Source organism: Toxotes jaculatrix, chromosome 11 (genome assembly GCF_017976425.1).
Source record: "Toxotes jaculatrix isolate fToxJac2 chromosome 11, fToxJac2.pri, whole genome shotgun sequence".
NCBI lineage: Eukaryota > Metazoa > Chordata > Actinopteri > Toxotidae > Toxotes > Toxotes jaculatrix.
In genome coordinates, this window is record NC_054404.1 from 13,042,877 (window position 1) to 13,103,530 (window position 60,654).

At 42.6% G+C, this 60,654-nt stretch overlaps 4 protein-coding genes and 1 non-coding gene across 10 annotated transcripts; 4 read left to right on the top strand and 1 right to left on the bottom strand.

The window, feature by feature from the left end:
* The first annotated feature begins 12,080 nt into the window (after nt 1-12,080).
* pprc1 (PPARG related coactivator 1) lies at nt 12,081-22,218 on the top strand. Its single transcript, XM_041049686.1, has 14 exons — nt 12,081-12,185; nt 14,256-14,351; nt 14,489-14,638; nt 14,873-14,953; nt 15,046-17,164; nt 17,687-17,740; nt 18,699-18,759; nt 19,103-19,170; nt 19,324-20,044; nt 20,155-20,358; nt 20,494-20,572; nt 20,662-20,783; nt 21,125-21,276; nt 21,749-22,218. Exons 1-14 carry the CDS (start codon nt 12,105-12,107, stop codon nt 21,847-21,849), a joined length of 4,089 nt encoding a protein of 1,362 aa, XP_040905620.1. The 5' UTR covers nt 12,081-12,104; the 3' UTR covers nt 21,850-22,218.
* LOC121190158 lies at nt 20,894-21,034 on the top strand. The gene has a single exon (XR_005894953.1). It is a non-coding gene; the product is annotated as a small nucleolar RNA SNORA50 (small nucleolar RNA).
* A 1,244-nt stretch (nt 22,219-23,462) lies between the features above and the next one.
* On the top strand, nt 23,463-35,939 carry oga (O-GlcNAcase). Of its 5 annotated transcripts, none has more exons than XM_041049687.1 (19): nt 23,463-23,973; nt 24,574-24,625; nt 24,737-24,834; nt 25,028-25,158; nt 25,282-25,453; nt 25,554-25,652; nt 25,759-26,043; nt 26,157-26,315; nt 26,478-26,668; nt 26,917-27,192; nt 27,294-27,497; nt 27,960-28,134; nt 29,693-29,746; nt 31,296-31,381; nt 32,484-32,588; nt 32,994-33,085; nt 33,197-33,389; nt 33,510-33,669; nt 34,228-35,939. In XM_041049687.1, the coding sequence occupies exons 1-19, from the start codon at nt 23,808-23,810 to the stop codon at nt 34,362-34,364; spliced, it is 2,835 nt and encodes a 944-aa protein (XP_040905621.1). In that variant the 5' UTR covers nt 23,463-23,807; the 3' UTR covers nt 34,365-35,939. The 5 variants fall into 5 exon arrangements, with proteins under 5 accessions (XP_040905621.1, XP_040905623.1, XP_040905624.1 ...); XM_041049689.1 differs by having other exon boundaries at nt 26,917-27,177; XM_041049690.1 differs by lacking the exon at nt 29,693-29,746.
* Nucleotides 35,940-37,529: 1,590 nt separating this feature from the next.
* On the top strand, nt 37,530-40,151 carry npm3 (nucleophosmin/nucleoplasmin, 3). Its single transcript, XM_041049695.1, has 5 exons — nt 37,530-37,741; nt 37,920-38,005; nt 38,185-38,304; nt 38,391-38,484; nt 39,373-40,151. Exons 1-5 carry the CDS (start codon nt 37,669-37,671, stop codon nt 39,489-39,491), a joined length of 492 nt encoding a protein of 163 aa, XP_040905629.1. The 5' UTR covers nt 37,530-37,668; the 3' UTR covers nt 39,492-40,151.
* A 6,921-nt stretch (nt 40,152-47,072) lies between these two features.
* On the bottom strand, nt 47,073-60,189 carry LOC121189514 (E3 ubiquitin-protein ligase TRIM8-like). 2 transcript variants are annotated; one of them, XM_041049693.1, is made up of 7 exons: nt 59,931-60,189; nt 58,799-59,396; nt 50,311-50,406; nt 49,385-49,618; nt 49,016-49,047; nt 48,604-48,719; nt 47,073-48,482 (listed from the first exon to the last, which is right to left on the bottom strand). In XM_041049693.1, exons 1-7 carry the CDS (start codon nt 59,942-59,944, stop codon nt 47,824-47,826), a joined length of 1,749 nt encoding a protein of 582 aa, XP_040905627.1. In that variant the 5' UTR covers nt 59,945-60,189; the 3' UTR covers nt 47,073-47,823. The 2 variants fall into 2 exon arrangements, with proteins under 2 accessions (XP_040905627.1, XP_040905628.1); XM_041049694.1 differs by having other exon boundaries at nt 47,075-48,482; nt 59,927-60,189.
* Nucleotides 60,190-60,654: the final 465 nt, after the last annotated feature.

Genomic DNA, 60,654 nt, shown 5'->3' on the forward strand with positions numbered 1-60,654 from the left:
CAGGCAGTGATAACACTAAAGGCAGAATCAGAATATGACAGTCATATACACAAGAACTAAGTCTTGTACAGTATTTGTAGATCTCTAGCTCCTAAGACCACTTTACATGTGCCGTTTTATGCAGAGTGCATAACATCTACACTGGACTGTCATGGAGAATAATAATGTGATCTGTAATAAAGAAAAGTAGAAAATGGATCTGGTTTTTGATTATTTGGTTCATTACTCAAATGCCAATACAGCTAGACAACTTTCACACTTGAAGAACCTAACCTTGATAAAACAAAACAAAGGTAAACTGACTTCACATGTGCCTTATACTGGCCACATGTAAAGATGCCTTGAAAACATTTTCCAAAACTTTCAGACATATTGTGTCTGTGCGCAGACTTATGACAGAGAGAGAGAGTGAAGTTATACTGAGAATATCTGAAGAGAGCAGTGGTGAACAGCATGTTCAGATTCCTGTTGCTGCTTTTCTAGACGCCACAGTAGAAGAACAAACCTGTCAGGGAAATTGTTGCGACACCTGACTGGTAGTGATAGCAACGCGGCAGCAGACAGAACTAACACAGACTGCACCCAGAGGATGCTGCTGTGGTCTGACAGGAGGAAGTTAAATAGCACGTGCTCAAGATAAACTGAGGGATAACAAAAGAAAGCTAGTATGCGAATGTATGTGCGACGGTTGATGTTGCAGACATTTGCAATGACAGAGGCCACTGATCTGAATCCAGGCACACCTAGCCACTCCCCAAGGGATGCCACAGAGGATTGTTGTTGACAGATTGGATCTGGTGCAGTTTAAATGGTAGTTTTGAGCAGTGAACCCCATTAATAAGACAGTTGTTTTTACAGCTTCTCTTGCAGTGCTAACATCCAGGGAACTAAATGAAAAAAATGTCTCACCAAAACTTCTATAATGTGTCTGTGTAAAAAAAAAAGAAGAAACACAAACACCATAAAATAAAATTGACACTTGTATTCTTATATTACCACACAACTCAGTTTTAATGCCTCCTCTTAAACTAAAGAACAGAGAGACAGACTGCGGTGATGATGTTATTTGGAGTTATTTAGAGACTAATCTTGGAGCCTCTCCACAGATAATGAATAATGAAATGACTATGACACAGCACTTGATTTTACCACAATGTGGACACTTTATCTAACTCACGACATGAGGCCCTAGATTCAAGTAATGCTTATTTTTATGTCACATTTCAAAAGCAAATTCTATTAAAACCTATGAGTCAGTCCACCAACTACACCAACTACACTTCCACCTGCTGACATTATCTATTCATCCATGTCTTATGGCAGAAATCCCTTTAATAGCCACAAAATGACAGCATTTATCTTGATTTACATACACTTTATCAAATCTAGTGGGTGCCATTCATGGTATGTTTGCACAGTTAATCTTTGAGACCAACCAGTGGCTCAAACAGATACATTTATAAAGACTAATCATGATTTGTATACTGTATTTACACAACAGACCTGTGCCTTAAATAGTCTTGAACCCACATACACAGGGGGCACGGAGACACAGCAGACAGCTTTCAAACAACTCTGCAGCTGCCCTCGCAGCTTTTGTTTTCAGCACGGCTCTATTTCAATCTGAGAGCTGTTACTGTCATGTTGTGTCTCAATATCAGACCTGCTTTCATGTCTAAAGACTCTGCAACTTGTACATCTCTCACAAATAAAGGTGCGCTTTGATAGAAAATCCTTTTTCCCTTCCCACGCATTTAGTTTTCTCCCCATCCTCCCCCTCTTCTCGGCTGTGTGGCACATGCCAGCTTTCCACTGCCATCCTGTCGGCCTGCAGCAGATGTGACATCACTACAGCTCATCTCCACTCTGCACCCCCCCCCACCCTCCCCGCCATCTCTCTGACTCCCCAGCATCTCTGTCTCCCACACATTCCTTCTTTCTCTCTGCCTCTGCACACACAGCCATTTTGATCTAGCAAACAAGATCTGAGAGACTCACTAGTAGAGGACGAAGAGAGAGAGAAGAAGTGAAGAACTGAGGAGGAAAAGAAAGAGAGGCACGGGCTTTCAGTGCAGTGAGATAAAGCTGAGGCCGTTGTGTTGTTGTGTAACGGTAATCAAAAAAGCCTTGGCTGTTTGGCTGCCATTTTGGCTCTGCTTTAAGTCACTTTTCTCCAATCAGGAGCCATGTGACTTTCTGCATGAGGTAACACCACTGTTACTGCAAAAGGCAGTGAACAACGGATGAGGGAGTGACAGAGAGGGAGAAAGAGGAAGAGGGGGAGAGAGTGAGAGGAGGAAGGCAGAAACAGGAGGGAGGGGTTAGAATGAAATGGGTGAGAGATGGAGAGAGTGGTGAGCAGAGGGGAGTGCATGGTTGAGTGGGTGCATGTGAAAATGGAGGAGGGGGGGTATCTTCAGCTCACAGGCAATCTATTTTTACCATTTAGTCTGAACAAAGGATGTGATTGGCTCCACTGTGTTAGGACGGATCTCCTTCATGCGGGTAACAAAGCCTTAAAAAGACTGATTCACAGCAAAGTCACAACAACAGCAGGATGTCACAGGGTTGTCAATGAACCAGACAGACAGGAGAAGTCTGTTCCTTATTATGGCTCACGTTCTCCCACATGCATGCAGACATGCAAATACGCTCAATTCATAGTCGTGCATTCAGTAATACTCTGAGCCGATAACACAAAAACAAAGATGACCAGGACCAGGTGAAAAGAGAAGGTGATGTTAGAATAAGAGAGGATTTGTTTTTGCAGAGCAGAAACACACACACACAAAGGGTGGGGAGGATCTTCCATCCACTATCATACAAGAATGTAAACAAACCAGCCTTCAAATATAATGATTTACAGCGCACACACACAGAGACGGAGAGAGAAACTGCAAACCAGTGTTGATCAATGTTGCTCTGTGGTTATCTGAGAGATCCACCAGTCTAAACTTGTTCTAGCAGGAGCGTCATGAAGGTGTACTTGTGTGATTGTGAGTGTACGTACACGGAGTGCATTCGCACGCGTGTCTGCATGTGTACATCTTTGTGTGCGCTTGAATGTTGCTGTGCAACATGCACCAACCCTCTCTCTCTCTCTGGAGGACCCTCTTTCTTGGTACATCCTTCACAAACATGTGGATGTCATTAAAACTTTCTGCTCCACAGTAAAGTCTGTCAACAGAGGGAGCGAAGGAGGCAGAGATACTGGAAAACTACAGAAGACGGTAAGGAATGATCTGAGAAGAGAACATCAAGCAGAGGCCTCTCTAATATTATTCCATCTGATAGCCAACTACCAATGAATCAGAGCAGCCCCATTAAAATGATACTGACACCCTAATTCAATCTGCCTTCTCTGAGATCCCCTCGAGCAGATGCTACGATTCAATTTCTATCTGTTACTCGTTCCCTTGTGCTGCACAGAGCCCGTCCCCTGGCACTGTGAGGCTTTTCGCTGTGCACAAGGCAACTGTCTCTGTAGCCTGCCTGCTCTCACTGGGGTACCATTAAAGACAAATTGCTCCAAAGTCAAAAAGGACCAAACACTCTATGGGAGAGATTAGGCAGATAAGATCTACTTGATAAAAACTGCCAAAACATTTTGCTTGCCAAAGACTGACATGTGCAGACAGACTCCGACAACACTAGATTTCCTTCATCTTGGTCTTATACAGTAGCAGAATGTGGACACCATAAGCAATGGCAGTAAACCATACTTTATATAACCTTTATTTAAAGCTCATGAGATCAAGAATCTTGATTTCAGGAAAATCCAAGCCAAGCGAAACAACTGCGTAAAAAAAACAAAACAAAAATATGCAGGAATGGAAAATGCAAAGTCACAATGACAAAAAGCTGTCGAATATCCAAACAGCAGCTTAACTCCACGCAAATTCAACTCTTTGTTAAATCTTCTTATGTACCCTCATTAATGGTTTAAACTCATCAAGAGAGACCAGCTTTAAACCATTTTGCAGGGAGTAAATTAAAGTACTTTTGCCTCATTCAGTTCTGACCCATGGCACAAATACAAAAAAAAAAAAAACAGTTCCAGTGACAGTGAGCAGTGATTTCTACAAACTCTTCAACACATGTAAGAGCACAAATAATCAAGAAGCAGGCCTAGAGTGGCCAGATAAAGCCGGGAAAAAGAGTAAAAAGGAGTGAAAAGAGTCAGCAAGTGAAGTATTTATTGATATCTCAGAAGCATCGATCTACTGCACAGCAAGCTAGCGTGACTGAGAGGGTCTGCTGAACAACTCAATCCTAAAGTGTGGTAGCCTCAGTCCATAACCTTGTTTTAGGACATGTGTTGAAAGTGCAGCATGGCTTCACCATCGCACACATGCATGCACACACAAACTCACACGCAGCTTGACGCTGGCCCTAGGCGGCTTTACAGCGCTTTTACATAAGTCATCTTTCTGACAGCACCACTGAGCACATAGATGGACGATGAAAGAGGGAGAAGAGGGACAGCGAGATAGAGAGAGAGAGAGAAGGCACTCACCGGGACAAGCGCAACCTCCAACAGACATCTTCTCACATGTTGGGCTCTGCTCTGAACGAAACAGCTGCACTCAGTCCACACGCTGCTCGCATGGGCCAACTCTGAGGAAAACAACACAGACAGGGGGGTGGAGAGATAAGAGGGAGTGGTACAAAGCAGGGCATGTACACCACAACTACACTCCTCTCTCTCTGTCAGAGGCAGGAAGTTGGCAGTGGTGCTCTAGCTGCATCATTAATAGGCATATTGCAACACAAGTGGGAGGGAAAATGAGAGAGGAGTGAAATAGGAGGAAAGAGCCTTAACGGTATGTGAGGCTGGAGTAAGTAATATGGAGCGGAGCGAAGGTGGGTGTGTGTGTGTGTGTGTGTGTGTGTGTGAAAGGAAGAATGCAGGAGGGAGGCAATTAGAGCAAAGGAGAGGAAAAAGAAAAAATGCACAAGGTGTGTGTGTGGCAGTGATGCATCGTCTATTTTTGCCCGGTACTGCTGTGGGAGATAAACATACTCAGTAGGAGCCCAGAGGCAGAGGGTCATTACTGCCAAACAAACACTCACACACACACACACACCCACACACTCACTCACACACCCTGCCTCGTGTATGACAGATTTCCATCTCTCTTTCTGTCTCCCTCTCTCCCTCCTTCCTTCTGTTTTTCTGCTGCAGAGAGAAGAGTGGTGTTAATCACTACAGACAGGATCGATTAAAAATGCAAAGCCCACCTGGAGCGCAGGGACACTGGAGACCCATGGGAGGAAGGAATAGCGCGCACGCAGAAATGCGCACACGCTCACACCGAACAGGAGCTGCATGTAAACAGTCTGACTCGACTACAGACTGTTTGCCCGGCAGCCGCTGCCTCTCTCTCTGCTCTTTCCTTGCTTTTTAATCTTACTTCACTTTGTCAATTTAATCTCCTCGCCCTGTTGATATTACCTTGACCTTTCTGCAGCTTGATGTGGCTTGATGTGATTTTGTTTCATTTCCTTTCCCTCGTCCACGTCTCTGGTTTCCCTTCCCGTTCATCCCATAACTTCTCCTGGCTCGAGCGCGCCTGTTCTCCGAGCCAATAATCTCATAATCTCACACTTCACTACACAAACACACGAGCACATAACTGACTCCCATGAGCTGGATGTCTTTGTTGCTTGTGCACCCGATCCTGTCAGATGGATAACAGACTGAACCGTATCACTCAGCTGTTTCTGACTGAATACAGGAAAAAGTAAAAAGGGAAAATACAAAAAAAAAAAAAAAAAAAAAAAAAAAGAAAATACAACAAATGTGACAAAACAGAAATTAAAATTTCATTTAAAAACACTTGCACAAATTAAATACTACATGTTGTAATTAAGAATCTACTTAGCAAAGGGTCAGAGAAGTCTAAAAAGTAATGGCAATAAAGTTGAAATAGTAATAAAGCAATGTAAAAACAGTTGAAATTGTCGTCTATAAGCTAATGAACAAATGATTAAACTAATGGCTAAACAGCTGAAATGACTAAATGTGACAGAAAATGGTGAAATAAGTAAAGGAATGAATACACAGTTCAGATATTTAAGTAAATGTGACAGACAAATTTACAAATGTGTATTCGAGTTGAAAATGACCAAAATAAACTAAACTAGATAAACTTTTGCAATGCTTAGCTAAAAGTAATGGATTAATGGTTGAAAATGAAAGAATAAATCCTTGAATTACAAAGCTAAACACTATGAATAAATGGGTGAAATTACTCCTAACTTCTGTTAATCCAGTGGCCGCATGAATGCAAACTTTTACTGTCACACAGTACACAACTGTTGTAACAACATCTTTTATATGATTATAAATAGTGTTAAATATAATCTGGTTGAAAAACAGTTCAAAATGACATTTATTTAACATGACAGATGTTCTAAATATATGATGGACTGTATGAGTGAAGGTGTACCTTGGTTCATATGAAACATCTAAATAAATAAATTAATTAATAACACTGGTCTGGTCTATCCATACACTGTATCTGCTGCACTAAAGCAGCCCCCAAGTGAGTTGAAGCCCAGTTTAACAAACCTCAGATTTCTGTTGTCTGTCACTCACAACCAGTATACTAACAAAAGACAAACAACTGTTTCCAGTGAAACGAAAGCTGACAGGCACATTCCCCACACACCAGCACACTGGCAGAGGCATCACAGTTAAATGTCATAAACGGTGTCAGACACTGTTCTCAAGACCGAGACACAATGAACAACCCTGCGGGCCTCCTCTTCTTTTCCCCTTACTTGCCCCCCAACTCCCCCACTCTTTTCATTTCCCCTTCACACACACACTTTTTTGTCTCTGTCTGTTTCAACAAGGTCTGTCTCTGTCTGAGTCTTCTCATCTCTCGCTGCTGTTCTGTCAGCATTTGGTCCTTTGTGCGCCTTGTAGGTCGCGATCTGCGGGTTTGACATTTACAGAAGACTCTGCTACTGTAAAATGGACAACTCTGAACAAAGGCAGATATGAGAGATAGAGAGAGGCATCCCCAACAAGAGAGAGAGAAAAAGAAGAGATGAAAGCGAGAGATGAGAGACAGAAGGAGGGGTGCGTGTATTGTGATTTGGGAAATGGCTTCTGTTTCCAGGAGCGATTAGGCTTTGAAGCTGAGCACTTCACCACTGACTGCACTGTCAGGCATGCTCTCTCTCTCTCTCTCTCTCTCTCTCTCTCTCTCTCTCTCTCTCTCTCTCTCTCTCTCTCTCTCTCTCTCTCTCTCTCTCCTCACTTCCTCGCACTCTCCTACTCTTGCAGATGCAGAGATTCCCACTCTGTCAACACGTCCACACATCGCTCAAAAAGCTCTCAGAGAATAATGAAGTTCCCCCTCCGTTCGCCTCCTTCTCTCCACTGTGGGAACACTTGGCAGCAGCAGTTCCATAACACTATGTGACAGACAGCAAAGTGCCTGCACGCAGATGCACTGACTCAGCCACACTATCTACTCAACACTTGCTCACATGCACTAACAACCTTGTTTTTCCTACAAAATGTTTAAAAGGCTCCTGGTGGCACACTTGTTATCTCAGGTGAGGTCATGCCATCAATGCTTACCTCTCAGTCTTTTGTCTTGCAGCTGTTTTGCGACCCCCCGCCACCTCCCTCCCTCCCTCCCTCGTTTTCTCTTTTTCTTTTCTCTACACTCTGCCTCACAGACAAACACTCTTAAACAACCTCCATCTCAACGCTTACCTTTGTCTTTCTCTTTCTTCTGCTCCCACGCTCGCTCGAAAAAGTCCGCCTGGGTCAGCCACGCAGAGGAAAGCAAGCTGGGCCAGCAGAGAGAGAGAGAGAGAGAAGGAGAGAGAGAAAGATGGGGAGAGAGAGAGAGAGAGAGCGAGAGTGTGTGATGAGCAGATGCAGATAGGAGACACAAATGGGGGGGGTCTAGCAGTGTGCAAATTGGATGATGAGAAGGAAGGAAGGAGGAAAGGAAGGAAGGAAGAAGGTGGAGGAGGAGTGAGGAGGAGGTGGAGGAGGAGGAGGGGAAAAGGGGATGGTGGGGGGGGGGGGCAGCTCTCAGCTGCACTGGTATGAATATGACGCAGAGGCAGCAGCCAGAGCCACTTCTCCTCTTCTCTCCTCTCCTCTCCTCTCTAGCCCCATCCCTCCCATGCCCACCGAGAGAGAGGAGAGAGGGGGAGAGAGAGAGAGAGAGAGAGAGAGAGAGAGAAAGAGAGAGAGAGAGGGCACTGTATCCATGGCAACGGCAGAGCAGCGGTAGGTAGCAGTTAGGGAGTGTGTTGGGGCACAGTAGTGTTCCTCTCTTTCTCTGTTTCTCTCAGAAACTGGCTGTAGAGGAAATATGAGCAGCACTGGATTCTTTAGGACGTGACAGGTAATGAGAGGCAGACTGTTTGGGCCTGTTGCATCTCAGACACGTGGGAAACAGGCACCAAGGACACACACGTTTGCTCTACCGTAAATGCAGAAAAAAAGAAAAAAGAAACAGGGAACCTCAAGGAATGAAATAAGTAACTTTAAATGTAAAAAAAACAAAAAAAAAAACATAAAGTCTAGGACAGGGGTATTGTGAAACACTGCAAACACAATGATTTGAGACAGATTATAGACAAGTGATTTACAACTTCTCCAAAAGTAAAGAGAGGACTTAAACCAGAAAACTCAAACTGAGATGAAAACATGAGCAACAGTAAAAGGAAACCCTCAAACAAAACAGTGCAAATGCAAAGTTGTCTTGTTGTGACACTGCTACGGCCATTTCATACATGTTTTTGCTGAGAGTGATGTACATTTTTCCTATACGTCTACACTTGTCAGGAGCAATTTAGGGCTCAGTGTCATGCAAAAGGATACGATATAAAGAATGTAGACATGAGGAGCCAGCGATCACACTACACACCCTTTAAGTGTTTGCAAAGCCAACTACTAAACTAACATTACATTTTTGTTTTTATGCCATAGCACATAAGTAAAATGGTATTGTCCTTCATATGGAATTCATGTTCTTCAAAGGAAATGCAGTTAGGGACACAACTAATTAGTGAGACTTGTAATTGTTGCCTTAGGGATACCTGGATCGACGCCAGAAAAGATATTGCATGCAGCTACCCTACAGTGGGTCTGTAACCCGGTGTGTCTGTTGTTTTGTGACTGCTTGGCAACAAGGATGCGTTCTCAAACTCACCACAGTGCGTGTGTGAGTTTACTGAAGGGCTCTGTCACCAATGAGGAACAGATTTTAAAACTTTACAAACAGCAGTGGCAGAACACAGCAGAGAATGAATGACAAATAGATACACAGAAAAAGTGGTAAACCACAATGGAAGACCACAGTGTGCGTGTGTCTGCGTGTGGGCTCACCTCTAATCCATTTCTGCCTGTGGGACATTGGGAATTGCCCGTGGCTTTTCTGTGCCATGCAGTTCCAATCCTAATGAGGAACACATCACCCCCACTTTTGTATTTGACCCAATTTAATCTCTACCTCTGTGCGTTCACAGCCTGTGTTCTTGTTCACTCGTCGTACCTTTCCTTCATGTATTCCACTAAGTAACAAACAGACATCCACCACCGTCCTTTGTTTAATTTACCTTCACATTTACCTTCACATCTCTGAGGGAAAACAACTTTTCGTCTCAGTGTGATGTTTGGTTAGTCCTCATACAGTCATAAATGTTTATATAGTGGTTTTCTCTTGTGCAGTTTTCATTTTGTATGTGGCTAAAGGGTTAGTGTTATACAATTACATAGGTCTAAAGCTGGAGATAAAGTCTGACAAAAAAAATAAAATCTTTACTCAAGGTCCACTTACCACCTTTTTGCAGAGCTTTAATTGCATTTCCAAGTCTTCATCAGCTTATGCAGTTTGTTCAGTTGTCATCACTTGATAACAGGTGGACATGTATAGGGGGAGACTGTGTCCACTGCCTCTGTCTCTGTGATGGATGTGAATGGCCTCCTTGATCTTTCTGTAGCCTTCCACTGAAACATGGACAACAGAGGATATCGTGTTAATTTTCAGGAAAAGATGTTCTTTCAAAATAAAGGTTTGTTTACACAAGCAGAATAATACTGGGAGTCTGTAGAGCTTTTGCTGAACAGCAGCCACTGAGGCCAAAAGTGGCAACTGCAGGATAATAATTGTTTTTGGGAAAAAAAAAAAGTCATTCAGTCAGAAAACTGACACAGTAAGTCAAAGTACCTAGTATGTGAATATCTAGCTCAACCCATCATGTAATGTTAACTTGATATAGTGAATGATATACCGACAGCAGAATGCAATCTGAAACAAAAACAGAGAAATTTGAAATTCCATGACTGTCACTGTAACACAACAGCGTGAGCAAAATAATACAATGTCAACAATTTTGTTGTCAGAAGAGATGTGTGCTTTAGCTATGACACAAATTACACTTCAGTCTACAGGAGAAACAATCTCCACACAAAAGATATTTTTCCCATCCCAAGAACAACATAAGAGTCTTGTTTCCCCTCCAGTACTGGAGAGCCCTCCTTGCTTCCTTGTTTTTACCGTCATTGAAAGTACAATAATTTACACTAAACCTGCAGGAGCTGAAATGCCACACAGAAAGAAAAGAACCAAGTAACAGCCTCAGAACTGCCATTTAACCTGTTCTAAAACACTATAATGTTTAAAGACAATGAAGATTCTTGAAAATAATAATAATTGTCTGTGTTTATTATGTACATATACATAATAAACACAGAATAGTTTCACATAGTCTGTGAACTGTGAAGTATCACAAAGAAATTGTATAACAATACAGTTGGTATTCAAATAGGAGGTCAAGATTAGACAATGCACGATACATTTGTTTTTTAGTTTGAATTCATTTCTCAAAACTCCTTTACTGGTAATCACTTAACAGTTTGTAGATGAATTTTAAAAAGCCTTTCCCTGAAAAGAAAAGCAGACAGTATTAACAATCAAACCATTTTATCTGGGTCAACCTCTAAATCATGTGATGAGCAACCAAGTGTTGTTGGAAGAAATTACCCATAACACTGAGAGTTTGTGCGTTGTTGTTGTTGTTGTTGCTGCAGAGAGTGCTGCATGTTGTGCATACTGTCTGTGTACTCCTTCTAATGTTACCAGATTCCTGGAGGGTTTGTGAGCAGTTTGCTGTGTTGTTATACAGGGTTGTGTTACATTCTAAGGTGATTCTGATATGTTTGTTGCTCCATATGTGTAAATACAGCAGACAAAACATTTTTCACTATAATGGTGTCTGTAACAAAAACATCATAATCTTCAGGGTTTTTTCCATTAACTGATTAATCCTTATATATAATCAATATATCGTTAATAAAATGTAAGAAAACTGTATGAAAATGCTGATCATGCTCCCAGAGTCCAGATTTCTTGTTTTATCCAAGCAACAGTTCAAAACCCAACAATACTCATTCACCCATTCGCAATTATATAAAACAAAACAACGGAAAAATAAGCAGCAAATCATCAGTTTTGAGAGGATAGACCCTGCAAATGTTTTGATTTTTTTTTTTTTTTTTTTTTTTTTGCTTAATAAAATGCCCAATCAGCTATCAAAATTGTTGCTGATTAGTTTTCTGTGCTTCGACTATTAGTTCCAGCACTTATTCACATGACCTTAAAAGAAAGTTGATAAAAAGGAGCATTTAATACAGCCAACATGTTTTCCTTTATGTTGGTATCTAGTCCTGTTTATCACATACTGCAACCTACCTGCGTGTGTTTAGTGCTGTTTCTGCCACTGTTAACGTTATGTGTACGTTGATAAAAAAAAAAAAAGTAATGTTAAATTATTAAAATAAAAAAGCGACTGCAAAAGTCATATATATATATTGGACGTATCGTGTGTTTTTTCCCTCTTCGCTTTGCAGCACAGATAAAACAGCCGGCCACCACAAGGCAGTGTGGGTATTAAATAGAACTACAAAGAAACGTGGTCAGGTAACCCTTGACCCTCCGCGTCACTTTGCGTCATTTTGCCGGGAATGTCGGACCACGTGTGTCGTGCCGGCGTGCTTGCTCACTGACGCGCGGCTCATCACTTCTCACTCTGAAACCAGCCGGGGCTGGGAGTATACTCGCAAGATGGCGGCGCGGTGGGGAGCAGGCGAGGAGACTTTAATTGCGTGCAATATGGAATTTTTCCCCATGGATACACTAGATGAGGTAAATAATATGTTCTGTGCTTTACTTCCCAACATGTAATACCACTGTTACTAGCTGTGTGTGTGTTTTTAGACGCAGGGCAGAGCGTGTTGTGTGTGTACGAGCTGTACACTGCGCATGGAAAAGTGACACGTGGATGCATCCGTGGTATTACTAGTAAAACTTATTCAAAAACTACTCAGTGTTTTGTGGTGCTAACAGCCAGATAATGCTCTCATGGTGTATTTGTTAAATAATGCGTAATGCTTGATTTTAATGTGCTGAGAGTTTTTAGCTGTATGTCAGTGCTAGCTGGTGAGTCAGTGTAGCTTGGCCGGCCGGCTACTGAACGACGCAGGTTTCCTCCCTTATAATATGAATAGTGGTCCAAACAAATGAAGTGACAGTTGTGTATTTTATCAGTACCTAACCTGACATATGCACCAGCTGTATGATCGATATCAGTAATGGCATTTAAGCTCTGTCAGTGGGTGTATGTGCAGAAGCACTCCTTGTTCTGTGAATCAACTGATTCATACACACGTGGTAACAAACACTGGAAGATGCTAGTCCTCCAGCTTTATCATCACTGCAGTGTGAATGTTTACTTTTTTGTTTGTTTGTCTGTCTGTGTGACAGTGGCCGTGGTGCAGTTTTTCAGTTTTTGCTATGGTGTGGTTTACAGGCTTCATGCCAGCACATTGCAGTAATGTGTCATCAGCTCAGTGGTGATGCACACCACGAAGCTCTTTTATATTTAGATAACGATTGCAGTCAATGCATTTACACACACCTGTGGGATTATCTACTCTCACGCTGCAGCAGCATGCCAAGTTTTCATTCAAAACCTGTGTGTGTATATCTACATGTGGTTTAGTCGTGGTGGATCACATGTTGGATTCCTTGACGCATGCGCAGAAGAGACGGTCGGTTTAATCTCTGCATATAGTTTTCCATAGAGTTTATAAGTGAGTACTTGTAGTTGTCTGACGTTTAGGGTGTCAACACGCATTTAAATGCGATCGTTCAGTTTGTACTTGTTTAAAATATGAGACATGAGTGGGGATGCCTGGGTTTGTTGTAGTGGAACACGTGGGCAGGGTAGCCTCCCTTTTGGACGGGGTGAGGCCAGGATCAAACATGTCTGCGTAGACAGAAACACGTGGGTCACTGTAGGAGATCAGTGCGTTTTTAGATGAAAGTGCAAAATATTCTAAGTTGTGTTTTCTCTCCTAGAGAAACTTCTATGCTTGACTTAATGTTATGCATATGACTCAGATTTGAACAGTTATGTTCCAAGTGAGCTTTCTACTAGCAGTATTACTATTTGTTAAGTTTTATATTTATTTGTTAAACTTTTATTTTAAATGTATGTCAGACTTCCCAATGTTTTTTTGCAGTTTGCACTTTGTTATAATTGATTATGAAGTTTTATATATAAGTTATAACTTCTGTTGATAATTCAAGTGTAATTTGGAGTCCTGCATGTCCAATAGGTGCATGCTCTGATGTGGTTATTTATTTCTGATTATTGGAAAATGTTTGTGGTATTTTGTTTTCTTCTCTTCTTCAAACTGGAACTAAAAGCACGTGCCCTCCCTTGCCCCTCTGGGGTTTCCTTTTCTGATTCTCACTTTCAAATGCCTGACTTGAGCTTTGGCTCATTCTCAGCTCATACCACCATTTAAATAAGTCTGACTTTTGCACAGACCAGATGCTGACAAGGTAAACATCCTTGTCAAACACACAATAGACTAAGATTATAAACCATACTCCAAATTACCTCTACATGTGCAAACCTGTACTTGAAAAATCATAGCATGCATACACATTACACTTTCTTATGAAATCAACTTGCTGCCAACACAAAGCACCAAGTTGAGCATTAAACATTTGTTTAATGTAGGATTAAGTTGTTTAAAATGTTCACATATGACAGTTGTCAAATTCTGGTCATGTGTCTGCTGTCTCCATCCACTGTTACTGTAATTGAAACATAAGTAGCCGCTGGTATGTATTTATGGGTGGTATAGATAGTTTTTGCCTGAATCATGTTTTCAGTTTTGCTTTGTCCCACCCTCACTCCCCCAGACTGCTGGGCTGAGCTCTGGAGAAACTCTGGAGGTCCTTCATGGCTGCTTAGACCCCTCCATCCTTTCGATCTTTGAGGACACACCAACAATAGAGGCAAGACTCATTTCACATGGTTGAACTTAAGTATTACTGCAACCCAAAAGAAATCTGTGACATGTAAGCCTTGTATGGTTGTTTGTTTACACTCCCTATAGTGCATGCTTTGACCTATTTTCCATGTGTTTATTTAGACTAAGGGATTGGATGAGGAGAGCGATGCCACGCTGCTAACCGCCCTGACAGAGATCCTTGACAATGTGGATGATGAAAACCTGTCCCCATTTGACACACTGCCTGACTCAGACCTGCTGTCGGGTCAGAAGGGCAGGGAACACTCTCCGGTTAGTGCCCAGCTGTCACACATAACTCTCAAAGTGTCTCCTGCTCTCGACATCCCCCATCTGGCCTTTGAGCTTGGGGCAGAGAGAGTGAAAGGGGGTGGAAGGACAGCATGCTGACTTCTGTGGTTATAAATATACTTCTTGTTCATTGTTTTTAGATGTTTGTAAAAGTAAGATTTACTCCTAAAGTGCATAAGTATTAATGTCCTCATGCTTTTATCTTTCACTCTCCAGCTCAGGAGACTGCTGTGTCTGTCCCGTTCCCCTCCCGAGAAAGACACTCTCTGTAGCGCAAGACCTATATCAACTGGAAAGGTAGCTTTGCAAATGATCAGTGTGTATTTAAACTAGAACAGCTGACAGATTTCAGAGTTTGACTGGATATTTGTTTCCTTGTCTGCACCCAGAGCCTCCCCAGAATGCAGGTAGATTCTCTTCAGAGGAGTGACGGAGAGGAAGAAGACGATGGCTCCCTCACTCTGAGCCCAGTGAGGCAAGATTCATCTCCCGACAATGAGCTGTTAGACTGGGAAGGTTCAACCCTCCTGCTTCCTAACAGCTTTGAGCAGGAGGGTGAAGATGGTGTTTCAGTTAGCCTGGGAGACTTGGTCAGGAACATTCACCCGTACTGTATGGCTATTTGTGTAGAGAATGACGACGGGGAACAGATGTTGCCAGAAGGAGGCATCTTACTCGAGGTTGTTGATCAGGGAGAGAACGGAGAACCCATCCTGGCTATCCAAGACACGGATCTCCCAGTCTTTCTGCCACTTACAGAGCAGGCTTCAGAAAATGAGCAGATACTTAGAGATGAAGCAAAAGAAGTGGCTTCTGACAGCTCGGAGCATATAGTTGTCGATGATGAAGATGTAGCAGTGGATGAGGCTCCAGTGAAAGTTACAGCCCCTGCAACACCAGACCTATGTACAAATGTGAAAGATGAGATGGTCATTAAGAAACAGAAAGAAGAGGTTAAAAAGAGAAGCCCCTCCAGGAGAAAAAAGAAAAAGAAATGCAAGGAACAGCGTCAGCCTGAACCTGTGGAGGGAAGGATCCTTAGGAGTGGCACAGTAAGAAAGATGGCACAGGAAGTACCCAGAAAACCTGAAAGAAGGTCAGTCAAAGAAGAGAAGAAACAACAAGACCCACAGGTTCTAATATCTGCGACCTCAGCTTCTTCCTCTGTCAAACCTAAGAAACTAAATCCATGCCAAACTGAAAAACAGAAAACAGAAATCACCACTACAACACTATTGCCTGAAATGAATGTGCAAGTTGCCACATGTGACTCACTCAGACAGGACACTTCTCTGTTAGAAGACATCCCAGAGAAGAGTCAGCCTAGCGGCTCACCCACAGCAGTGAGCTCCCAACAGCCTGACGAAGCCCCTGAGCAGCTGGGCCCAGCCCCCGAGAAGCTGGAAGACTCATCAGCAGCTCCCTCTGCTGTCCTTGCCCCACTGTCTTCAGAAAGCCCTGCGGCTGCTGCTAGTGCCGTCACACTCCATGTGACACCACCTGTTTGTGAAGCCCTCCCTCCTGTGGCCATTGCACTCCCAGAACCGAAACCCAAATCACTCAGTCTAGAGGAGTACCGGCGGCTCAGACAGCAGAAAAAGCCAACACCGGTGGAAAAACAAGATGACAACAGCACCAAGTGGCCCAGCCTTCCAGAGCTTCCTAAAGAGCTCACCCCGATTCCCTGCCTGCCTGACCCCAGCCCTAGGGATTCTCGGCGCCCCAGCCCCCAGGCAGCAAAGAAGGAATTAGAGGAGGTCAAACCTGCCTGGCAACCAAGGGGTCCAGCAGCACCGCCCACCCCTGAAGCACTACTGGTGCCACCAGCCTACATGGTTGCTTCATCCACCAAAGTTTCAGCTGCTACTGCTGTTCCTAAACCCCAGCAAACACCTGAACCTTCCAAACCATCTCTGCCTAAAAATTCCTCAGCTCCTGTCCCTGATTCAGTGAAGGATTTACCCACACATCAACATACCATTGCTCAACCTACAGTACCTTCTGTGCCTCAGAGCTCTGGGTCTCCAGCTTCTTTAAAACATGCCACTCAGTTCACGTCGTCAGCAGATGGGAAATGTTCTCCGGTGCTTTCAGGAGAAAAGGGTGGAGTCCGTGAAAGCCCCCAATCTCAGCCTGTATCTCTTAAATCTGCAGAGCTGAGTAAAGCTTGTCCTAAAACCACTACAGAGTCGATCAAACCCACCGCTGCTACTTTGTCTACTCCCAGTGTCCCCCATAAGACCACTGTTGTTTCCCAAAAGGTGCCTGAGGTCACTGCTGCTACCACATTAAATACCCCCATCACAGCTGGTAGCAAGTCCTCCAAACCCACAACCAATGGTACTCAGCTCTGTTCTTCTTCAGCTGCTCATACCTCAGACATACCTCAGAGTCTAAAGGCAGAACCTGATGTGCTTGAAACTAAAGAGAACCCCACTACAATAGTGAAGCCCCAAAGGCCAAAGAGCCCCACACAGGAGCTGATTGAGGCCTTCACCAGTGAGATAGGTGAGCTTAAAGATGATTGCTGAAAAATATTTCAGTTTTGTTCATGAAAGGCTGATAATATTTAGCATTTTATTTCCATGCCTTTTTTTTTGATGGAAGCCATGTTGGGCTTTCTTGTAAACAAAGAAGTTAAGTGGAATACTAACAACTGGTATTTTTTATTTTTACAAAGCCTTCAAGGGAAAATTGCCTTGTCTGTGTCTCAGGTCTGCTGCTCTGGAGCTCTAGCATGCACGTTAATCTGCTGCAGTAGTTGCTGATGTGCAGGAGCCCCCTATCTGAAATAATTTGGGAAAGGCTGTGTCTGCGTTTAGTGCAGTAGAATAATATGCTGTGTCACTGTAAAAATCGAAACTCCTGCACCCCTCTGTAACTTTGAGATTATTCTCTGTAGTCATCCTACACTTGTGTCACTTTAATTGAGCCCGTATGCTGTTTGTTACACCCTGTCCTATGTAAACAATGGTTAAATAAGTACAGTTATAATAATCCTATGCATAATGTTGTGATCTCTTTCTGTAGGTATTGAAGCTGCTGATCTGACCAGCTTGCTGGAGCAGTTTGAGGAAACCCAAGGTAAACAATAATGGCAAATTTTTACTTTGTTGATTGTGTCTGAAAGACGTTCACAGTTTCGTTTTTTTGGTCATGCTCAATTTCTGCCAAAGGGTGGTTGTAGTAAGCCAGTAGTGTAGTGGGTCACATAATTTAGTATCAGGCTAAATGTAGTCAGTGTCAGTTTTCCTGGTTTCGTAATGATGGGAAGTGGCATACAACATTACAGCATTATCTTTGGTCAGCAGTAGTGGGTCAGTGGGCAGAAGGACTAAGATTTAAAAGGATAGCCATTAAAGAGTTTCACTGATCACAACAAATACACTGCCATAGTGCATATACTTAAGACTGGGGTCATCAGTGAATTCAGATGACCATTCCTTAAGAATCTGACCAACAGAGCAGGTACAAGGTTTAGCCCAGAGTTCATAGTTAAGAAAAGTGACGTACGGAGCAAAGATATTATTAGGTCGTTCATATGAACCTGAAGCTTATCTGCTTATGTATTTAATGTTCAAAGATTGTAGAGGTCTTCTGACTGTTTTTTTTTCTATCGAAACATTCCCCTTTAAGAGATGGATGCGGTGGTTGGGGGGGGGGGGGGGGGGGGGGTGCAGAGAAATTGCTTTGTGCTCTTGCCTGCTCAGCTGCTGGAATTTTGCCCTGTCCGCAAATCCATTTAACTCTCGCCCTGCTGTCTTTGTTTGGGTGGATGTACAAGCCCCAGCTCTAACAAGTGCCTGGGCTGTGTGTGCCATTACTGATGTCAGTGGATGTTATTGAACCATCAAACTGTGTGCTGTGGCTAATGTAGCTGCCGACCATTTGGTGGAATTCTTTTCAAAATACACTGAACTAATTATTCAATATATTTATACTAACAGTTTGATCCACATAACATTAAATTTCTTCGTTTTTTTGGTGTTCCTCTGTCACTTCTGTGCTGATGCACTTATTTCCCTGTCCCTTCTCTCTTCAGCCAAAGAGGAGCAATTTATGCCGGAGGTCTCTGGTAGAGCAGCAGCTGTAGGAAACTCGAGGTGAGTTACCCTACAGCCCTCAAGCTGCTCTGTGTGAGTGATGGAGCAACGGTTTCTCTGGGAAAAACCATGGGCGAGTGAAACCTGTTAGCTCTGTGTGTGTGTGTTTGTGTGTGTGGAGGTGACACACATCCACATTTTGCCAAGACCTACCGTAAACCCTGCTGTTGTCTTGCCACAGTCATGGCCTTCTTCAGTCTGAATTTGTGTAGCGCGGGTTAAATTTTTTTATTTTTTTTTTTTTGGTCTGGACTTGGTTGCACTGCAGTCCAAAGACAAACTGAGGTGAGTGCTACACTATTTACCAGTGATACACTAACACACTCCTGTGCTTACTCTGCAGTTTTGAATCGGCTCCAGAGAAAACAGCTGTGGAGCGTGTCAAAGCTAATGATCTCTCAAGTACTGCAGGTAATTCAGCGTGTTATCTTCAGCACTTCAAAATGAGCCCATTAAGTTAAACCGTACACTGTGATCAGAGATGTGCGACCTTGCAACACAGATGGCCTTGTGCTTTTGAATGTTGGGTATAATTGTGCGGAACTTTATTTCCCTCTGCTCCAGCTCTGACTCCTCCAGCCACTCCTCCCCACCAGATGTGGAAACCTCTGGCCCCTGTGGCCCTGCTGGGGAAGAGCAAGGCCACTGAGGCCTCCAAGTCGAGCCCCTCCAAGGTTATTCAGATAGAAGCTCGTCCACTTCCCTCAGTCAAGTCCCGCAGTAAACCCACTCCTGCTGCTGCCACTGTAGACCCTGACCTGGCATGCATGGACCATGACTATTGCATCCCCAACAAAGGCACTTCCACTGGAGAGCCAGGCAAGCGCTGGAATGTCAAACAACAGTCTTTTATTACTATTAAACCCATCAAGCAACCCACCACAGCCACCGCACAGACACCACCAGCTGTCCTGTCATCGTCTGGCTCGTCTGCCACAAAATCTGCGGTTACAACCAAAACACAAGATTTTTCATTGCCCCTGCATCACAGGACAGATGGGATGGAGAGTAGCTCTGTTCTGGAAACTCCCGATGCTTCTCCTACTCGACTGGAGACTGACTCCACTATTAAAGAAGAAAGCCCGAGGAGAAGAGGGCCTTTTGGGAGGGCTTACCGTCGACATGCTGCTTCTCGCTCGCCCAGCCCCAGATCCAGCCCAAAAGAGAGGACTGGAGGCCGGTCTAGAAAGAGAAGATCCCACCGTTCTCCAAGCCCCATGTCCAGTGGTTCAGAGTCCCATTCCTCTAGATCTCGGTCTAGATCACATGCTCCATCTCGTAAAAGGTTTGGCCCTCTATCAAAACATGTGGTTGCTACAGCATCTTCATACTGATTTCCAGCGGGTGTGATTTTCCTTTTTTTCATCACTGGCATTCCTTCCTTTTCCTCTCTAGGTATCGTCCTCGCCACTCTGAGAGCAGTTCCAGCTCCTCATCCCGTTCCTCATCACGGTCCTCTCCCTCCGTGTCCCGCTCCCCTCCCAGGAGGAGAAGGTACTCGTATTCCTCCTCTCGTTCTGGCTCATGGAGTCGCTCCAGGTCGCGGTCTAGATCCCCTCAGAGACGAGCACAGTGGGGTAGAAGCGCACCATTTAACAGGTACGGTTTATGAATCATGCTTATCTGGGTGGTAGTTGACACGTGTTTTACAGCTGTTTTTAGCACTTGTGCACTACAAATACTTTGACATGTAGTTTAAAAAAATGACTAAATGCTTCATGTCGTCTTGCTCAGTTCCTCATACAGCCATGGCTATGGACACAGTGCAAAGACAAATACGGAAGAGGTGAAGAGACGCAAGGAAAAAGCCATTGTAAGTTAATTTTACAGTGAGTTCACAGATCTCTAAGCAAATTACAGGGCTGTAATTAAATGAGCTGATTAACTACTTTGTTCTCTCAGGAGGAGCGCCGGGTTGTTTACGTTGGTCGAATTCGGGGTACTATGACCCAAAAAGAACTTAAAGAGCGCTTCTCTTATTTTGGCGAGATTGAAGAGTGTACCCTGCACTTTAGAGACCAGGGGTAAGTACGTAAACAGAGAGGATTATACATGCATATATTTCTCTCCATTGTTTGCTTTTTGTATTAAGGGATTAATTTAGAATTTTTAATAAGGCTATAATATGAGCAGATGGCACTGTCTTTGAACCTTATTGGTCTCGTCTGTGACCTCTTAGGCCAAGCTACAGTGCTAAAGTAAAACTGAGGCTTGTTCATAACTGGAGCCTCCTGGCAACACCCCCAGGTCTCTCTTTTAAAAGCAAGTCACAGCTCAAAACTGTACTAGACCTGTTATGGCCCTCTGACCAACTGTAAAAAAAAAAAAAATAAATACTGGCTGATACATTGTTTATCTGCCACAGGGACAACTATGGCTTTGTGACTTATTACAACACCAAGGACGCCTTCACGGCCATTGAAAATGGAGGCAAGCTGCGGATGCCTGATGAGCTGCCGTTTGATCTCTGTTTTGGTGGAAGGAGACAGTTCTGCCAGACGGGCTATTCTGACTTGGGTAGGCATGGCTTTAAATCGACAGACCCAACAAAGGTTCCTGTAGCTCCTGCCCAGAGTGCTTTTAATTTATTCAAATAATATTGACACGGTTTGCAGAAGATTGAAGATATTGGCTGCAGTTCATCCTGATACAGTGTGTTCACCGCAAGCTAAATGCAACTGAGAGCCATTGTACTTTGTGAAGTGCTGCCAATAACTCCAAAACTTGGCAGATCACATGGCAGCCGTTTGAAAGGATGATCGCACGGCAGGAAGAAGGCAAACTGTTGTTTGAGCATATTGTCCTTTAGTGTGCATATTTGAAAAGTGAGAGGTTGTGCTGGTTGGGGATTTTCACATCATGACATTAGAAAATCCTGGCTACAGCCATGGTTTAGGGATTCACATCAATCTCCCAAATGCAGCGTGTGCTGTTGTCCTCATTCTTTTATTTGTATGTGATGCTGACTGTCTGTTCCTTCTCTTTTCAGATTCGAATAGAGAGTACGATCCATTGCCTGCAAAAGGCAAGTTTCATGCAGTAGACTTTGACACTTTACTGAAGCAGGCCCAGCAGAATCTGAAGAGGTAACAGGAGGCCTGCAGCAGGAAAGCAGCTGACACTTACCTCAGAGCCAAGAGCTGGCTCCTCACCTGCAACACTGTCTTTACATTGTAGTTGTTGCATTAGTTTATTTTTGTTTGTTTGTTTTGTTTCTGCAAGCTAACACCTTCTATTGAAGTGAAGATTTGTAATGAAAGTAGTAAAAGAAATTAAAAAAACGGAATAAGTGAAATTAAATAATTTTTTAAAAAGTTTATTTAAATGTAAAATCAAATTTGACTTGTATGGAGAGAGAATCATTTTTAAAAGGGGGAAAATACATGGAATGCAGCTCCCTAATTGTTGGGAGAGGATGTAATACATTTAAATGTACTACAAACCTAAATTAAAAAAGACAAACCGAAATGTGTTGGTTTTGGGGTTTTTTTTTCATTCCAATTCACCTGTGTCTTTGCATTTATCGGTTTGGTTACATCTTTAAAAACATAAAGTTATTTGTCAGGTCTTTTCCACACAAGATATTTTGAAATGTCACAAGATGAGCACAGGTGTAAATGACAGAATTTAAGATTGCTGAATTCAGCTGTGATATAGACTTTTTTTTCATGGCAAACTTTGACTTGCCATAGCAGGAAACTTACAATAGAGTATGCCAGTAAGCCATGACAGCGAGTCAACATGCAAAATCCCAGGGCCCTGAGATTAGCTCACCTGAATGGAATGCACTCATTAGTTATATTAATTTCACCTGTGCTATTCGTGCTATGAAATGCCAGAATGTCTGTTAATGTGCTCGCTGTCACTGTCATGGCTTGCATGGACACTTTGAAAGAACAGAGCCCTCTTTTATGTTAGAAATGCCTTTGATTTTCCCACTGTGACAAATAAAAAGTCCTGATAAGGAAAAAGGCCTATCACACAATGCACCATCTTTCATTAACTAATCCACACTGTGATTTCCTTTGGGGCAGTAATTGCTGTATTAAGGGTTGTGGGTAATTATGCTTTAGTATAATTGGGTATTTGCTGGTGATTTGGAACAAAGCGTGTGTACATTGCTGACACAGGACACACAGGCTCAGGTCACAACAACAGAGGAGCACCTCCGCTCTGTTTGAATGTGGGGTTGGAGCTCAGCTGCATACCTAATATGGACTGGAATCTCAAGATATTAGAAAGTCGTTGAGATGATCAACACAGTCACTGAACAGAGCAAGTCAACGCTGGCAATATTGGCTAAAGTCGTGCTGTAAGTTCAGAAAATCTGCGAACAGCTACTAACCTGGCCTCTTACTAACTCCGTTACATTCCTATTGCTCGTAATAGCCAAAAACAAATAAAAATGAATACGTTTTCTCTATTATTTTGCCACCATGCACCGTAATTACGAAATTTAATACAAATATAAATTGCCATTTAACTTAATGAACCAATTGCCCGTTGGCGGTATATATATATAGTTACGAAAACAGATCGTTTACTCTTTTATAAAGTTAGCTAGGCGCTGATGTTTAGAGTTGCGGAGAATGAATGTTATCTATCTCGTTGCCGCACTGACATCTTTGTAGTGTTTTGTCACGCAGATCTAGTTTTGACTGGTTTAATCTAGTCCCAGGAGCATGCGCACTCGGTGTAAACAGGAAGAAACGACTAAAACCAGGGCAAATCCACCATAAAGAGAAGAAAATGATCGGACGAAAACGAACGAATCTCTCGCTCTTCTTTAAATATTAACTGACCTAAATGTTGCCCTACACCGCCTGAAAGCTATTTCGATTACATCTCGCAGAAGCAGCTGCTAAATCTTGGACAATTTTGATAGACTCGCTAATACCGTGCGCTAGCTAACGTTAGACTGTGACGCGATTTCTTTCGTCCAGGTTTTGTTTGGCGAATTTGCTGCTTATCTACATAAGAAATTTAACTCGGTGGTTTCTGATTTCTATTGAGTGTGGTGGCTTTACACCGAGGAAAATTCTCTAGCGATGGTTCAAAAAGAAAAGACGCTAGAGGCGCCTCAAGTGGACGGTGAGCCGAGCCCCAACCCAGTCTCCGGAGAGGCTTGTGCGGAGGCCCCTGGCCCGGTGGAAGAGTCCGGCATTGGAGTCGAGCCGACGGACCACAGAAAATTCATTAGCGGAGTCGTGGAAGGTAATGTCGAATATATGAAGTTAAAACAGCCACATTTGACTTTGATCCGTCAGGTTTTGCATGTAGTCATAAATAGGGCAAAGTGCTGCAGCTATCCTGCTTCCTGGGGGATGATTATTGGAATCAGCTGGAAACAGTGGAGTGTACCAGTGGATAACGCTTGGAAATCGATGGTCAGAAATCAATTGTGAATTGTCTAATAACAGAAGGGGCGACTAAAAAAATGAAATGTTACAAGCTTATCAAACTAACCATACATGCACATGATAATTCAACATTGTCACACTTTGTTCACCTGCAGAGCGTTGAATTTATATTTAAGGTGAACAGATATTGAACAGAAATTGAATATTTTGTGTGGTTTGGCATAATGGGAACATTAAGACATACATAGCAGTGGCCTCTAGTAAATTAACTTGTTTCTCAATTTCCTAGCAAAATGATAAATTGGAAAATACAAAAAGACTGTAACAGCCCAGCCCACACCTAGGGGCAAATTGTCAGTTGTAGCAGTAAAACAGCTCAATAAGTACAGGAAATGTATTTGATTATCAGCACTGCAGGCTGCATGGAAACTGAATGTTTTGCTTTCTGATGCAGGCTTTTATGGTCGACCGTGGACAATGGAACAGAGGAAAGAGTTGTTCAGAAGGTATGCTGACCTTTTTCAATTATTAAAGCAGACATGTTAATAACATTAATGATATTATGTTTCAATTATTGGAGTTGTTATATTGAGTTTGTACAACACTGCATTTCACAGGCAGCAGAAATGGGGACTGAATACGTACCTATATGCACCCAAAGATGACTACAAGCACAGAATGTTCTGGAGGGAGCTGTACTCAGTGGAAGAAGCAGGTGACTATTCAGAGCAGGTCTTGGGATCTGGTGTCTTAGGGCAAGGAACATGAACAATGTCTGGTTATCTAAGTTAAAAGGCTGCATATTCCAGTTTTAAACATGGCTAACATGTGAAAAAATATTTTAGATAAGTTGTTTTAAAGCACAATAGTGCATTCAGTGAGTAATTTCCCCTCCAACTGTGTCCTAGAGCAACTCATGACTTTAATTGGTGCTGCTAAGGAGCATGGGATAGAGTTCATCTATGCTATTTCTCCTGGACTGGACATCACCTTCTCCAATCAGAAAGAGGTTTCTGCACTCAAGAGGAAACTTGATCAGGTAATGCAACATTTTGTGTGACAGCAGCATGAATAATGCGTTAAAACCCTTGATACATCTTCAAGAGTACCATGCATCCTACCCTCTGTGTTCATTTCAAATCCCTTTCTCTTCCCACCTTAGGTTTCTCACTTTGGCTGCAAATCATTTGCCTTACTTTTTGACGATATTGACCACAACATGTGCCCTGCTGACAAAGAGGTGTTCAGCTCATTTGCACACGCTCAGGTTTCCATTACCAACGAAATCTACCAGTACCTGGGAGAACCCGAAACCTTCCTCTTCTGTCCCACAGGTACCTAAGGTCTATGTTTGAACCCTTTGTCCATGTTAACACAATTGTTTCATCCACTTGTTTAATCATAAATTGTTTGTTTTTGTGCCTTGAAATCCAGAGTACTGTGGAACTTTCTGCTACCCAAGTGTCTCTCAGTCCCCCTACCTCCACACAGTAGGAGAGAAACTACTGCCTGGCATTGATGTGTTATGGACGGGTGAGTCTAACACAGTTTCCTGTCACCCGACTAACACCGTCATCATAACACACACATCAGAGTAGTAGATCAAATGATTAACCAGGATGTGTTTCCTTCTCTGCAGGCCCCAAGGTTGTGTCCAAAGATATTACAGTGGAATCAATTGAGGAGGTTTCAAAAATCCTAAAAAGAGCCCCTGTGATCTGGGATAACATTCATGCCAATGATTATGACCAGAAGAGGCTTTTCTTGGGTCCATACAAGGGCCGCTCCACAGAGCTCATCCCCAGATTGAAGGGAGTCCTCACTAATCCAAACTGCGAGTTCGAGTCCAACTTTGTGGCAATCCACACTCTGGCCACCTGGTACAAGTCTAATATGAATGGTGTGCGCAAGGATGTGGTCATGAGTAAGTATGATGAATTTACTAATTTGTAATGTTTTGGTGTGGGTACAGTGTGTACAATGCAGGTCATTCACCATTGCTGTTTCTGATTTATTCTCCGCCTTGCCCTTTACCAGCGGATGGCGAGGACAGCACAGTGTCCATCCAGATCAAGTTAGAGAATGAGGGCAGTGATGAGGAACTGGAGACAGACATGCTCTACAGCCCACAGCTTGCTCTAAAACTGGCTCTCACAGAATGGCTTGGGGAATTTGGTGTGCCTCATCAATACAACAGTACGTACAGTCACATTACTGTGTCATATCACCGTGTTAATGGATTTTCCAGCAGTGTAACCTGGAATATGCTCATAATATTGGCATCGAGAACCTAAAATGATATTTTTTTTCTGTCAGACTGAAGAACACAATCCAGTGAAACTGTACTCTGTCTTTCAGGCCGACAGGTGCCTCAGAGTGGTGCCAAAAGCACAGCTATAGATGTGTCATCCATGGCGGCTCCCTCTCTCTGCTCCTCCACAACAGTGACAACTGTGTTCCAGCAGCCCATCATGTCTCCAGCAATGCCTCCTCTCTGTCTGGATCCGCTTTCACACCCCATTGCAAAAAGATCTCAGGAGGTAGAGGAGGTGAGGTTTATTATTAGCATCTGGCAAAACTGTGGCACTTAAATGACCCGAGTGCGTACAGCATGCTTCTTCTAGGATTTAGGCTTTTTATTTATTTACCCCCTCAGTTTCTTTCTTGTGGCCTCCGTTTTTTTTTCTGTTGTTTGGTACAATACAGAAGATTCACTTTCTTTCGTGAACATTTGATTATTGGAGAGGAGAGGGTCTGTATATGGTTGTACAAGTATTTTTATATTGTACCTGTGCAGGTTGAGGTGGAGAAGAAGGATTCAGATGAGGAGCCCATGGAGATGGTGGTTGAGAAGCAGGACGAGCCAGAGCCAGAAGCTGAAGCTGATCCAGAGGAGAAGCATGTTGGCCCCATCTTAGCTGACAAGATGGCTGAGGACCTGAAGCCCATGGACACAGACAAGGAGAGTCTGGCAGAGTCAAAGTCCCCCGAGGAGTCTCTCCAGGAGGACTCTGGGAGTGATATCGCTCCTATGCAGACAGATGATCAGCTCAAACAGGTGCCGCAAACATTTGTGAGTTTCTTTTTCCCTATTTTATGTCTGAAATTGAGGACAGAAACAATTTAGAATTCCCTAGAAAGATTCGTTAATGCCAGTTTTGTTTGTGTCCTCAGGATGTGTTTGTGCCGGGGCCCAACGAGAAGCCCCTGTTCACAGCAGAGCCGCTCACTCTCGAGGACCTGAGCTTGCTGGCAGAGCTCTTCTACCTGCCTTATGAACATGGACCCAAGGCCATGCAGATGTTAAAGGAGTTCAACTGGCTGCGAGCCAACAGCAGCGTCGTCAGTGTCAACTGCAAGAGAAAGGAAAGCGAGAAGGTGGGTTTACATGTTGAAATTAACATGAAACGTGAACTGAGAGGCAAGAGAAAGAGGTCTGTCGGAGAAAACCGGTTCATCATTAACTGGACTTGTGAAAGTGTTGAAAACAAAATGGAGGATGTGTACTACCCATACTGCCCATTGGGTGGTGTGGTTATGACAGGAGATGGAGTGTGCTTGCACCACAGAGCATCGTTTTGTGCCTCCCTTATTATTACCATACGTCTTTTCTCAGAATGCATGTTTGCTTGTCACAGACAGAAAAGTTCAGATGTAAATTATGAAATTAATGATGTCATGTCCAAATTGCCATGGCACACTGGGACACTTAAATAAAACAAAACCATTGTGTTATAAGTATCACCTGTGCATTTTCTCCTATGATGAGTCAAAATGTCTGCTGTCCAGACCGTCCTTTCTCAACATTATTTGTTCATATATCCAATCATCGTATGGCAGGTAGCAGAATGGCAATCGAGGGCGGAGAAGTTTGAGGAGATGTGCTGCTCAGTCATCCAGATGTTCACACGGCTGTCCAATTCAGCCAACCGCACCATCCTATACGACCTGTACCCTTACATCTGGGACATCAAGAGCATCATTTCTATGGTCAAGTCTTTTGTCCAGTGGCTAGGTATGTATGAGGGGAACCACAAGGGGCTTTCTCTTAGAGCGCAGTAGCATAGCAGTAGTCTGATCAAGTCAGCAATCCTGACTTTTGCAATTTTAAAAAGACTTTTACACACAATCATATATTTACACATGTTTTAGAAAATTCAGATTAGACAAAGAAAAAGCACTTTAACGTTTGATTCTTTCGCTGCATGGATTACATTTCAGTCCAGTGCTTTGTAGTTTAGTGAGACAAATTTATAATACACATATGTTGCACAGTCTGCTTAACAGATGGTAGTGTTACTGATCAAAAACTTAGAGAAGTATGGCTCCTAGAAATCTTGGCCATCACCTGTAGACAGGGCGTGAATCCAAGTAGTGGCTAATACCTTAGCACAGATCAGGCCAGATGCATCAGCCCGGAATAGTTACGATTCTATGAATTGCTCTTGTTTCACACATTGATTGTTTTTTTTTTTTGTTTTTTTTTGGTCTGACTGAATGCCGCTTGCACTGCTAGCATCGTCCTTATTTATTCCATAATAAGCTGCTCCGTCTTGGTGATATCTAAACTGGGTCTCTGTGGCAAATGTCCCAGCAGGGTTACTGCTGCTTGCTGTGTATCCAGTAACATCACTGCTGCATTCCCACACAGACACACTTGCTTCCATCTCTCTGTCTGTGGGGATGGGCGCCAGGGGGACGTCTCCACCCGCCCCCTCCTCCTCCTCCTCCTCCATGCCCTAGCGCGCACGCGAGCTTGGAGAGCAAGTTGACTGACTGGCTGTGGAAGGCCATTCTGGTGCATAAAACTGAATAAGTTTTTTTTCCACCTGCTTTTTAACATATGGACGAGGAAGTTTTGTATTGTTGCCTCACTGAGTAGTCTCAGAAATGAGGCTGATTTTCAATCCATGGAATGATTTGCTCAATCTGTATCAGGGTGTGATCCATCACCTTGTGCAAGCAAGGGTATTCTTTCTCTCCGACTTTCTCCCTCTCCCATCACCTCCCACTTTCTTTCACTTTTTCAGATGGCGCACTGTGATGCAGTTTGAGTGACATTCAGCCTTCCGATAACATCTCCATCTTTGTTTTTGGAGTGTTCTTTTGAATAGTCTGAAGCACCAGCATGGCCTGTAGGTTACTCCCTGTAACCCAGTTTCATTCACAGGTTTCTGTCCTGTCCGGCTATATGGTAAAGCTGAGGACTCTAGCCCACAGTACACAGCAGGCAGCATACCCACACTGGCAAAACCACTTCAAAAATCCACACAACTGGCTTAATGTATCAGTAAATCATTGTAACCACTCCAGCAACACTGTGGAGGTCGAGTGTATAAATGTAGTTTTATTTTAATATTCTTCTTAATAACAGTGCAGTGTTGTTAAATGCCTAACTGTTGACTTCTGCTGTTGCTATTAGCAGGTTTTTACACCAGTCCCCACGTTTTCCCCTTAATAGAGGCTGTGCAGCCGGCACTTAGTCACAACTTAGTCACAACTTCCCTGGTTATTGTACTGAGAACACTTACTAATAACTATTTTCTACTGTTTTCTCCCTTCGCTATGTACAGATGGAAGAATCCACAGTACAAGTTTCTACTGCTATTGGATCGACAGTGGCCGATGTATGCACAGTGCAGGCGTTGTCTCTTTCTTTTGTTCATGTTTGAAATGAATTTATGGCAATTTTTGTTCTTAAACTAGATCTGTAAATGTAAAAGATTGATTTGGAGGAAAGGGAAGCGGCCCTCCGGATGAAGTCACATTTTGGGCAGCGATGTAGCTTTGAATCCTAAGTGTTAACTCCCAAATTTCTCTCTTTGGCAGCTTCTCTCTAACTTGTTTTTTTGTTTCTGTCAGTAGGCCTATAGAAATGGCTCAGACCAGCCTGATGCACCTACTCAAGGGAATTTACACTTTGCTTTGAAATTTAACCATGGCACACGATCCCCGTCCTACTCAGGGATATATTTTTGACTGTGTAGTTCCGATCAGTGTGTCCACATACACGTCGGTTAGACCATGCAAGAACAAGAGTTGCATGTTTTCCGCAGAACTGTGATTGTGTTAAGACAATGCAGTCTGAGTGGGTGATTCAGGAGGAAGTAAACCACTAAGAGATGATTCTTTTGTCCATTTTGTAGTTTTTAATTTGGAGTAAGCAAGTTCACAGTTCCTTCTCGTGGGTGCATCTGCGTGCTGCGTTGTGTCAGCTCATCAGAGGAGTTGTTTTAGGTATCAGGGTGAGGTTCATATGTAAGACAGTGTTAGGTGTCCTGCCCGCGCGCTGCATTTGTCTGGTCACATGACAGGGCTCCTCTCCAACCAGGGTTAGACTTTGCCAGCAATAGCACTACTGTATACAAACCCTAAGAGCCCTGAGTGCTTTAAATATATATATATACACACACACACACACTCTTCCTGTGCTGTGTCCCTGCCATCTATTTTAACAGAAAGCTGAGAGGCCCTTTAACACAGGGAGCACTCGTACTACCTCTCCCTCTCGTTCTGTGTCCCTGGTTTGATGACTCATGCTCCCCAGTCATGTGACGAGGCAGATAAGATGAGAATGTGACTTCACACGGGGTTGCTAAGATCAGTGGGGTGACGGCAGCTGAAGCTTACTTTTGTAGACCATGGTCAGTTTGGGTTTTGGTTCTGAAGGTCAGTAGAATCTGTCTGCTTTTCGAGCAAGTTTTAACCTTAACGAAACACCAAGGGGGCTGGACTGCACTTGATTCTGTTCTCTCCGGTTTTTGGAGAGCGTGCGTTTCACTGCATGAAAGAACTTATTTCTAACGACCTGCATACCATCTTAAGTGGAGCAGTCTGATGTTGTTGTATTGACATGGAGAGGAGTTTTTTTTAATTATTTTTTTTGTTTTGTTTTTTGAATAATTTATATCTTGGACCTGATTCTGTCTTGCACACACGTAAGCTTTAGTTGCTTGAGCCCCATTTTATCATAAAATATGTCCTCTGAATATAATTTATCTATTCCAAATTAGGTCCTTTTTATGTTTTAATGAGTAAAACAAAATACATTTATTTATATGGATTATGCTATTAGATACATATGACCGCCTTCCTCCCCATCTCCCCACTCCCTTCATCTTTGTCAGAGAGCCCCATCCTGTGGTAACAATGTCCGCTTGGCTCTGCTCCTAACAGGGTGTCGTAGTCAGTCATCAGCACAATTCCTTAGAGGAGACCAAGAGCCCTGGGCCTTTAGGGGAGGTCTAGCAGGAGAGTTCCAGGTATCTAATGCACTGAATTTACAGCAATCAAATGGAAAAAAAAAGAGTGTTGTGAGCAAAGAAGACAGTGGTAATATATGTGTAGGTATGAAGGGCTTTGGTCTGTCGAAGGTGAGCTGATTGGAATGGGTCGGGCTTCGCAGAATCCGGGTTCCATCCCCTTCACTTGTTCTCCAAACAAGTATTTGACCTTGTATTCTTTTGGGATGTTGTCAGTCTGCGTGAGGGGAATGGGTGACCTGAAACCCATCCTGACAAAACAGGTTACAGCCAGTGTTTGACATGGCATTTTCTGATTGCTTAATTTCAGTTTCTTTCAGCAACTGCCCAAGGAGATGCTGCTTTTCCCTAGCGCACGCAGCGCAAGCGAGCATGGCTAGGTTTTATTTTCATGACATCTCATTTCTTTGCAGGAAAGCACAGCGCACAAATTACCAAGCCAACCCTTTGCAAGCGCACGCGCAAGCATCGCAGCGCCAGCGAGTACGCAAGCATGTTCGCAGTGGGAAAACTCCATGATCAAACACAGCTGTCCAGCCTCAAAGTACTGTCTCCATCCTTGGAGAGTAGCAAAGACTCATGATGGCAACTGACATGCTATTGAATGACTCAGTTAGCTCACATTTAATTTGCCTCTTTGGTTTTTTTCCTGGAGTTCTCTCTGTCTCTCTGCGCCAGCATCATTATTTTTCTCAACAGGAGGGTCCTGCGCAGCGAAATATTGCGATGCTTAACAAAAGGGAAAGGAGCATCTCCTTCAGCCAGTAAAACCTTAGTCAGACCAAAATACAACCCTTGTTTTATTATATTTGAAAAGCAAATACGAATGTGCCTGTTGTGCTATGCTCCTTTAGCAAAAATGAGAAAGAAGTGATGTTTGCTCTTGTTGTCCATCGTCAGACCAACAAGGAACATCAGTTTATATATTCATGATTTTTTTTTTTTTAAGATATTTGTCATTCCAAAGCACTTTGCTCTCTTCTGGTGTTCCTTTTGGCTTGATAGTGGCTCAGCTGTAGCAAACGCACAGTGAGGCAGTCAGCGAAAGCAGCACACCGCCTGGTCTCAGTGAAACTGAACCTGTCTCTTTTGATACCCGCAGAGATTGTTGCCAATAGATGGGGCAAACGATCTTTTCTACCAACCTCCACCTTCAATGCCAACCTCCAAAATCTATTCCATAAGGCCATACTTCCCCAAAGATGAGGTAAGATGATTTTATGTGTTTAGTTGTGCCGTCGTGCAACTTAATTTTACCAGAACACGGGTATTTCCTCCCTAAGTACTAATTTACTGCTCATTAATAATGTTTATTAATGTATAGTTGCAGAATTGATTCTGGCCAGTTGCAAGTATTCCCAGCAGACCTGGCCCAGTTTAGCTTTGCACTACACTACCACCCCCAACTGCTCTGTGCATCAGCAAATATATGTGCTGATAACAAAGGCACCTTCAGACTGTGCATTTCCAAAACGCCTTTGTGCACATTGAGTTTTTGTTGCATTTTCTGGGTTACCTGACAATCTGATGTTAAAGGGTGCCACTCGGTTACACTGGGTGTGTCAACTCATCCACCACGATAACATTGTGTATCGGCCCTTCCTTTCTGCAGGCTGCGGTTTATAAAATCTGTAAAGAAATGTACTGTGAAGGAATGGAGGACGTACCATTCTCTGATGACGATCCTGACCTCATAGGAGACAGGTAAAACACGGACATGTAATTTGTTTACAATCAGCCCAGACTGAAGACTGGGTTTCTTCCCTGTGCTGCAAGTCAGCATGGCTGACAGAAATCCTCACTGTTCATCCACAGGTTAGTAGGAGGTCTCCTGACATTGAGTTCAGACTACGGGTTTGTGCTAGAGGACGATGAAGGGATCTGCGGTTATGCTCTCGGTACGGTGGATGTCAAGCCCTTCATCAAGAAATGCAAGTTGAGCTGGATTCCCTTCATGCAAGAGAAATACCACAAACCTGACTGCCAGAAGGACCTCACGGAGGCTGAGGTAGGATCTTCCATCTCTCCATCCATCTCTCTTACTGTCGTTGATCCATATCAGGTGGAATACGATCGTGTCTCCTAATGCTGAATTTTACTTCACCATCTCTGTCTGTTGTCCCTGTAGAAGATGATGCTGAGTTTCCATGAAGAGGAGGAGGGTCTTCCAGACTCTTTCCTGTCCAACTTCCCCTCTCTCATCAAGGTTGACATTCACGCCAAGGTCACTGACCCCAGTGTGGCCAAAAGCATGATGGGATGTCTTCTGTCTTCTCTTAAGGCCAACGGTAGGTGGCGGCTATCCTCAGTTATTAGAACAAGGTTCATTGCTACCACTTGTACTAACAACAGAAAGAACATAATGTATTAGAGTGTGTTATCAGTCATTGTTAGTAACAGGGTGTTAGAACATTTAATTTGACCTAGACAAAAAAGTTGTAAATTATATACATTTAAACAAGTTTCACTTCAGCTGTGTTTCTAAAGTTGAAAACAAGCAGACTCACTGATCTTATCTAGATGTCCTGTGAAAATGAGACCAGAGTCCAAAATAACAAGCATGAGTTGAGTTTTTCCTTTTCCTTTGAGACTACGACCTTATGTGTAGACGTTCTGTTCGTATCATGATGTTCTTTTTCTATTTTAATGTCCATTGATTGAGCGAACTACAAAAATACACAAAGCACTGACCAAAGTAATCGTCTCTTCTCGTGACAGAGTTCTCGAACTGGTTTATTACTGGTTGGGGACTCCTTAGAAGATTATTCTAGATTGATTTACATAATAGAAAACTATTTTTATGGTATTTTTGTTTTTGCTGACATTATTTTTGTCTTCACTTCCAGGGTCACTTGGTGCATTCTGTAAGGTTCGTCAGACTGATAAGAGAATGTTGGACTTCTATAGTAAGCTGGGATGCTTTGAAGTGGCCAAAATGGAGGGCTTTCCCAAAGATGTAATCATTATGGGACGCAGCCTATGAAGAAACATTCTGCTACAATGAAAGACAGAGAGAGAGCAAGTCAACACGGCTTAAACATGTTTGCTACCTTCATGAGAAAAACTTCCATGATGATTTTATACGACATTACCATCTGGGGTAGCCCCGGGAGACCTCTTTTTAGGATTTGTGTACAGAAGCACAGCAGTCGCACACACACAGATTCCCTGTGCTGCCCTTAGATGCTACGGCTCTGTGGGATTCAGCAGATCCGAAGCTAAAAGGCAGAGGAGTGATCTGTAGTCAGTTGATTTGAGCCAACATGGAAGAGTGGCACTCCAGCATTGATTTCTGGGGTCCCACTACTCATATACCTCCAGGAGGCAGGAAGCGATAACTCCATAAGCCTTTTTTTTTTCTGATTTAATCCAGTAGCCATTACATGGATATTGTCCGCATGCCCTAATGCAAAGTGTCTGTATCTGAAATGGAGGCAGAGCTGTGAAATGAGGGCGGCCTGTTTCTCAGGTGGCGTCTCACTACCCCTACGTCCTGCTTTCCCAGCTTTGACGTAGAGAATAGCACAGCTGTCGACATAAGTAGGACACCTTTTGTACGGGATGTGAGGTGCTACAGGAGAGTTTGCCTTTCATCATCACATCATGGTGTTTCCATGAACTTGGAGAAAGAGGCCTTTTAAGTGGTGTATTTCTGACAAAACGTGATGTGAAATGCAGAGTCTGCACACGTGAAGGGTGAAGAATTGTAGCTTTTGGGGGTTTGTCAAACCCTTGACAGAAGATCGTCACAGACTTAGCTAAGTATTTGTTGAGACTGTTAAAGACTGAACCGGGAGGCCCTCTGAATTTCAGTTCAAGTAGTAGAACACATTTGGAAAGCAATGGAAAAGCTGCCACACGTTTACAAACATGGTTCTCAGCCTGTTTCTCTTTAGCACTTTGCTTCCGGCCATTTCTTTCCTTTTCATAACTTTTTTTGCTTATTTCCCTTTTGAGCTTTTGCCTTTTGGTTCATTGCCTTTGGATTCTAAGTTTCTGTTGCAGACCCCCCAATGTCTTCTGTGTAAAGGCTGCCTGACACGTGTTAGATAAAGTAGAACTAGAGAAGGGTAATTTTGGACATTGGCCTTGTTGTTGCTCAAATTCCAGAGACATAGCCTGACATTGATAGTCACATGTCTTGGTTTTTGCCCTGCAGGGATCCCAAACTCCAGCACAGAGATCCTTCAGTAAACCTAAGCTGACTGACGAGGTTATCACTGTCAGAGAAACCTCAGACAAGCTCAGTTTAGTTAACTTATCTAAAATGATATATTTACTAAATATTATGGAAATTTTAAGTTTAGTCTTTCATTAAATTTGTGTTGAGTTTACTTGTATACTCAGTTCCTCTTTGAAAGAATGAAAACCAAAATCTACATTTCCTGATAGCAGTACCCAGTGGGACCAAAATCCTGACATTCAGACACGGTATAGAAAAACGTTTTTCATCAATTCACATTGAAGTGACATGAGGTGAAATGATAAAGAACCCTTAAAAAAAAAAACACAGAGGCACTAAGCTCCCACTGTCACAAAGCTGCTCAGTTCTTCATAACCACTAAATCAAGACCTGACTCGTAAGTCAACACGTAACCCGAGCTGCAGTTTCAGGTGTGGTGTTCTAAAACGTCATTGATAATTGTGAAAAATCTGTTCACACCTGTCATCTGTCTCCCCTCTCTGCTTTGTTTTCAACATGGCACAGTCTCAGATGAATGTCCTCTCAGTTGAGCCTTGGCGAGCGCTCCGAGGATCGCCGAGGTTGTTAAATCCTGTCACCAAAGTGGCACCGACTCCCACACTCTTAGACTGTAGTCACGGGGGTTTGAAGCAGAAATTCCTAAGCCTTTTACTATGTGTCCGTTGAATGTTTGATATTCTGACACATTTCCCGTTTGTTTTTGTAAATCTAAATAGTTGATTTAAAAAAAAAAAAAAAAAAAAAAAAAAGCACTTTGACTAGAGATAGGAGTGTTATGTTGGTTACATGAGGATAATCAGTTGCTCTTCAGTAGCTGCCTGCCAATGTGATGTTTTGATACAGTGTACATTCATAATGTGCATGAGGTGTATTGGATTTGCTGTGGCAGTCATTAGAATAACCTCATCTTATGCTACAAAGAGGACGAAGCATGCCACTCACCTCTATGAGCATAATACTGTAGTATGTAGACAGTCTGTTAACACTGTCGATCATAAAGTGTTATTATTTTGTATATCTTTTATCGAGACTGTGGCTGCCATTTTGTTTTACTTTAATGGAGGCAAAATGTCGGCCTTGTTACAGCGCCCTGCCCTGTACAGCCGTCCTACCTGGCTGTTTTTCAGCAAGTTGTGAAACTCACCAAATGGTTCATTTTGCAGTTTGCCGAGCTTTCTCCTCTGCCAACCTGGTGTGATAGAAATGGGCTGTGACTGAGAGAAAGGGCTCCAATTGTACATTTTGATTTGTCTGAGTTTAGGGGGGAGGGAGTGGGGGGTCATTAAAGTGTCAGTTTACCAATGTAAAATTTGTATGTAAGATACATAAGATTAAAAACTAATAAACCATAATAAGCTACTTTGGTGTTTTGTGTCTTTTGTGTTGCACATGTGCGTCTGTCCAGTTCATTGGTTGTTTTTAATTTAATGCCCTGAAAGAAGATTTTTGGTTTCTGTTTTGACAAAGAAGAGGAAGGTTATGTGAGCACACATAGAGACAGAGAGATAGAACGGTCTATATCACTAAATACATTGGATTAGGTGCGCCAAGTTAAAAATAAATAAATAATTTTTTAAAAGGTGGATCTTGGTTTAATATTACTTTTAGGATTTTTACACTCATTAGTATCCCTGACACAAGCCCTTGGCTGATGGGTTCATTAATTTATTTATCATATCACTGTCATAATGTGGAATAATCTGTGTGCACTTGCTTGTTTTTATCGATTTTAAAAAAATATATAAATGCTGAAAGGCAGTTGTAAATTCAATTTTAAACTTTGTGTGTTAAAACAAAATACATTTTGTATTTTTACACATTGTTAGAAAAACATTTTTAGTGTAATATGTTGTAATCCTTGAGTGCCGTATAGTATTTTTCTAAATTAATGTATTAGTTCATTGAGGTTAAACAAAAAAAAAAAAAAAGACTGAGGCACAGGCGCACATTGATGACGATACACACATGTTCATAGTTTGCGACGCGCTTGTTATTTTTCGTGGGAGTCTCATTCAGCTGTAACGCGTGAGCAGCAAATTACAAAAAAAAGAAAAAGAAAAATAAAATTAAGCCCTTCGACAAAATGTCTTTCCACGACGACGAATCCTCGGATCAGGGACTGGCCGGTCAATCAAAGCTGGAGAGCTTCCTGTTCAGTAAGAACCATTTAAATCCAGTTTATCAGTGCAGCTCTGTCGGCGCACACGTGGGTTCTCCCCTGTGAATCTGCTTCGATTTTTCCCTACATTTTGTCTGATATTAAACAGTGCGCTCACTTACATGAATGAAAAGAAACGGGAACATATTTAATCCTGGTTTTGGTGTTTCTTTCAGGCTGCGAGCTGTCGTCCAAAGTCCCTTTCTACACTTTCCAAGGAGATGAAGAGGAGGACCTGGAGCACTTCCTTGAACTCAGAACAGTATGTACAGTTGCAGCAGAGATATGGAGTCGTCACATAACCAGCGCTCCTGAAGTCTATATGCGTTGTTAGCTATCCATAAACTGTCCATATTTTATTGTGAACATAAACCCACCTGTCCAGTCACACTCTGGTCTGGTCAACAGTTTTAATAGATGCTTACTCTCTCATTCCTGCAGATTTGTCTAGGGGAAGGTGTCAAGGAGGAGAGCAATGTGGTGGAGGTGACGGCCATGAACCACCAAGGAAAGACTATTTCTGTGCCCATCGCCAACCTTCACATCAGCTGTCTGCCCATGGTACTGTGCAGTGCTGTGAATAAGCTCTACAGATGTGCCACACAGCACAGGCTGAAGTTTGACACCTTTTACTCTTGTCTCCTCAGGTGAGTCTGGGAGAGTTTGAGCTGAAAGCCCCAGTGACCATCCGGCTCAAGGCTGGGTCAGGACCAGTTACTGTCAGCGGGCTGCACCTTATTGGTAACAAAAGCCTTTTAACTCTCCCAGTACTTTGTTTAACAAGTAATACATGTATATGAAAATAAGATAATCTGAATATTTAGTAGGAATAACTCATTCTCTGTGTAATGCAAGCAGCATTTTCATCAGCCCAATAACTCACGTCATTCAGCAGTAGTGTTTGTTCCCTGCTTTGGAGCTGAGAGGATTAGTTGATGCACAGAAAAATTCAGCAGCAACAATTTTGATAATAAAAAATACAGTTTCCCAAATGTGAACATTTCATTTTTTTTTTATTAACTGAACACTATGTCAGCTTGGGTTTTAGAGAAAATGCGAGGGAAAATTTTCACATTTTTCTGGCGTTTTATAGACTAGTCAATAAATAAATAAATAAAGAAGGTCACAAGCAGATTAATCAATGCTTTGTATGTGGTAAAAATCAATGAAATTACTAAGCAACTAAGGTGATGTGTTGCTGTGATGTCTGAGGTTCTGAAATACTTTTTTTTTAAAAATCAGTTTCTGTTGAATCTGACCTGACCACATGAAAAGTTAAATGTATCTTTGGGCTATAAAATGTCAAATTTCTCTGTAAATGAAATCCACCAAGACCTTTGACATGTTTGATATGCAAGTTTTTTAAAAGTAGACTGTAACTTATTTCAAAACTCAGTGAAATATACATTTATCAGTTCTCCAGGGCAAGCTGCATAATCAGGATCAGACCTCTTCTTTTGCTCTCTCCGCTGGTTGTAATGAGTGTGTGCGGATGCATATTATTAACTGTGCACAAGGTCAATTGAAAGGGCAGATTAAATAAAGCAACCTTTCTGGCCTTATAATTACACATAATACCAGGATTCAAATTAAGACAGTGATTGAACATAGTCTTCTGATTTTGTGCAGCCTCACAGGTCGAAGACTCCGATCTGTCTGATGAGGACGACGAAAGCGAGGAGGAGGACGAGGAGGAGGAGGAAGAGATCTCCCCCATTAAACCAGCGAAGAAGAAGCAGAGGCAGTAGACGGATGAGTTTTCGGAAAGACCTCACTCACTCTCTGATACGTTTTGAGAAATGCCACAGATTTTTTTTGTACCAGACGGACACATTTTACAGAGTTACTACTTCTTCCACACAGCCACACGAATGCTTAGTGTGGTGGCAGCTAAACATGCTGTGGGAGGAAGGAACATCACGAGGGGCTCTGATGTTCTCGCCTCTCCTCTCGGTCTGAGCAGTGTATTTAACTGCGCTTAAGACATTCACTTACAGAAGAACTGTTTTTGCTACTAAATGCGACCCAGTGTTTTATACTGTATATGATACAGTCACCATGGTTTTATTGCACCAGCGGTGGAAAATGTGTCTGTGTGTGTGTGTTTCTGTGTGAGCGCGCGCATGTGTGTACTTGTCAGACGGGAAAGAAGGGGTTTAAAGATCAATTGTGATTTCAGCTGAATGGTGCAATCAGATGATTTCCACACATACGTACATATGGATTATTAAATGTTTCACAAGAGTATCTCCATTTCCGGTTGTTTGTAATTCAGAAATACCTTTTTTCTATGTGAAATGTCAGTCATAAATGTGAAGATTTTGTACTCATAGTGAATGCATCAGTTCATTTTTATTTACACTCTCTTTTGAATTCATATAAATAAAACTAATTTTCAGCCTGTTACATTAGAATACAGAAGAAAACTTTTATGTATCAACGTGGTCACTTAAGTTTAGTGCCTTCTTTGAAACACACAGCACAGCGAGTAGGTTGTAATTGAAAGTGTAACAGAAAGCCAACATTGTACTGAGGACAATTGATTTAATCAGTTTATAACCACAGCACTGTCTGTGAAGCCCCCGGAAAACTCCAATTCAGTTCCAAAGTATTTCACTTTAAATAAACAATAAAACAACATTTTGAAAAATATCAGAGTTTAATTTTTTTAAAAAAAAGAACGCTTAACGCTAAAAAACAACACCCAAAATTCTTAAAAAGCTGTTCTACCTGTGTAAAATTACTGGCCACGCTGACAGTAAACCACCACCAATAGATAACTCATTGCTGGGTGACTGAAGGGTTCAGGTAAATGGCGCTGTGTCAGTTAAAGCTTCATGAAGGCACGTGTGGTCGCATCAAGTTTCAGTTCACATCGTCTACATACACGTTACAATCCCATCAGCACTGTACAAACATCAACTGGCATGTAAATGTGATCTTTCCAAGGCAGCTGTAAACAGCAAGTCACTGTAGTGGATCCAATCACTGGTTCATCTGCAGGTTGACAGAGCGAACTGCAGTTCATTTTGATACTGACGTGCAGTACAGCTCCTGATTCCAGTTTGGATACAGCCACAAAGACAGATTTTACTCATTAGAATATACTGCACATTTGAAAGCGTTTCTCAGCAGCACTTTACTGCACAATAAAGCATTTATATAACTGTGGATAACTGTCAACTGCAAATAGCGGCAAACGTTTTGTCCATCTGTCAACTGCTGTTATACACATCATTACTGTGGGAAGAGCAAGCAGGCTGCAGGCTGCAGGCACCATGAAGATAAGACTGGAGGAGATATTGGAAGAAATCTGAAAAAAAAAAGGAGAAGCAACACCACCTTTCCTCGTGGATAAATAACAAGGCCTAACATGCTTGCTTGACCACAGAGGCTCTGTCCACTTACACATTACCACCATCTTCATTTTTGCAGAGGTGCAGGGAGGAATGTGACCCTTTGAACCAGACAGTGTGACAAAGAGACTCCAACAACACAGCCTGCTAATGAAAAATACATTAAAATCCCCTTAAACACATTCAGTTATTTACACTCACAGCTTAAGGCATACCTCTCCTACCTCTGCATAATGATTTGGCAGCGTGACTGTGGCACAGAGGGACAGAGTGAGAAAAGAAACATTGCTGAGCACCATACGTCTGTAAGGGGGGGCACTAACACAACTTTTGTCCTAACAACTTAGTCACGCCAGGTGCTGCCATGGTAACATGAGAAATGACCACCTGTGTGATGCCCTTGATGGCAGCTCTCTGTTGACAAGGAGACAGGATTGACGGAGGAGGCACAAAGACGAGAAGGATGGCAGGGATGCTTAGATAAATCATTTTTTTTATCATCAGGGTGTTATACTCTCACCTCTTACCCCAGTTGGTTTTTGGTATTGTGACAGTGATGTCATCTCCCTCTCTGTGTGTGAGGGGAGGAGGGTGATGATAAGGAGTTAGGAAACAAAAAGAGTAACAGCCTGAAATGTCGTCATGTTACCTGCTCTGGATTTTGATGGTGTTTTCACAGATCATGAGAGAACTTCAGCTCTTCTGGGGAAGTTAAAGAAGGATTCATTGAATTACACACATCACCAGAGTCAGAAAACCCTCAATGGGTCATGTGACTGACAGGAAATCAATGTATAACAATCCCACAGCTAGTTAATGTCACTGGGAGCAGGTGCTTCTGCTTCTTATTTTCTGACTCATAAAGCACGTCTAACTGGTGTGTGCTGAGTGGGAGTTTGTGAACCTTTACACCACTTTTATTGGGTGTAAGGGTTTTACGGTGCAGCGTCTCTGTGGCGCATTAAGTCCTCACCTTCCCCTGGTGGTTACAGAGCAATGCTTGTGTCTGTAGCATGAGCAACATGAGCAACACAGAGAAGCATTTTTAATGAAATGTTACTGAAAATTAGGCATTGGTCATTGCCAAATAAAATATTGTCTCAAAGAAAGAGTTCACACTATGTCAGGTTTCTGTCTCCTCTTCTTACCTTCACGTTGAGCTGATTGAGTCCTTTTCTGTATGTCTGCACTTTTAACAAATCAGTGTTTTTATGGTGTGTGAGTTTAATTCTACGATCAAACATGAGGACCTGACCTTTATACAGCTCTAAATGAGCATAAAACTCTAAAACAGCTAGTAAAACATAATTTAACTCTATCTGCCACCCGGTTAGCTCAGTCGGTAGAGTACAAGACTCAATCTTTCTCAGTCATGGGTTTGAGCCCCACTGTGGGCGGCACCACCTCCCATGGGCCCACCACCTGTGGGAGGTGATGTATCACTACAACTCTATCTATGAATTTCTGTGAGTTTTACCTTATTTGTGTATTTAACTCAGTGACAAAGTGAAAAAAAAGGTGGCCTCATTCATTTCAGTGCATTAAGACAGAGTTTAGAACTGCTCATTTGTGGGAGTATTCAAATTGAAGATACAGTACATGGATGACTGATTTTTCGGTTTGGGTTGGACTTTAATACAACTGACTACAACTGAAGGTGCCATGCAGCAGAGTGAGCACAATCAAGTAACTATAAAAGAATCCATCTTCATCTTCTCCAGAGGGTCTCTCTTTTCATATATGGATGATGCTGAGTCACTGATTTCCAGGCTCATTAAATAACAGAGAAGCTGTTCTCTGACCTGGTCCTGGGTGACATTAGGCAGTAGGACAGTTTGACAGCCTGTGATATTGAAGTGTTTCAGTCAGCTGGTAAATGTACCCTGATTTCATCGGGGAGCGTCAGTGTCAAAGCAGCTTAGGTTCATTTTTAAGCCCAGTGTTGGGAGAACTCGGCCAAAAAAAAAAAAAGGAAAATATGGACAGATTTCTGGCCTGTCTCTAACTAATGTAGCCTATTGTGGCCTTTTCTAGGAAAAACAATCAGCAGGAAAACATTTCAAATGTTCAGCTTTGCCTCTACACCATACCACATGAAGTGCACCAGATAAAAAAACACTTTCGGGTTACCCTTTTAACTGCTAAAAGCAATACTGGATATACTGATGCGGTTGTGGAAAGCATATACTACAAATACCTCAAATATGGTGCAAAAATACAAAATTAGGTCAACACACTTGGCTGTCAAACTAAAATTAAAGCTACATATATTTACCAAGACATACAACACCACAATAAGAAAGGTAGCCTACATTAGAGCACAAAAATACCAGTAAAATACACTTTTTAACATGCTGTTGGAGGGGAATAGGATTTTGGAAAGTACAGGAATTTTAAACAGAAAGAGAAACATTATGTCATTGCGTTAAACTCAGGAGAGGAAAAGCTGGGAATTTTCTGGTGCCCTGTGCAATGACTAGAAAGACAGTAAACTGGGTATTTTGACTGTGCCCGTCTGTGTTTACTGCAGCAACACGCTCCCTCTGAGCACATTCAGACTCTATGTTCAGTTTCTGTCTGCTTTATCTGGCCCACTTTGATGCAAAAGCCGGACAACAGAAGGAGAAGTAGCAGCATAACTAACCCTCACGCAGGCGTCTCTGTTCTACTTTTAAGAAGTGCCACTTTCTGCTGCAGAGTTTAGAGAAAGGCGGTGGAGTAAAAAGTAAATATTTTTCTCTAAAATGGAATAAAAATATAAAGCTGCGGTGGGGAAAAATGAAAAAGGAAACAAGCAAAAAAAATGTTTAAATTACAGTTATAAGTGCAGTACTTCAGTAAAGGTACTTTATTAGTTTCCACTTCTGGCACTTGCCTGTGGAGCTCAAAGTTACTATGGCAACAGCTGAAGCACGCCACTTTGTATTCTCACTCCAAAACTGATACAGCTGTTCTCCACAGAGTTGGGGGGGGGGGGGGGGGGGGGGCTCTGAAATGCCCTTTAATTGTGATCTGAAATGCCTGCCATGTTCAGACACACAAACACAGTCCCACTGGTACAGCTCACCTGCACACACCCTTCCTGCCTTTGCTTATTTCGTTTGTGTACATTTTTTTTAACGCTTCTTTCTTGTTTCCCTTTCGGCTGAAACTCGACAGAGGACTGGTTTATGTTACAATGATTTCCACCAGCAAAAAATAGACCTGGAGATCAATAAACATTGGCCATGGATCTTTGTCTTTGATGTTTGTGTGCTTGTGTGTGTGTGTATTGTGTGTGCACGCTGTTATCCTGGATTGGAGTTTTGGCACAGGTTTCAAAGGCCTTATCAGATGAAGGTTAGCATTCTGCATGGTTGATAAATAGCTACTCTGTATGTATTATGCTGTATATGTCCACGGTCCTGTCGGTGTTACTGGGAGGACTGCTAAAACTGTGTGTATGTGTGTGTGTGTGTGTCCAGACTCACCACACTAACATTCACTCATTTATTCCACACACTATAATACTTCAGTGCTGCCATGTCAGCCACCTCTCACATCCACCGCTGAAATAATGGGACAGTTACACAAGCTGCAAGCTGTGTAAATGTACTGGGACTTTGTCAGCAATAACCATCAAAGGCCTGAGTTATAGAGGAAAAACTCCACCCTCAAATACCGTTCAGATGCTGTATATCACCAGTGCGAGTCTTTATTTTTAATAATTACTTTCATCCCCTCTTGTTATTGCGCTGACTCTGTTTATTTCATATTGGTGCAAATTTACACAGCCCCCTCTCTTTAATACTAAGGGATTGACATGAAAACCTGAGGTGTTTATGGTGGATTTCTCCTTTAAGACATTATAGAAGTCTGCAAAACATCCTCTTTTTGATAATACATCCTCTTTTAGCTTGCACAGCCGTGGATCTGTGGCTGCAGTGCAAGTGTTGCAGAGCTATTATTGACGTCTCAGGAAGCAAACATCTGTTACAGTCTCAAAGTGTCATCATATGTAAATATACTCTCAGGAATATAATATAATAAATGCTGGGCAAGAAACTGTGTGTGAAAGAAACAGAGAGAGAGAGAGAGAGAGAGAGAGAGAGAGAGAAACAGAGAGAGAGAGAGAGAGAGAGAGAGAGAGAAACAGAGAGAGATAGTACCCACTGTAACTCCAATAGTACCTCTAGCCACTGGCTAAAGCACACAAACAACAGCTGCACAACAGCTGACAGTTCCCCATGCGCTGAAGACATACACACACACTCACACACACTCACACACACACACACACACACACACACACACAAAACAGGCTCACGTCCTGCTGCAGGCAGGGGCGTGTTGTACTCATACATATACAGCTCCAACACACCTGCCACAACAGAGCACAGCTGTCAAGTGCATCACCCTTCACCCTATACATAACCTCAATGAGCACACACACACACACACACACACACACACACACACACACACACACACACACACACACACACACACACACTGAGCCTATTTCTGCACATATATGAGAAAACACACTCTAACTGGCTGAGCTGACACCTGAGCACACATTCACTCGCACAACAGGAATCAACCATGCTCCAAGCCTGCACAAAAGGCAGCAGCAACACACACACACACACACACACACACTAGCTAACATTTGTGCTAAGACCAAGATTAGACTGTGTAATAATCTGCAGTGGGCATTCAGAATATTACTTAAGAAGTCTTGGGGAGAATACTGACTCCAACTATTTGTATTTTCAAACTAAAATAAGATATAATTCAGTCCTTTTTAACATTTAAATTCATAATTTTGAAGTTTTCACAGTTGAAAATGGCATGGCTGACACAAATGCACAGCCATAAATGAAATTATTTAATAGTGTGGCCTCCTTCAGAATATCTACTGTATGTTTTATTAATAACACACACAAGGAAGGAACGGTGCACAAGGGGAATGCTAATAGGCTTACACACACACACACACACACACACACACACACATACACATACACAATAAATGTCAAATTGATGCCACACTGTAACTAAACCTCAGCTCCTCCTACTCCTCTGCCTCATGTATCTGCTGCTAAAGGGGGCTGGGTTCTTTGGAAAGGAAATCAGAAATTTTAGTATTCACACTCTTGAATTCAAGAAAAGAAAAACAAAATAAAACCAAACTGGACCAGAGAAAAAGGAGAATGAGACAGAAGGGCAGAACATTTTATAACCCATAAATAAGTGATGTGCCTCACTTGCTCTGTAGCCCCCACCCCGTCCCTCTCACCATTCTTCCTCACTCTCAGCCCTCCACTCCGCCCCTCGGCTCGCTCCCTGCACCTCAACGTCTCGCTGGGGGGGAGGGGAACGATGAAAGGCATATGAGTGACAGATAAGTAGATGACTATACTGTCCCAGCCATCATTAAAACTCTGCGCTTATATCATCCGCCGCTCTGACCCTCCTCCTCCTCCTCCTCTGCAACGAGCACTGGCAAATGATACCCCGGGAGAGGAAGAGACAGAGCGGAGAGAGAGGGGAGGGAGGTGCTGCTCATCAGTTATTCCTGTTCTCTGACCTAACTTGACAACCAGCTCCAATAATGAGACAAAGAGGGATGAGACAGAGACTTTGCCAGAGACCAGGATGTTGACAAGGAAGTGAACTGTCCTAAATTGGCAGATAATGGGCCTGCTGTTGCCGGGTCTTTAACAAATCATTGTCCCAAACCTCCTCCACCATGTTCTGAGATTCCTCTGAATACAGCAAACATGTGGTCATCCAGTGTCTCTCTTTTCCATCTAAAAGCCTTAACCTATGAATAGATTGTGGGTGAGTCGCTGGGTGGGATTCACTGTATAATAATGGCTTTTCTTTTCTTTCTTTTTTTTTAAAGGAAGCTCTGAGATTTCAACTGTAAACCAGTGAGTCAAGCTGTAAAACCCCTTAATCCAAGCAAATCACGCAATGTGCTCTCAGTACAGACAAACCTCAAACTATAATAAAACCTAATGTTTAAAATAATAAACATGTCACCTGGTTTAAAGTATGGTTAAAAACCCCACAAGATTACATTCAAATGTGTAAACCAATGCTTAAAATACAACACAATGTAATTTTATATGTTTGTTTATTCAATATTTTCCACTGGTTTTGGTTTATTCATAATCTTATATAAAAATTCATGAAAAACCTGACAAGCAGTTGTAGTCCAGTGTGTCTTTAAAGCCACGTGGACTTTGGAGTGCATGGAGAGGCTCCCTGCATGCTTTCAGCCGCAAACAGGAAATAATCAAGAGCTAGGAACTTGCAAGTACATTAAGAGCGTGTTAACAGTCTTTTTAGGCACTGAAGTCTCTAGAGTCCCACATGTGATGAAGGATATGTTGCTTTTTTTTTTTTTTAGTTCACTGCTTGAGTGGATTTAAGACTCCGTTATTCACATTAGCACTTCCAGTCGAATTAAAATGGAAAATAAATAAAAATACAAAACATTTTCAAATTAGACGATTACTGCTGTCACTGTGATTCGGAAAGTAAACAGGGCTAACCAAAGCTAACAGGGTACGGTTTCTCAAAGGGACAGGAAACGTTAATACATTATCATAGAGGCGTACTGGAGACATAAAGTTGACAACATACCTCTGAACCAAAAAGGAAATTAACAAAAAGCTAACATGTAAATTCTGATGCCAATCTGAATAAGAAGGAACAAACTGATTCTGATTTATTACTTGGTCCCATAATGCTTGGTTGAAGACTGGCCATACAGTCCATAGAAGTCAGGCTGCCTGGCTGTCTGTGAAGCTTCCATCAGTCCCCTGATGGGAAAATGCTGCAGCGGCTGGCTTGCAGGTAACGGGGCATGTGGGGGAAACTCCTGAGAGGTCATGGAGGGGAAGGAGTCCAACGCTGGGTACGGAGGCCGGGCACGAGCAGCGGGGGCCCTGGAGCAGCAGCAGTTATTCAAATTGCACATCAGTACTTTCCTTCCTTCGTACATGGCTTGTTGAGAGGCACCTCCGCTGGGGAAGTGGGAGGGGGTGAATATGGTCCCTGAGTGGTGGCTAGAGCTGGACCCTAGACCCACAATATGATGGGGCGAAGCGTCAAGGAGCCGACTATGGCTGGGGCCAGTGTGAGGATTTTGGGAGATGCCTTCAGACGAGTACATGGATGAAGCACGATGGCTCTGGTCAGACAGGAAGGGTTTTTTGCCGCCGTAGACCAAAGGTGAAGAATCCTGGGAGGTGGAGTTTTCTGAGTTACTACCCAGGAAGGCCATGCTGTATTTCCTCTTCTGTAGTCCTGAACTAGTCCCCATCTGGGAGCCAGCAGAGCTGCTGTGAGGCTGGACAATCTCAAGAATGGGTGCCTCGCTGAACGGTTCTGAAAATGGAAAGTAGTGGTCGGGCAGAAAAACATAATAGTTAATCAAGTCATGTCCCAGAAACTGTTACATATCTTCTAACAATCCACATTCCCCTCGTCTTTTGTTAGTCTTTCTTACCTTCCAGCATTTTGCGCAGGTTCTTCTCTCTCGTTGAGAGTTCAGACAGCAAATGATGAGAGTTGAGCTGGCCCACTCTAAGCTGAGGGATGGGACTATTCAGGTGTGTGTTTGACCTGAAAAAAGAAACACACGTGAAACCATAAGGACCAGATTCAGTAAGACTTTTGAACCCTTCACGTCTCCTTTATGCACAGACTTGTACTTTTGCAAGGACAACGCTCTTGTTTTAAAACAGGTGAAGAATTGCATACGTATATGAAAAATAAGTTGTGGTTGGGAAGAGAATATCTGATTGACCCATGTTCTGGTATCAATTACAGCAGAGGAAGGGTCTTTGCACCAAATATACAAAATGATTTACTAAATACAATCATGTACTATAAAGTTGAATAGGAATAACAATGCTTACCTGTCTATTAGCAGCTGGTATGGTTTTGTATTCTGGAAAAGACAATAAGACACAAAAGTTAATCAAACCCACCATCTGCCTTTTAACATCTCTCTAACAGCTACAGTGAGGAGAACAGCAGAATACATAGGCAATGAGTCTGCTGTTGTCTGTCTGTGCAGATTGTGTACATGCATCAGTGTTTGTTGCACATGAGGTTCGTGTGTGACAATGTTTTTTGAGCTCTTCAAAATCCAACACTTGACTCAGTGGATGCAAACACTGTAAAACCATTTGTTGATGTGTATATTGCATGTGTTTGTGCAGATGTACAGAAAGTGTATGCACGTGGAAGAAAATGGAAAGAGAGATGCAGATTTTTTTTTCTACCTTGATGAAGTTAATGCTGTCCGCCCTCTGGAAGAAGGTTTGCACTGAGCTCAGAAGTTTTTCCGCCTCCTGGCGCCTCTCGTTGAGCTGCAGAACCTGCTGGGAGTTTTTCCTCACATACATGTTGCAAGTGCTCTCCAGCATTTGCATGGTTTCAGCCTGGTTCGCTTCTAGCAGCGTATGCATCCTCTGATACTGGGCTCTCACACGCTCCTTCAGTTCAGACACCGCATCCTGCGGAGACAGGTTGGAGACAGGTTGGAGACAGATTGGAGACAGGTTGGTTTACAGACACATGCACGGACACACAGTTATAAAATGTATTCACAGACAAATTATACAGGCACAACACCTATTTCACAAGTCAAAATGAATTTCCTAGCAACAGAGAGTACATCTCAACTTATGAAAGTAGTTGTGTAATGTCTTTGGTGGCTGAGAAAAAATACTCTAGGGTCATCACTTTTGATTTCATCAAGTTAGACCCTTATTTCCTTAATCAGTTTCTTGTGATTCTCCCGAAGGTGCGATATTAAATTGCTGGAGCAATTCTAACAAACAACCTTGTATTATTTTAAAAAAAGAAATGATGCTTCAATACACAGTAATAGCGTAATGTGTTACATGCTGAATATTAAAGTATATTATTTCTTACTTCATTTTGTGAAATCCACTTGTTCAGAAGTAAAGAAGGAAAGTCATTTGTAAAATGTACTTTCCACTCTAGTGCACTAGACATTTAAAGTTAGAAATAAATGACATTTTCTCTTCATTTTCCAACAGTGAACAAAGGTATAGGGGTGTTTCATTACAGCACAGTGTAGACAAGATTAAAACATAGACCTACATGATGACAAAGAACTAAGGGACTGATAATGTTCAGAATTGTGTCTCTGTATGTATACGCTATGTATGTCGTACTGTACCTTCATCAGTGTCTTGTCTGACTCCAGCTTGGTGAGCTGCTCATCGATGTTCTGAACACGACCCTCCAGTCTGTCTTGCTGCCTCATTAGCATGGCCTGTGGGGAGATGACACACAAGAGATGGATTAGATAGATGAACCCCAACAAGATACACTGAAAATAGAAACATACACATGTATGTATATATGTATATATATATACACACACACACTGAAAGTTCTTAAAAACTCCAGCCTCTGCCGGGACCTCAGCAAACCTGGCTCCTATTCATGAGTCACTAAGATAACCTCATCCACAATCCTGATTAGATGGAGGAAACAACAGCTGCCAGCGACAACCACATGCATTTATCCATTAGGAGAGCATCAGGAAAGGCAAACACCACTGCACAAATCCACCTCTGATTGCTTCTAAGTTTAACAGGCACCCTGCTACATCAAATGAAGTCTATTGTTGGGACCCGCCTGGCCTCTTCTTTGGGCTGAATCAGAGTGCAAAAAGAGCCAAAAGCCAGTAAAAGAGCCAGTAAACGCAATCCTTCTGCATTTAGAGAAGGAGATGCAAATCAATCTACAGTCACAGGCTGACAGCAAACTAGGAACGGCGAGAGCAGGTACGTTTTTTAATGAACTGTTTCTGAATGGGGAAGGCACCCTGCTCAAATAAGAGAAAACCCGCTGTCATGGCAACAAAGCCTTGTGTACGTATTTATATGTGAAAGCTAATGTGTATGTGAAGCGGCAGGAGGGAGCAAAAAGTGGGGGTGTTGCAGTACCCCTCTCTGCCTTCTCTTTTTGCCACATGCATCGCTCCCATTGTTTGCGTTGGCCTCTGTGTCAGTGACAGATTGTCATGTCTGTGTGCACAACGCTGGGGTCTGCTCTCTCTCCCTCCGCATGAGTGTGCATGGGAGAAAGGGAACGGGAGGAGAGGCAAAGTGCTGTGGGGCTCTGCTTGCACATGCCAAGAACGGACAGAAAGAAAGTGAGAAAGACACACAAAAAGAGACTGAAACCAACAGAGAGAAAGTTTGAAGCACAGATACGGAGAATGAGGACATTCCTGCGGTCTCTAGTGAGCGAGTTTCAGGGTATCTACACTGTGGTATCACAGCAACAGGCCTCTTCAGCTGCTTACAACCACTCATGGAGTCTTATGTACAACAACTGGCTGGCCACTATACTATACCACAGTGAGCACTTCCAACAGTCCTTCCAGTTTCTAAAACAACAACAAAAAAAGACTAAACGACATAAAACACTAGAATAAAAATAACCCTACACACACCATTGCTGGTTTACATATTCTGTAAAACTGTCCTTTTTAGACAAGAGGACTGCTGACAAATTTGTCACCTGGGAAACAGCAGAAACATTTTGATCCCCTCTAGTTCACTTGTTTCACAATTTTAGATAACTTGGATAATGAAATGGACTTTGTACTATTGACATTAGATGCACAAACAGGGGAAAGAGTGCATAACAAACAAAAGTAGCATTTAAACTGTTAAAGCAGCATGAATTGAGTTTTAGAGCTGCTATGGGACAGTGGGACAACCTGTAAACCCAAAAATAACATATTATCACCATACACATTAGTTAGTGACTGTGTTAGCAATAATTAGCCTAATTACACAACCAGTAGACACAGACCAACGTTAGCATTTCTTTGAGTCAGAGTTTCTGGTCACCCAACAACTCTAAGCCAATATTCACTCTTCTTTTAGTTGTGTTTTGGTCTTCAACAGCTCCTGTGTGGCCTAAATGCTACTCAACGTTAGCTAGTCTTCAATTTTGCTGTTACCTAACTTTAACATTAACTAGTCTCCAACTTCGCTGTTAGCTAGTTGGCAACTATCCCACTAAACATTAAACGTCGGATGGACGTTCAGATCGTGTCTATATTGCGTCCGTCGGTCCATGACCAGTTCTGGACATTTACACGACGTGCAAACTAGGTCCGATATTTGGACGTCTAACCATGACCCCACTTGGACGTCAATATGCATTTCAACATTTGAACGTCGGACTAGGTAACTTTTTTGGACGTCACGTGGACGCCTAAGACAGGTGCAGGAAATTGACATTATTAATGAATGTAATTTTTTAAATGACAAATATCAGCATTGTTGTTATCAACATGATTAATGAATACGATTATAGATTATTCGCGATTAAACATTATTTGTTAGTAATTATTTATTTATTATTTGTTTATGTTTTTATTCATATATTTATATGGAAATGCAACTTGTTGGAAATTAAGCTTCAGAAAATAATTTCATGGTACATAGGAGCCTTGATTTTATAACTCTTATGATTTCAACCAGTTAACGCCACTCTGATTGGCTGAGGCAGCACCTCGTCATAAGCCAACCAGTAAACGGCACCCTGATTGGCCGAGGCAACACGCCAATCTTTTGGCGCGATTCTCCGAATTTCATCGACCGTCTCTGATTTCCTGTTTGTGGAAGCAAGTGGCCGTTCGGCTCTGTTCAGCATACATCAAGAATCACCGTTTTCCACTAAGTTGAAAGTAAGTTGGTCATGTTTATTCATTTTATGTTCATTTATGTATTTATAGTGTAAGCTGTTCTAGCTTTGTTGTTTTAAACTACCTAAAACTGCTGTGGCTACAATTGGCATTGCATGTCATCGTATCAGCTAATGTTAGCTAAACATTGGCCATAGTTTAAATGGAATTGGAATTACTTTTGAAAACGACTGTGCCTAAAAATATTCACGTTAGCTGAAGGATTAACGTGAAGAAGCATTGTTAAGTCGCTAAGTCACTGCTCACTAACCAGAGCTAGGCTGGTAGCTGGTCTAAGCTAAATTCGCTAAGCTAGCGAAAAGAACAAGCTGCGAACTTTATATCTAGCGGCTCCCTCACGGCGGGGATTGCTTTTTACATGCTAGCGAGCCACGAAGATATAGGCAGGTGGTGATAGATGTATTAATCCAGTATTGGTAGTGGATACACAGGCAACATATTTTTGCTTACAAATATGGGGACTTGGTGTACGTGTGCTGTCTTTAAAGGTTAAAAGTAATATTTAAAGTTCATAAGTTAAAAGTGTTAAAAAGCATAAAAATGTCAAATGTGTATTTTCCTTTGGTTCATGGAAATTGTATCAGAGTGAGTGTTCTGTACTTTTCTTAGTTTTTGGAAACGGCGACAGAGTGAGCGCTCTTTCTGTTAATGATCCAATTCGCATCTTGGCCGCTCCGTTCCGTTTCTTCAGTCAGTAAGTTCGGTCAGTAACACAGAGATGGGCTCGTAAAGTTGAATGTGGTTGCACACGTTTCAGCCAGGGAACGTACAGTCTGTAAGTATTGTGTGCGTGTAGTTTTCAAAGTGGTATGTTTATTGTGTTGTGTTGTTAGCATTGTTTAGTGGACTTTGTTTGCTAGCCGCATTACATTTTGCGTAATGTCCTGTTGTTTAATGTATTTGTGTATGTAGCCACCGTATTTTAGCGTAAGGGTACGCGTGGTGAGAGCAGTACAGTATGACTGCAGATTTCCTTTACATATTTCTAATAATTTTTCTTTTTCTGCTCGTGCAGTTGGATTTATGAAATTTGATGACACAGAGGACAGAGGATGAAGCAAAGGACCGCAAAGAAGTGGAGGATACACAGCAGTCACTCAGGACTGATTATCCATTGTGGAGAATGTTGTCACAGCTTTTGTGCATTGTCTTCTTTTCTGTATTCAGTAAAATTGGTTCTGGTTGGATTTTACCTCAAAACACATTGTTTAGCACTTTAATTTTTATTGTTTTAAATTTCTGTTGTTGTATATGTATGTTTATTTGTTGTGATACAGACCCAAGCAAGGTGGGTGGTGTAATTTATTTTATTTTTATATTTATTTATTTGTATTTTTCTATTACTGGTAGTTGTTGACTATCACTTTCATTTAGTTTTGGCAGACAATCAAAAGTAAAGCATGTTTGCTTCAACTAATGAACACTGAAGCAATGTCCACATGCAAGCCATGAAATTCATGTTCTTTGTTTTTACTGCTAGTTGGCAGGAAATTCAACAGAAGTCAGAAGCTTTACTAGTGACATGTTTGTGCCAGTGATTGACAAAAATAAAAATGGAAATAAGTGGGGGTTGAATTGTGATTTATTGTAAACCTCTGTGTATAACTGTAGTCCCATGTGTTTCCAAAAGGTGGAGGACCCGTTTCCTGTACCAGTTAATTTTCCTGTAGCTTCGTTGGCTCGGCAGCAGGTTTAAACTGGAAATGCATCACACCTTTGTATGCGTTTCCAGTTGTCACCTGCTTCTGAGACAATCAAATGAAGCTATAGGAAAATGAATTGGAACAGTGTGCCACCTTCTGAAATGGGACTACAATCGTGCACAGAGTCTAGAAGCAGTATAAAAACAATGTCTAAAATGAGTTTAAATTTGACATAGAAAGACGTCCACAACGACCATATTTGGACTACAATTAGCCCTTATTCAGAGGTCCTGTGGACGTCAATACTGGACGTTCGGTAGACGTCAGAAAAAAGACGTCTTCTGGCGTCACAGTCTGCACCTTCAGGGGACCAAAATTGGACGTGCAAAAACGACATCGAAAAGACGTTGTTTGGACGTGTCTTTGCACAGTGGGATGCTGTTAGATAACTTTAATGTTTGCTAGTCGCCAACTTTGTCAGTCTGCTATTTGATGCTGGGCAGACAGTGTGTGGTGGGTTTATTAAAGCTTTTTGTCTGAAACCAGCTGGCTGCTGCCACTGATTAGAGTGAACCAAGTCAGTAAAAGTCAGTAAAATCACAGTTAAGGCCATAAAACCAAAACTACTGACCAAAAAATTCTAAAAAGCTTAGAACTGACAGGAGCTGCAGAGTCAGCTGTTATTTTTCTGTGGGTTCGTCTCTACAAGCAACCTCTCTCACATTAAACATAATCAAATGATCCATTGTTAATATGAAAATATTGATCAGTGCTGCTTAAGTGCTTGGAAGAAAACATTACATTTCCATTAATGTGATTATGCATTAATTGCTGCATCGCAGTTGCAGTGTTGACTGTCAGGGTTAAAAGGGATCCCAGAAGAGAGATCAAGTGCATTTTGCTTTTTGGTTTGCGATACTGAGGCCTATATAGTGGGAGCACAAGAGATGGGGACTAACTTGAGCTGCTGAAGCTGGAATCAATCTGGAAAGCGCAATGAATCTGCCTTTCATTAAGCTTAAGGTGACTATATGCTGTTAAATTCTTACTGTGGAGGAATGTAACTGACAGCTACACCTGCATAGCTTTAGTTGTTATTTATCGCCAGAAAACCAACTAAGAAAGTGCTCAGATACTTTACCTGAAGCCTCAACAAGTCCAGCACTTCATACCATGGAAACTATTCTTCCTTCTTTGGAGCATATAAACTTGAGCTTAATTCATATACATAACAGTGTGTGTGGAAAAAATAATCAGCATTTGTGAGTCTTTTGAAGGCTCATCATAACTGCATGCTCATTATAAATGCCATGTGCTTAAATAACCTGACAGTTTCTCATATTGGGAGCAATAGAAGATACTAACATGTTGATGTTTTAAACTCTGATGGTGCGCAACGCTTTTGATTACATGTGGATAGGTCACATTAACTTGAAAGGTACGCTGGGGAATTTCTGGCTACTGATGGCACTGTACAGCCACGTCAGTGTGAACCGTTCTTTGTATTATTTGTATCATGTGTTCTACCAGCATACACATCGACGAAGACAGAAAGATACTACTATATGTATGTAAATAACTATGTAAATGATGCACTGTGACCAGATGTTTCCATATATATGGAGTCATCATGTCTGTCAGGCATTAAAGGTACACAAAACTAGACACCGTTTAGTTTTGCTAAGTGACTACAGGTAGCAGCCAACATTACACGCATATACTTGTGTGCACCTACACGCATGTGATGGAAATCGGTCACATTTTCACATCCTCTTACACGAGACTAGAAGCATTCTTGTTGAAAATCAGCTGAGGTCATTAATCTTTGTCACATCCCACACCTGTACCACATCTCCACAACACACATTGCTTAGACAAGAGGCACTTTTGGCCAAACAGTCCTCTTCAAACAATCTGATAATAGCCACAGTGACTGACTCTGCCCTGCAGACTCACGTCGTACCTAGTTAGTTGGCTGCGTTTCTTGTTGCATCCAGTTTTTCACGTACTGCATGTGCAATTCTTTAAAACCTTTTAGACAGTAAACTCACATCGACAATCGCTGTCTTAACACAGCATAAAGGCTCAGTGGTACCTACAAGGTCTGTGTGACTGCTGTATTGACAAAAACAGGGAAGAACACTTTCTGGGTTACTTCTATCGTAAACGTTGAATGAGCTGCTTTATGTGAGTTGTCTTCACATAATGGCAGCAGCTTTTCTCTGCCTAGATGCTTTTGCTCAACAACCATGTCTTCCTCATTTTGCCATGTTTCCTCCAATTCCCTTTTGTGTCTTGTTGTGTGCTTGAAATAGCATAAGAGGGCAGGGGGGAACCGTCTAGTTGCTGATCTCTCTTTAGCAGCGTGAAAGCCTACCTTTATCAAGATTAAACCAGCCAATGATCACTTTCCCTACTGTCCTATTTAGGCATCCAGACACCCGCGGGTTGCCAGGAAGCTCATGTTTAAATGAGGAGCCTCAGGCTCAATGAACAGAGAGCCTCTTTCACAATCAACTGACAACTATTCCCCACGTCTGATGTCAATGGGCTGCCCTCAGCATTCTGGGGAACTGACTCACTCCAGCCCAGATATAAGAAACTGCAAACGCCAGAGCTTCCATGAGCGATGGTTTCCTGCTGAGATGCCTGAGAAAACCAAGGTGAGGCTGTGTGGGAGGGCTCCTCCTCCGCCTGTCCCAGGGACCACATTACTACTATATTACTCTTTCTTTCTCCTTGTCAAAATTACCAGCACACCTGCAAAGGGTTACTGTAGCAGTCTCCTCTGAGAGCCAAAATAACCAAAGATACGAACTTAGCAACATTGGTTTTTCCCTCTTTGTTTATCCAAAAAGCAACAAGAGTGCTGCCATGGGAATTTAAAATCCTTTTACCAAAATAGACCACAGCTTTGTCAAGGAGAACAAACTCTCAGTAAGTAATGGTGAGAAGCCACTCTGGCCTCAAATTACTTGAACAAATGACCCAGCATCCAAGGAAAAGTCAAACTTTTTTTTGGCAGTATTGCCACATTTATCAATCTATTAGAATACACTCTGTATAAAGTCCCAAGCATGGAGAGTGTTAATCTGAGAAGAGCCAGGAACTCTGACTCCTGGATAGCTCCGTTTACCCTGCGATCATACAGTTGTGAAAGAGCAGAAAAACCGGTGGGTGTGTGCATGTGTGTGTGTAGAGAGCAGCTGTGGAAAGGGCTGAACAGACATCTTTTGTCCCAATAATAGCTCTGAACCAGAGCAACAGTTTGCACCAAAGACTTTTACCAATTTAGAACTTTGTGATCTACACACTGGAAAGAAATGCGTCTGTGACTTTCCCAACTGGAATAATGCGATGAATGTATCAACAAGACCACAACACGGCAGATGCTAAAACTAATCTGTTTCTCACTTCCGCCCCTTCACAGATAGAAATGTGTGTAAGGCAGCGTGGGTGGTTGTTTTTTACACCTTGCCACTTACATTAGACACGTGAAAAGAAAGAGAACTGAAATAAAGTATAGGACTGTGGAAAACACAGAGGTGGACGCAGCCATGACACGCTGGCCTTAAACCGAGACGCATACCTCCATGCATCCTGAGGTCAACCCTGCCAAGGCGGATCATTATTCACTTCTTGTCAGTAAGGTTAACACAAATGGAATCTATGTTCCTCTTTATCCCAGGAAATTTCGCTTGAATCACTTTTCCAATTCCTGGGAATCGTTGAAATGCTGGCTTGTGAACATCTCAACAACAGCATGTCAATTCATTTATCAGCCTCCAAGGCCTTGCTGGGTGAGCGCTTCCTCATGAATGAGTGCTGAAACCCATCAGGACTGCTAACCAACCAGCTAAACAAACTACATGTGGATCCACCCCCACCGCGCAGGGGTTATCATTTCCGGTGGATGCAGATTGCATCACACCACTTACCCGAGGGCACAGGGTGGCTAATGCGAAGGTGTGGCGGTGTGGAGCGGGTGCTATCAGCGCGTGACGTATGGCTGCATGTGTGTGCAAGCGTGTGTACATGCTATCATCTTCCCCTGAGGACTCGCTTTCACCTGTCCAATCCTTTCACATCACATAAGATTAAAAGAAGAGGTGCAGAAAGGAAGCCGTTTATAGACTAGTGAACTGAAAGAAATATTTGCTTCCTTGAAATTCAAAGAAAAATCCATGGAAGAAAGTGCATCTGTCACATTTGTGGACTGTCGCCTGCTTTTCAGCTGACAGTTTAAAGTGAATTGATGAGTTGGAGAGTCAGTGTGGGTGTGATTTATCTACCTGCATTTGAATGCGTTGTGTGTCCACGTCGCAGACTGTATGTCTTTGGTTAGTGCAGTGAGAGATGCAGCAGAATGGACACAGAGCCACCTGCTCTTCCTCACAGTGGAGTAGTCTGTACTCCTCATGACTGGGACAGGTCCAAGCGCTCAGCTCCTCGGCGTCAACTAACAGGTGTCCCGGGGCTGCACACGGCTGCTGTAGGTGCGTCTGGATGTGAGTTTGGCAGCAGGGCTCCTTGCAGCGCAGACAAACCTTCCGCACAGGCAGCGGGGGGCCTCGTCTGCAGAGGACACACTGCAGCACAGCAGGGACTTTCTCAGTGTTCAACGCATTGAACCGCTTGACTATGTTGGCAAGCTTAAAGTTCTTCTCCAGTGTGGGTTTCTGGCTGTAGTCATGGTTGCACTCGGGACAGCGGACCGCAGCGTTGTCTTTGGCCCAGGCCTCCGAGATGCAACCCTTGCAGAAGTTGTGCTTGCACGGCAGCTGGATGGGTTCTTCGAAAACATTCAGGCAGATGGGACACAGCAGCTCCTCTTCCAAGCAGTTTTTCCAACTTGCATTCATGACTTCAGTTGGATCCAAAGTGATGTGACTGAAACAGAAAAAAAAAAAAGGAACAAAACTAAGAATTATTTTCTAAATACAGGTGTTTATTGCTTCCTGCAGTTAGCTCATTTTGAAATACATAATAAAAAAAAAAATACCCTCATGAAAATGAAGCCTACAAAAGTCTTGTTACTACTTTCCTCACATCCTGTCCAATATGGCATAGAAAGATGTGGGCCGAGAAAATGAACTCTTCAGGTATTCGAGCGGAAACAAAGTGCAACCACAGTGAAACTTCGACAACACACTGTCACAGTGAAACAGCTCTCGTTGCATACAATGACAACATAATGTCGGGCTCGTAAAATGTCGATGGGGGAATTAACAACAGGACGATACGAGCTGTGCCGACAACTTGCTTCAAAATAAGGCTGGAAATGGGACTCTGTGTGATAAAATGTCACACTGACATCTTATTTTTAGGCGAGGACACGCTTGTCTACTGTCAAAAAAAACCATTACAGAAGTCTACTGAAACATATTAGGTGTTGTGTTATGGAGGAAAAGCAACGTTACCAACTATTTATCTTCCATGTCGTCGGAAGACTCCGGTGCACCTATAATGCCTTAGAGCTTATCGCATCCAGCCCGCGATGAGATCTAGCTCCTCCGCTTAGATTACAGCAGTGTGTCCGACATACCCGCTCAGCGCCGGGGGGTTTTTATAGCATTCCCGGCTGTTACTCGGCTGGTTTCGCTTTCCCGTCAACTCTTTGACTAATATTTAATCGTAAGTGCGGACAGCCTCTGACTCGTCGGGAGTGAGCTCAGTGCTTTCAGCGCAGACTGCCCCTCTCCGATAACGTGACCCGTCACAGAGCTGATACATAGACGGGGAGGAGCTCCGAGGGAGGAAGGCAAGCGAACGGCCACAGCAAACTCTACCGGAGAGATTGCACATGACCAGGAGACTGTTGTGTGACCTGTCATCCTTTGCATCAGCGATTCCCGAAGTGGTGTCCTGGCTGGCTGGGACGGAGGGCCCGGGGGTGTTAAGGGGGGGGGGGCATAAGAGGGAAGAGAAACACTGAATCACACAGGGGAAAAAAAGGTTGAAACATTCCGCCTGTGCAGTCACAGTGTACCACTTTCTAAAAAGACAGACCTTATAACGGGTTTATAAATTGTAACAAATGTCTTAATCTGCTGTTAATATAGTTTTGTTAGTGGTTAAGTAATTTACTAATGCTTATAAACTATTAGTAAGAACCAGTTTGGGGTTGTGAAGAATCTCTGAGCTTGTG

Excerpts from the sequence above, each read along its gene's own strand:
- pprc1 (XM_041049686.1), top strand. The coding sequence starts at position 12,105 with ATGGCGGCGCGGTGGGGAGCAGGCGAGGAGACTTTAATTGCGTGCAAT. Across the intron at positions 14,352-14,488 it reads AGGACACACCAACAATAGAG|ACTAAGGGATTGGATGAGGA; the intron begins GCAAGACTCATT and ends GTGTTTATTTAG. Across the intron at positions 20,359-20,493 it reads AGAAGCGCACCATTTAACAG|TTCCTCATACAGCCATGGCT; the intron begins GTACGGTTTATG and ends CGTCTTGCTCAG.
- oga (XM_041049687.1), top strand. The coding sequence starts at position 23,808 with ATGGTTCAAAAAGAAAAGACGCTAGAGGCGCCTCAAGTGGACGGTGAG. Across the intron at positions 31,382-32,483 it reads GTCTAGCAGGAGAGTTCCAG|AGATTGTTGCCAATAGATGG; the intron begins GTATCTAATGCA and ends TGATACCCGCAG. Across the intron at positions 33,390-33,509 it reads AGGACCTCACGGAGGCTGAG|AAGATGATGCTGAGTTTCCA; the intron begins GTAGGATCTTCC and ends TTGTCCCTGTAG.
- npm3 (XM_041049695.1), top strand. The coding sequence starts at position 37,669 with ATGTCTTTCCACGACGACGAATCCTCGGATCAGGGACTGGCCGGTCAA. Across the intron at positions 38,006-38,184 it reads ACTTCCTTGAACTCAGAACA|ATTTGTCTAGGGGAAGGTGT; the intron begins GTATGTACAGTT and ends TCATTCCTGCAG. Across the intron at positions 38,305-38,390 it reads ACATCAGCTGTCTGCCCATG|GTGAGTCTGGGAGAGTTTGA; the intron begins GTACTGTGCAGT and ends TTGTCTCCTCAG.
- LOC121189514 (XM_041049693.1), bottom strand. Across the intron at positions 49,619-50,310 it reads CAGACAAGACACTGATGAAG|GATGCGGTGTCTGAACTGAA; the intron begins GTACAGTACGAC and ends CTGTCTCCGCAG. Across the intron at positions 48,720-49,015 it reads TACCAGCTGCTAATAGACAG|GTCAAACACACACCTGAATA; the intron begins GTAAGCATTGTT and ends TTCTTTTTTCAG.